General features: G+C 53.4%; 2 long non-coding RNA genes across 2 annotated transcripts; one reads left to right on the forward strand and one right to left on the reverse strand.

Annotated features, from left to right (window-relative positions):
- Positions 1-37,983: 37,983 nt before the first annotated feature.
- LOC116761370 lies at positions 37,984-41,988 on the reverse strand. Its single transcript, XR_004351953.1, has 3 exons — positions 41,432-41,988; positions 40,644-40,765; positions 37,984-39,303 (listed from the first exon to the last, which is right to left on the reverse strand). It is a non-coding gene; the product is annotated as an uncharacterized LOC116761370 (long non-coding RNA).
- A 2,213-nt stretch (positions 41,989-44,201) lies between these two features.
- LOC116761369 lies at positions 44,202-52,599 on the forward strand. Its single transcript, XR_004351952.1, has 3 exons — positions 44,202-44,408; positions 46,957-47,051; positions 51,609-52,599. It is a non-coding gene; the product is annotated as an uncharacterized LOC116761369 (long non-coding RNA).
- Positions 52,600-70,353: the final 17,754 nt, after the last annotated feature.

Raw genomic sequence — 70,353 nt, forward strand, 5'->3', positions numbered from 1 at the left:
TTGGGGAGGAGGTAGGGAGGGGGTGCGCTGCAATCTGTGACTCGGAATACGGATTTGTGGTGGAGGCAGCAGCCCCTGCGCGCGGCGTGTGCGGGGCGGGGGCGGGGTCCGCTCTGGCCCCCAGCTCCTCCGCAATCCAATTAAATAACATTTAAATGCATAACCAGCCCGCGCGGCGATGAGTCTCGAGATTGGAGCGGGTGCGGCGGGCCGGGCGGGCAGTGTTTTGTGGAGCTCAGCGATTCTGGCGGCAATTTACCCGCTCGGCGCGGCTTTTACGAGCCGGCTCCCGGCGCCCGCGCCTGCTCCGCTGCGCCCTCCCCGCGCCCGCCGCTTCCCGCCACTCCCACCTCCGCTCTTTCTTCTCTCTCGCCTTTTTGCAGCCTTCTGGTCTGTCCGTGCATCTCTCCATCTCTTTGGGTAGCCTCTGCCGCCGTCCCTCCCCGCCTATAGCGGTCTAGCTCCTGCGTCTCTCTGTCTCTTTCCTCTGGTGTGTCTCTGTCCGTCTGTCTGTCTCGGGGGTCAGACTCTCTGTCGCACCCCCTGTCTCCAGCTCCTGACGTCTGTCGGCTCTTGCTTCTCTCCCCATTTCTGCTTCTGAGTGTGACCCCCATTTTCTGGCCGATGCCCTCTCGGCATCCCTCTGGATCACTATCTCATCACAGCTTCTGATTCTCTTTGCTTGTTTCCTTGTCTCTCTGGCCTCTGTAGCCTTCCCACCCCCAAAGCCTTCCCCTCAAGTCTGCTTGCCTTCCCCCACGACTTGGAGGCCCGTGGCCGGGCTGTTCTGGCTTCATCACACCAGCCTTCACGCCTCAGCCTGCCTCCAATGTGTGCTAATGGGGCCCTGATGATTGGGAGTAGCAAGGCAGGGCCGAGGAGGGAAAGTAAGCAGAGGTTAAGAAGACGAGGAGCGGGGGGCTTCCCTGGTGGCGCACTGGTTGAGAGTCCACCTGCCGATGCAGGGGACCCGGGTTCGTGCCCTGGTCCGGGAAGATCCCACATGCCGCGGAGCGGCTGGGCCCGTGAGCCGTGGCCACTGGGCCTGCGCGTCCGGAGCCTGTGCTCCTCAACGTGAGAGGCCACAACAGTGAGAGGCCCGCGTACCGCAAAAAAAAAAAAAAGGGGGGAGCGGTGATGGACTTGATGGGCTCAGGCCCAGCAGGACGGTGGTGGAGATAAGTGTGTCTGCGTGAATGATTGGATGAGACCGTTCTTCCCCACATCCTCTGGGAGCAGAGCAGAGAGGGTTGTCCCATTCAGCGTCAGGGGAGTGAGGTGTTTCCTTTTCAGGAGGTCCACGAGTCCTGGAGGGATGTGATGCCATTGGAGCTTGAGGCTCTCCTGAGGGTGGGATGGAGAGTGGGGTGCTTCCTGAGGAACCAGGGTGGAGCAAGTTCCCTATAAGGAGGAAGACAGAGAAAGCAAGATGAACCATTTTGTTTCTTGTGTGGGACCAGACTCCATTATCATCTCCTCTTCCTCCTCATGCCCTTTCTTATCCCTGCTCAGGCCTCCAACATATGGAGCCTGCCATTTACCAGATGCTATGGCCCATGCAGATTTCTGGGGGAAGAGCATTCCTGACAAAGCAAGGGCAAAGGCCCTGATGCGAGCGTGTCTACTGTTGGAGAACAGTGGTGAGGCTGATACAGCTGGAGCAGAGAGAATAAGGGAGAGAGTGAATGGTGGGACTGAGAGGTAATGGGAACCAGATCACGTGGGGACTAATAACCACCGTGAGGCTTTAGCTTTAGCTCTGAGCAAGATGGAGAGTCACTGGAAGGTTTGGAGCAGGGCAGAAGGTTTGACATGATCTGCCTTGTATTTGTATAGAAAATTCTTACTGTTCTGTTGAGACTCGATTGAGAAGACAAGGGCGGGGGGAGGGGGACCAGGCAGGAGCCTATTGCAATACCAGGTAAGAGATGATGGTGGCCTGGACCAGGGAGGTGGCAGTGAAGGCGGTGACGAGTGGTCAGATTCTGGATGTACTTTTCAGAGAGCCCAGGGATTTGCTGATGGGCTGGGTGGAGGGTGTGAGAGAAAGAGGGGAGTCAGCATGAGACCAAGGGATTTAGCCTGAGTGACCAGAACCATGGAGATTGCGGAATACTGCAGGAGGAGCTGGTTTGGGGGGGAGTCAGTTTGGACATGTTAGGTTTGAGATGCCTGTTAGGCAACCAAGTGGAGGCATCTGGTAGGCAGAGGGATGTACAGGTCTGGGTTTCGTGGTGGAGTCCAGGCTGTAGATATAAATTTGGGGTCATCAGTGTCATTGAATGAGATCCCCTAAGGAGTGAGAACAGATAGAAAATAAAGGGCACCCAATGACTGAGTCCAAGCATTTCAATATTTAGAAGTTGTGGAGTTGCAAAAACTCCCCCAAAACGCTGAGACATCACAGCAAGGAAAATTTGGGCATGGCATGTGTGGGGCTCTTGGCTTGATCATTTTTCTTCATTCCCAGCTACCCTGGTGGGTGAACTCTCGTTGACCCATATCTAGATGGTTCCGACCCACCCTCTGGGTCTCGGCTTCATTCCCCTCCAGACTGCCCACCTCATGCCACCTCTTGCTCAAGGACCTACAGTGGCTCCCGAAGCTCAGCATTCTGGTCTTAGAGCCAAGGAAAGAGGATTGGGGTGAGAAAGGACTGAAGATCTGAGACCCTGAGAGACAGTGACTTGCCCAAGGTCCCTCTGCCAGAAGGTGGTCAGGGCTCCCAAGACATAGTTGAGTGCTCTTTATACCACCCTACCCTGCCTTCTGGGTCACTTCTCAACAAGCAACAAATGTTCACTGAGCACCTGATTAAACCTGCCATGTGCAGAATATCAATGGAAGACCCTAAGGGATCCAGTGGAAACAGATGATGCAATTCTTGCCCTCGAGAAGCTTGAACTAAGGACCCCTGAATAGTTGTTCCCTTTTCCCATCTCTTCACTCTCATTCCTTATGACTTCCCAACAGGGACTCTCTTCTTCCCCACTTTATGCCCTAGGTCTTTCCTTCCCTCCAAACCTTGCCCTAACCCTTTCTTCTGGAACCCTTCCCAGATCACCTTGGATTACCCTAATCTGACAGGTAGCTCAGGCCCATCTTCGTTAACTCTCTTTCCCTCGCTTCTCATACTGAATCCACATGCAAGTTCTGTCAGCCTTATCATCCAAGGAGATCCCAGATCTGACCGCATCTCACAATCTCCACTTGTACACTTCTAGCCAAGACACTGGCTTGCCTGTGCTGCTGAGCACAGGGGCCCCCGATGGGCCTCCCTAGAGTTCATTCTCGACACCGCAGTCCCTTTCACCTGGAGCCCCACCCTGTCTCCTGAGTCTGTGTGCTTCTTACCATCCCTACGCCATTCCAACCAGTCCCCCTGCCGTGGACAATTCTCCTCTGGGTGTGACCTATCTTCTCCCCTCTCAGCCCCTGGGGTGGAGGGTGCTGGAGGGCTGGGGTTGTCCTTCGTTCATGGACCACTGAGGACCCCTGTTGTGGGAGGCCATCTGCCTGGAGTTGGGATGGGGCACGTCCTGGAGGGGGCACTCCACAGGGAGCTTGGGAAGTAAGACCGAATGTATCTCTGCAGTGGCCGGCAGGGGTGGTTCAGAGAGGCTGTTGTAGACTCACGTTTCCTCATTTCCAGGCTCCGTTTCTTCCTGCTCAGCATTCTCCCTCGTTCTCATCACTCTTTCCCTTCCATCTCTCTGACTGATTCTCTGTCTTTGTATTAGGGAGTGGGAGGGATCCCTCACCAGCCTCAGGGTCTTGAGAGAGTCTCCAGTGGAATGCACCCCTGTTCCTGATCTAAGCCCCCCAACTCTGGGGAGCACTGATCTCACCCCCTCCAGCCTGTGCACCCGGGGCTGAACCATTTCCTCCCCAGTGCCTAGCACCGCACTTTGCACCCAGTAGGTGCTTATTAAATATTTATTGAAAGGATAAATGAATGAACAGCTGAAGCATTCAGCTTCCCTGTTGGGCCCTGGGCACAGCTTTTCTGGTTCTTTAAATGAGGTCTTTCAAACTTTAATGTATACACAAACCACCTGGGGATCTTGCTAAACTGAAGGATGGGACTGACCGGTCTGGGCTGGGGCCTGAGAGTTGGCATTTCTAGCACATTTTCAGCGATGCTGTTGCTGCCGTTCTCAGATCACATTCTGAGTAGCAAAGCTGTAAGGGGAGGTGTCTCTCGGGCAGAAGGAAGCCCCTGTCTAATTGAAAGAGAGAATGATGACTATTGCGAGGGGCTGAGAGAGAGTGACAGAGAGAGGAGCCAGAGGAAGAAAGGAAACCCTCCACCGCTGGTCTAACGGCCCCTAGAGCCCCTCAGCAGTGCCCGTCCCAATGGTTTCAGGAAGCCTAGAAGCACCTGTAACGTCTCCCGCAGCAGCCTCCGTCTCCCCAGGGTCCCACCCTGACTCGGGGTAATGGGGCTCTAGAGACATCAGCCACCTCTGCGTCCCTGATTGGCCTCCTTATTTCTGAGACCACTGTGAGTCCCAGAAAAGAAAGCTCGGCTGGGAGCAGGTTTGGAGTTTTCACTCAATTCCACGAACGTTCCCCAGACTGCCTCTCAGTACCAGGCACACGGGTGAACAAGAGCCAGGAGGCCCGTCTAGTGGGCAGGGAGACAACTTGCATGAGTGAAAGAAGGTGGGATTTGCACTTGCCCTGGAGGAGGGTGGGGAGAGCTTTGATGAGCATATGGGAGCTCCAGGAAGTGGCGGAGAGGGCATTCCAGGCAACATGGGCCGGAAGCAGGATGGTTCAGGACATGTTCCTTGAAGCACATCGGGATCAGCAGCTGGGGAGAGGGGAGGTGATGGAGGAAGCAGAAATTGTAGGAGCTCAGCATGGGTCTGTATTAAGGAGGGCTCTAAATGTTGGTCTGAGGAATCAGCGCTGTGGCGTGAAGGCAGGTTTATTCTGCACGCATTAGGGAGCCGTGGAAGGGAGGTCCGTGTGTTGGAAGAGGTGCTTGGAGGAAAGGCTTTGCTGTCTCTTGGTTTACCTGGCCTACCAGGGAGGGACTCTGCTCTGTGAGTTGCCTTGTTCGTCTCTGTTACTCACTGGAGGCTCGGTAAGGCTCTGAAGGTGACAGTGGTGCCTGGTCTGGGAGGAGCTGAGGGTGGTGGTGTTTTTTTCCCCCACTGTGGGAAAGAGCTAATTTTGTTCTGTGGGAAGTTTAATGATCTTCTGTCCTAACTCCAGGTTCTTTTACCCAGGAGTCCCTGGTGAGGACAAACTATGCTTCAGGAAAGGGAGCGGGAGCGGGAAAAGGAGGCCAGTTTTCCATGGTGGCTGAGCAGGTGAAGCATGCGTGCTCCGAGCTGGTGAACGCTCGGACCCACCTACCTGCCCAGGACTGTGCTTCAGTCTTAAGCCACACCAGCCACTCACAGCCCCTCGAAGCATTTTAAGACATTGGAGTGGGTGCCCCGGGCGTATCAGCAGCGCCATATACTTAGGTACCTCCAGCGCTGGCCAGGCCAGGTGTCAGCCTTCCTAAGAACCAGCTTTTAAGTTTACCACATGTGTATTTCATCCACAGACACGTGTGGGGGTAGGCCCTGTTTTGCTGGCTGCTGGGGAAGGGGTAGCATCTTTGTGATTGTGGAAGGGTGCCCCCCCCGCACAGATCTGGGGTTTTCCCTGACAGGGGTCCATGTCTTTCCTCCCTGCATGCCCCTGTCCTCTGTCACTCTCACTGTGCTCACCCTTCCCGCAGGCTGGAAATTGTGCCAACACGGAGGGCAGATTTTGTTTCTGTGGGAGAGCATGGAATATTATTTTCATCTGATTTGTTTTCATTCCTGATGATTCCCGTGCTGATGCGCTAACAAGCAGAGGTAGTCAAGAGCAGCCGTCACCAGCGTGGTGTGCGAGGTGGATGGGTTAACGGGCTGGCAGGGACCTCATCCCAAACAGGCCGCTCAAGAAAGGGCTCAGGGGCAGGAAACTAAGGGCTGCCACTGACACACCCCAGCCTCGGTTTCTCAGTTCTGGGACAACGTTGTGTGGGCCCTTCCTCTCCCTGCGTCCCATTGCCTCTGACCTCTGCAGTCCTCACTGCTCTCCACCTCGTTCAGCCCAGAGTCCTGTCAGTCCTTCTACAGCAGCTGCACCCAGTGCATCTCAGGTAAAACCTCCTTGAACCTGTAGAGTGAAAAGTCCATGTCCTTGGCGTTGATCACGTCTTTGATCTGTGGCACACAGTGGGTGCTGAGTTCATGACCAATGAACGCGTGAAGGGATCTGGTGGAGGCGAGGAGGATTTTAGCTACTCCCTGGTTTCATTTATTTTCAGTGTTCGAGAGTTGAGGGCTAAGTTTTTGCTTCCTCGGTGGTAATTCTCCAACCTTAGGTTTCCTTTTTGGGGGACATTCTCTCACCCCAACTTGTTGATCTTGTCTTACTCTTTCATGTGTGTTTTTTTAAAACAGCGTTGGGTCTTTGTTGCTGCGCGGGCTTTCTCTAGTTGTGGCGAGTGGCGGCTACTCTTCATTGTGGTGTGTGGGCTTTTTCCTTGCCGTGGCTTCTCTTGTTGCGGAGCATGGGCTCTAGGCACGCAGGCTTCAGTCGTGGCACGTGGGCTCAGTTGTTGTGCCTCGCGGGCTTCAGTAGTTGTGGCTCACGGCCTCTAGAGCGCAGGCTCAGTAGTTGTGGCACATGGGCTTAGTTGCTCCGTGGCATGTGGGATCTTCCCAGACCAGGGCTTGAACCCATGTCCCCTGCACTGGCAGGCGGATTCTTAACCACTGTGCCACCAGGGAGGCCCTTTCATGTGTGTTTTTCTGTTTTATGTGTCTTACATGTTAGATCCTCTTGTGGGGCCTTTAGGGACTTTCCACCCCCTCACTTGTTCCCGTAAACCAATTCTTCTCCCTATCGTGCGCCACTCCTTCTCCCTATCGAAACCAATTCTTGGAGTTTTTCAGTTGACGGGGACTTGCCAGACAGCGGGTAATTTTCCAGTTGCCCGTAACAGGTATACGCCCTAACCGCCACAATGAACAGACAACTATAACGGCCAGAAGGTGGGACAAAAGTTCCTAAGCCAATGAATTCATAAGTCACCACATTTACCCAATCATTGTGAGAATATACCCGCCCTATGAGTAAATAAACCTATAAAAAGTATGTGATTCCGCTTTTAGGGGTTCCCCATCGGCCTCCTGCGTGAGGTTCAGGGAACCCCGGTGCATCGGCTCCTAATAAACCTCTTGCGTGTTGCAGCGGCTCTCGACTCTTGGCGGTTCTTGGGCGAGTTGGAATCCCTCGTAGACCGTTTGGGTCTAACACTCTCAGGCCTTTTGGAGAAGAACGTGGGGAAAAAACAGCATCTCTGAAGACATTGTCATAGTTCACTTCCACTGCCATGTGATTTCCTTTTTGTCCCTCCTTGTCAGGTGGCCCCTCCCAATGAAGGGGCTGTCAGTCATCTGTAATCACACCAGTTCCTGCAGGTCACTGTGAGCGGGGAAGTGCCTGGAGAGTGAACAAAATGCCAGGTTGAAGTTTAATGAGGCAGCATGATTGGAAGAGGGGAATCAAGGGAGGGCAAGAGGAGATGAGAGAATAGAAAAGAGGGTTGAGCAAGGCCGGGAGAGATCAGAGATGAGGCAAAGGGGTAGGGGCAGAGGATCTAGGCCCCAGCTTGTCGTCTGTAAAATGGGGATAACAGAGTTGTTGTCAGGAGTAAGAGAATATAGTGCTTAGCAGGTTGGGCGCATTACAGAATCCTTGATGATAATGATAGTAATACATGGGGGTGATATTGCCTACATCACAAGGGGTGCTGGGAGACTCGGGCTTGTAGAACACTTTGTAAACTGCAGACTGCTAATGCTTTAGCTGCTGTTATTATTATTACTCCATCGTGCATTGCTTTCGGCCACTGTCTTGTATTTATGCTGATGAAGGGGGAAGCCGCCAGAAGCCGGGGAGGACCCGCAGGCTCTGTTCTGCTTTGGGGACTGTTTCCTTCCTCTCCTCCTCACCGCCTGGGGAGCAGAGCCCAAGCCCCTCACCCCTCTGCTGCCTCATCTGTCCCCGGGCGAGGTGCTGAGAAGGTAGAGGCTGGCAGGAGGGTGCAGGAGGGAGGCCAGGGGGAAGCCAAGCTGAAAATGAAAGCCGAGGAGGGGGCAGCTGAGCAGCGCCTGGAATCATGTTTGCGTAATGAGCTGTACCAGCCCGGCTTGCTGTTCCTCCAGATACTGCTCCTCCCCCTTTGTCTCTCGGCCTGTACTCCCATTGCTTTTCTTCTTTCTTCTCTCCTCACTTCCCTTGCCCCTCAGTACTCCCCACAGGCCTCTTCTCCCCCTCCCACTTCCCCGACTCCTGCTCTGCGGCCCCGTCCATTTGTCCCCTTGATCTGGACAAGCCTCCCACCCCCAGGGTTCTCCTCTGTCTCCCTCCAACTCCCCCCCCCCCCCCCCCCCCCCCCCCCCCGCATCTCTCCTTGTCCTCTCTCTGTCATTCCTTTTTCTCTTTCCGCTTCCAAGTCTCACACCTTTACCTGCCTGCTTTTATCTTCCCTTTCCATTGTCTGGCCCCTTTTCTTCTTACTGACCCCTCTGCCCCCTCCCCCAGCCTTCACCCCCTCTCCTTTCTCTCCCTGTCGGCTTCACTGCTTGGGTTTAGGATCCACTGTGTAGCCATAATTCCCTTGATGAAATAACAGTAATAACAAAACAAAAATTTACTGAGCACTTACTATGGACAGCGCACCACTAAACACTTCAATTATGTCTGATCTCATGTAATCCTCTCAATAACCCTGTGAGATGAGTGGTATTATCAGCCCCATTTTACAGATGGGGACAGTCAGGTACAGCGAAGTGAAATATCTTGCTGAAGTTCTCATAGTTAATAGGTGTCGAAACTCGAAGGCCAGCCTGTGTGACCCAGGAGCCTGTGCCCCTACCCACAGGAATCCACTGGGAGAAGCTGTTCTCACTTTCTCCCTGGGGTTAAGAGAGCCCTCTTTCTTTAAACATCATCTTGGCACCCCCAGATTCTTCCAAAGGTCATTTGGTCCCTTCTCCTTTCTCTGCACAAGACCAGATCTAACCCACCCTGGACAGCTTGTTCTGTGTGATGGTACAACTAACGCTACACTGTCAGGCGCTGCTCCAAGCACTGTATGCCTGTCACCTCATTTAATCAGCCCCATTTTACAGATGGAAAAACTGAGGCACAAGGAAGTGAGTAACTTGCCCATTTCACACAGGTAATCAGTGGCAGAGCCAGGATTTGAGCCCAGGCAATTGGGCTTTAGAGAACCTGCCCTCCTAGGTGGTGACACTGCTCCACTCAGCTTCTGGGAAACCCGGTTTTGGTTTCCCAACCACTGTTACTCACCCAGCTGCTCTGAGAAGTCCTTGTGGCCCAGCCCTGGGCTGCAGCCTATTTCTGTGGGCACTGCCCGCAGTGGTGTAATCTCTGCCACCAGCACTGACAGCCCTCAAGATCTGGTCAGGCCGCCAGCCCTAATCGGTGCCTGAGGGGATTTATTGGCTGCCGCCCCCAGGGAGCAGGGACAAGTGTTTCCCTCTCCAGCCCTGCTGTGCCTCCTCCCAGCCCGACAGCTCCTGTGTTCCGGCCCATCGCAGCAGCTGATTTACCTCTGTGGCTGGGGGATTTAGCTGCTGTCCTGGCTCCTACTATAAATTCCCGGGCAAATCACGGAGCTCTGCATCAAAGCGACCAACAGGGGAGCAAGCGGGAGCAGATGGCCGCTTTGGCCATGGGGTGCGGAGGACAGGGGCAGGCGGGGAATGCTCTGAGGCTTTCTCGTCCACCCCTGGCCACAAGGCCAGGCCGTGCCATCCTCAGGCCCGTGGGTCCCCCTTAACTTTCAGAGGCATCTCCCAACCCCCAGCACCCACAGGTTCTGGTTGATGTCTAATCTTGGTCCTCTTGCCGCATCTGAAGTCTATTTGCCTGTTCGCTCGGGAAGGAGAGAGCTGACTACCACTCCTGGGTTTGATTAGGCTTCAAAGAGTCAGGCATTGCTTGGTTTTCTGGGGCACCATATGGCACATATTGGACTTACGTTCTGCCCTCCAGAAGGAGGCTCAACCGAAGCAGGAAGTGGTAAGAACTTTCAGTGGGAAAAGATGAAAGACTCTAGGAGGTAGGTGACCTGGAGCGGGGGCTGAGGGAGACCTCCCCAAAGTAAGTCCGAGTCAAGTTGGGTGAGCCCCAAAGGATAGAGGCACTTCCTAAAAGTGAAGGAGGGAGGCCTGTGGTAGCCATGGTCAGGACCCTGAAAGCTTCCACACGGTGGCTGCCCGGGATCCGCGCTGGAACTGGGGCTGGCTGGGCCTGGACGGGGTCAGCCCTCTCTCAATGCCCCTTGTTTTTCTGGCTTCCTCTGACCCCTCTTTCTCTGGTTTCTGCAACACCTCCCGGCCACCCCTGCCTGCTCCCCTCTGCTCCTGTCCGTTTGCCTTATCTTTCCCGTGGTGCCGTCTCTCGTACCAGAAAACACTTCTTTCGCCCCACTGGACCAGCCGGCGGTGGTGGGGTTGGTCTGAAGCTCGGGGCTCTGGTTCCGCTCCCCAGAACCTCCCTCAGCCTGGAGCCCGTCCCTGGTGTCCATGCCATTTTGTTCTTCTACCCCTCATCCATCTTCCCCGTCCCCCCTCCTTGCCCCCCTGCCGTGGCCGCCTCCGCCTGGGAGATTACAGACACTGAATCAGCAGGCAGCTCCAGCGTTCTGCTGACAGGGGACTTTCTGCCTCTGAGGGCTCTGTGGTGGGATCAGGGCCCCTCCCGGGGCCTGGGGATTTGGGATGGGGGGAAGAAAGGGCCGGGGCGGAGAACAAGCAGATGGAGAGGGAGAGGTGAAGGGCAGAAGGTAAAGAGAGAGGAAGGAGGATGGATAGAGGAGAGGTGGGAAAGAGGAGAGACTAGAAGAAGAAAACACTGGAAAGATGAAAGAACAGTGAGGGAAGTGGAGAGAGAAGCAGAGGGCAGGGGGATGGGAAAGGGGGAGAGCGTGGAAATTTGGTGGAGGTGAGCCTGTTCGCCAGCCTGCAAGCCCAGGCCCCAGCTCCGCTCTCCCCTCCCCGAGTGCCCACCCAGGCAGGCCCCTTGGAGGCCCAAGTTCATGGGGACCAGGCTGAGCGGTGCGGCCCGGGGCCCCCTGCCTTGAGCCTCCCTCTCTCCCTCTCACGTGGTGGTTGGCACTTCATCTTGTTTGCGGGGTGGCTGGGCCTGCTCTCGGGGTTTAATGATCTGTGCCATTATTTATAGCTTTGAGCGCCGAGAAACACACTGAATTTATCGCTTGCTTCTATAAATAACCCTGGCAAACGGGTGCCCAGCGAGGAGGGCGGGGGGGGAGGGAGAAACAAGGAAAGGAGAGGTGGGGGGTAGGGCGTGGGACGTCTCTGTGGACTCTGTCCCCAAGGTGGGGTGACGCGTGTGCTCAAGGACGGCGGAGGCTGGGTGTGGGTGTGTGTCTGAGGGCAAGTTCACCTAAGTCACACAGCGTGTGCCCCTGGGATGAGGGTGAGTGCGCGTTTCCGGGGGCACATGTGAGCTGACTGTGTGCTGGTGTTGGCCTCTGGTGCCACGCTGGTGGCAGTGAGGTGAATAGCAGAAGACAGCCCCGAAGAGCGGCTCGTGTATAAATGGATGTGCGACGGGGCTGAGAGGCAGCAGCTCTGGACTAGAATCGGGCTCCTTTCTCTATGGTTGGGTGACAGAAAAAGACGACAAGGAGACCGTTTTCTCCGGGGTTCAATGGCACAGGGGGCAGGAAGTGAGGCCTAGGAAGCAGGCTGAGCATAAGTCTGTCTGTGTGTCGGGCTGCGCCGGTAGGAGGCAGGAGGCGCCTGGTGTCCTAGAGCAGCAGCTGGGGTCATCTGCTCCCAGACCTACAGGGACCCTGGCTTTGGGGCTTTTGGCTACGGCCCTCCTCAGAGGACCCTGCTGGCAAGTCCTGGCTCAGGGTGGGGTAGGGGGCCAGGCAGTGCTTTCTGGTACTGCGCCGGCTGCCCCTCCCACGGGCTCCCCCCGCGCCCCCAGGACTGCCCAGGACCAGGCTTGCGGAGTGAGAGCCTTGGCCCTGCTCAGCCAGAGGGCAGTGGTCCTGCCCCTTCTCCTCTCCCCCAGCCGCAGTCCCCGGCTCAGCACTTCCACACAGAAATGGCTGCAGCAGCCATTAGCTCAGGGAAGCGCTCTGCATCTCTAATGAGGACATTTGCATATATAACGAAGAACCTTTACACGTGCTGGGGAAGCCGCCCCTCCTCTCTTTCCCCTTCTTCTCTCCCACCAGCTGCCACCCTGACCTGTAGCTCTGGGGGTGGGCGTGAGGGTCCCTGCCCACTTGGCTGGGGGATGTGCTGAGGGGTCTGCACAGGCAAATTGCAGGGGGCTCCCCTCTCTGGGTCAGACACAGGCAAGGTGAGAGCCCATTGTGGCAGTGTGCTCGAAGGGACCCAGCTACTTGTGAACAGGAGCCTGGGCACATGCACAGAGAGAAGGTCAAGGTCAACCCGCCCGTCTCTGCCCGAGTGCACTGCAGCACACGGTAAGGTAGCCGGCTCAGCACAAGCGTGCAAGACACGTCCCAGGCTGCACCCACGCGACGCGCCTGCACGCTCACGCCCTGGCACCAACACAGGCAATTGGAGAAAAATGCACCTGTACCAGCACTTCCTCCATCCAAGCAGGGGCCCCTCTCTCCTTTCCCCCTCCTTTCCTTGCTCCCTTCAAACCCTATCCACAGTGTTTCTCATAGAGTCACCAGCCCCTGTTCAGGCCAGAAAACTACCGCCTCCCACTCCCACTCCCACATGCTTTCTCAGATCTATTAAGCACACAAGAGACCATTTTCCTTAAAAAAAAAAGTAAGAGGGGCCTTTGCACCCTAGATAGGTGGTACTGAAGGAGGAGAGAAAATGCCAGGGCAAGGGCAGCTGGGAGGGCTGCAGGTTACGAACTGGGGGAAGGTGGGGGGCGTCTAGGGAGGAGCAGAGACTGGGAGCTAAAGTCCCCACAAGGTCATTCTCAGGTTATCCCCGACAGCCCTGACTCCCCCCGCTGCAGACCAGCCAATCCCTGGCCCCCACAGTCTCCCCCGCCCTCCAGTTGGTCCTGCTGAGCCACGTGACCCTCCCCTTCTCTGGCAGCTGCCCCCCGGATGATGGATGCAGCTGCTCAGCTGTACCTGTTGGGGGACAGGGACTGCACAGCTCCTAATTACCTCCTTCTTGAGCTTGGGCTGGGGGCAGGGCTGGGCTGTACGAGGGCTCCCCGCTCGCTCGCTCCACTGGGGCTGGGGCTGACCTCCTGCGCTAGAGCCAGGCCTGGAGGCAGGCAGTCCCTGAGCTGCTCTGGGGTGATGGGCGTGCGGGGAGCACTGGGTGGGGGTGTGGAGTGGCGGGGAGCTTCTGGAAGGCTGATAGAGGGAACGAAAGCACATCACAGCTATAACATCAGTGACCTGGGAAGCTGGGATACTTTGAATAAATGACCTTTCTCCAAGTCTCTCCCACTGAGAGTAAGGTTCAAGTTAAATATCGAGGAGAACTTTCTGGCAGTCAGGGACAAGAAACACTTGCACAAAAGTCGGAAATGTGGAGGCAGAGGTTTGGAAGACTTCTTAGAAGGCGAATGAGATCATCCTCTTTCTGCCCGGTGGGAGGCTTACAGCAAACAGCTGCAGAAGGAGGAGGCTGGAGTTCGAGTAGCTGGGCTGGAGGTAGAATTTGGAAGGGCTTCTCGGAGGGGGGAGATTGGGTGACGCTGGCCTTGGCAGTTGAGGAGCTTATCATAGATCAGTGTGGGAGGCTCTATGTCTGGGCCTGCTTGGGGAGGCATGGGGAAGACCTCAGGATTGTAAAGATGGCAGAGCTCCGTCAGGCTTCTCCACAGCGGCACCAAGGTCTCAGGGGGCAGGTGCACATTTCAACAGATCGCCAGTGCGGGGGGATGCCTGGTGGGCTCGAGCGCCTGGGCCAGAGGTGGGCAAACAGGTGGTTACAGAGGGAATGGGACCCCTCCAAGATTTGTCCTGACTCCGAGATCCTATGGATCCCCAAATTAGGATTCTCCATGGGATTCAAGAAGGGAAACCTGGGAAGGGTGAGCAGAGCTGGTGAATAGCACCAGGAATCCTGGCTACCAGCCCCCTCCCCTCGGGGGCAGTGGCTGTGATAATTGCTGACCACTATTAATGGATACTGTGGGTCTCAATAATGACAGCCCCAGTGGGATTCATTAGTCACGGTCCCCACACCACTGGGGGTCTCTCAGCTAAGGGAACAGGGGGAAGAGGTAGCCTGAGCCGCTGGCACACTGGGTCCCAGAGGAGGACAAAATAGAACAGCTGTCCTGGTGAGACATCTCTTCCTCTTGCTTCAGCCAGTGCCTGCAGTGAGGATGGTGTGCAGGAAGGCGAGGGGCAGGTGGGCTCCCAATGCCTCCAGTGACCCCTCTTCCGAGGGGTCTCTACTCCTCTCTCTCCAGAGCATGTCCCCTCCTCTCTGTGTTTACATGGGTCCCTGTTGGCTGAACTGTCCCCCACCACATGACTCTCCCTGCCCTTCTGAGCTCATGGGCTGCTGAACGGTCAGCCCTCGCCCTCCTCTGCCCTTTCCTAGTGTCCTGGGTGTCCTTCACCACTGTTGTGAGATTTGGGGGAAGTCTCAGGCGAGGAGATGCTTACTCTGTTCCTGGGTGTGTGTCTGCTTCTCAGAGGGTTTCTTCCTGGGCCTGCTGGGTGCAGGCTCGAGGAGTGTCTGGAAGAGGTGGCGAGGCTTCTGCCCATTCAGGGCGGCTTACGAGGGAGGCAGAAGGGGCGGGGAGCCGGTGTTCCATCATCTCCCCAAAAGCAGACCAGGGCGGTTTTTGAAACTAGGTTTTCCTGATCTTAGCATCATACTGACATGGGCACACATGCACACACACACTCACCCCAAGAGACAACACACAGATACACTGACACATTTCCTCCGGCAGTCTGCCCTGTGAGCTGCTTCCAGGGTAGATTCACTAAGAAACTCCTTCGCGTGGGTCCCCCCCTCCTAACCCAGGTGAAAACCTTCCATGACTCCCCGGTGCCCATGGGTGAGGCTCAGACTCTCTGTCCTAGCATTCAAGGTCTTCTCTGATCTGGTCCCAACCTGACTTCCCAGCCCAGTCTCCCGTAATCCTCCAACAGGAGTATCTTCCGAAAGAAAGGTCGTACGCACTTACATTTCCTCCAGGATCACCGGGGGACGTGCCCTCTTCCCACTCACATCTCTGCTGGGGTAGATCCACCTCCTCCAGGAGGCCTTCTTGACTCAAGGCCTCAGCTTACAGCAACTTCTTCCTTAGCATGTCCTTGACATTTGGAGGATAAGTCTTTCTATAGGCTGGGGGGAGGGACCTTTCTCCCCACTTCTGAGCCTCTCCATGCAGGGCCTGTATTTATTCACCTTTATTTCCCTGGTGCCAACATGGTACCTGGGATCTATGTGTGAACAGCTGAGAACCTGGCTCCGGGGAAGAGCATCCATCCAAATTGGATCAAGTTCCTGCTTTGGCTCTTCCTGACTTTGTGACCCCGAGCAAGCAGCTTGTCCTCTCTGGGCATCGGTTTCCCAATTGTACCATGAGGAGGTTAGACCTCCCTACTCTAAGATTCTGTATTTCTGTTGTGGTGAGGATGGAGACAAACATCCTCAGGTAGATGCACATAAAGCCCTTTTCAGTATAGACGGTAAGGAGGCTGAGGGTGGTAACTAACTCAATGGCAATTAAACTCGAGGGTCCAGAGAGTTCCTGACCCAGGGAGAAACCAGGTTGGTGTCAGGTCTAGACAGATCCATGTGAGTTTGGACTACTTCCTCTACCTCTTGCGCCCTCAATTTATTTATCTGAAAAATAGGATTGATATTTCAGGCTTCTTTTTGGCATCAGAGAAGATTAAGTATGTGGAATCTTAATTCACACACAGTACATCTAGGGACTCAGTTATCTGGGGAGTGGTGTGTCTGGGTCCTCTTCCCTTCTCAGGGCCTCTCGTGAGGGTTCTGCTCTGTTTCTTCTCTCCTTGATTATTGCCTGGGAGAACCCATGCTCACCTCTCCTGCAATCAGCTGGGGGTGCTTGGCAACAGGCTTCAGTTGGGTCCCTGCTGGGTGGTCTGGGCTGCAGAATGCCGGGTGAGCTTCTAGTTAGCTCCCCGGGGGTAGTCTCCTATGCAAATGCCGCTATGCAGGGATGGCAGGATTTCCCACACCCCAGGCTCCCATAGTCTCCAAGCCATCCTGCCCCCCATCTGACCTGACCTCTGGGATCTCTCCCAGCCTGAGATACGTCCCTGTTGCCTCATCACCCTTCCCTGGGAGTACTGAGGCTGGAGTTGTCTACAGTGGCCAGGAAAATTCCTCAGAAGTGTGAGGAAGGGGGAGGGGTCTTGAGTGAGGAGAGACCCCTGTCCTACATTATGGCCTCTGTCTCCCCTTCGCTTCCCATGTCACCCCTGGGAGAGGGTTGGATGAAGGCCCCAGAGTTTGCCCCCCAAACCCCCGTGCCCCAGCCTCTACAAGACCTTAGAGGCAGGAAACTTTCTTCACAGGGAGCTGAAGGGGACCTGGAGTATGTTCAGGGGATCCCAGGGTCCAGCTTCCCAGCCCCTCCCCACTCTGTGATCTCCAAGGACCTCCGTGCATCCAGACCCGGGAGCAGCTGCTCTGTTTATGATGTGGGAGGTTTATTCCTACTGACGCCTCTCAGCTCAGGGCTCTTGAGGGAAGAGGGGATGGACTGTGGGAAAATTGAGGAAGAGGAACCAAGTCCAGCTTTGGGAGGAGTTGGGTTAGTGACTTTTCCCCTCCTTGGAGCAGCTGGGAGGATCTAGTAAAATCTAGCACTTTCTCCTTGGGAAAAAGGACCTAGAAAACCAGTGGGGGATGGGGACCAAGAGGGGGACCCTGAGGACAGAGTAGGGTCAGCAGTGTGTGGGGCTGAAGTTTCTGGGAGTGAGAGCTGGCGAGAGCCCGAAGCAGAAATGCCAATCAGGTCTCAGCGAGATTGGTTTGGCTGTGAATCGAGTATCCAGGTCATTATGAATAAGTGTGTGAGGGCCCTCGAGGTAGGGGCTGAGTCACAGTGTTTCATTTTTATGAACAGGACTGGCCTCTGCTTGTGGGAGGCCCAGAGAGGGCAGAGGGCTGGGCAAAGTCACACAGCACTCGCCTCCGATCAGCGGCTGGCCTGGCCTGGCTTTCTCTTGCTCTTATTTTCCCAGCCACTCTTTTTTTTTTTTTTTTAAATTTTATTTATTTTTGGCTGCTTTGGGTCTTTGTTGCTGTGCATGGGCTTTCTCTGGTTGCAGTGAGCGGGGGCTACTCTTGTTGCCGAGCACGGGCTCCAGTAGTTGCAGCACGCAGGCTCAGTAGTTGTGGCACGTGGACCCTAGAGCATGCGGGCTTCAGTAGTTGTGGCACGCCGGCTCAGTAGTTTTGGCACGTGGGCTTGGTTGCTCCGCAGCATGTGGGCTCGAACCCGTGCATTGGCAGGCAGATCCTTAACCACTGCGCCACCAGGGAAGTCCCTCCCAGCCACACTTGATCTGATTTTAAAAATATATATTCTCCACTCTTCGCAATTTCCCATGCTCTCTCCAACCCCTTCTCCCCCTAAATAGTTATGTATGAACTTTGACCCCAGGAAGCCGCTTGGGGGGACCATTTTGGGAAAACACGATAGAGCCTCATAAAGAATTCCGACAGCTTGCAAACAGCCTGTGCTAAATTGCCCCTTCAAGTGAAAATTAAAGCAAATGTCTGTTTTATGACCATGTTTTCTTGGGCTGCAGCTATTGTGGGAGTGCAGGCGGCTCAGAGCTGGGAGGCGTGGAGAGGGTGGAGGTACTCGGTGTGGTGTATACCTGGGCCTCTGGTCCACTCCCTGCATCCCTCCCTCCACGCTTTTTCTGTGCAGAGATGATGTAGAAACAACCTTATCACCACAGTCTCTTTCCAGGCCCATCTTCTTCTCCCAGTGGGGCTTTAAAGGGTTCTTGCTCTTTCTGGGGCACCAGCCTCCCAGAGTGCCAGTGGCAGAAGCCCTAAGGTCATCCCGCCAGGGGCTTGACTTGGGGTCTGTGACCCCCTGTTTCTCTGGCGGGCCTCTGGGGCTGCTGCTAGGGCAGAAGGAGGGACCACTGCTCGGGTTCCAGACTACCTCCTGCTCTTGCACTATTTTCTCCAGACCTAGTCCACCTTTGCATATGAGGCATAGTGTTTGAAAAGTGGTTCTAAGGCAATAATAATAATAGTGATAATATAATAATAATAAATAATTATAAAAGAAGGAAACCGCTGGTCTACTCTAATACCTTCATTACATAAACAGAGACACTGAGGCCCAGAGAGGACATTTTGTGGAAGATCTTGGACTGGGGAAAAGGAAATCTGGGTTCTGATTCTGACCCAAGTCACTTCCCCTCTCTGGGCCTTGGTTTCCTCATCTGTAAAACTCAATGATCGGATTCCATGAACTCCAAGGTCCTTTTCAGGCCTGTGAAGCCCTAGATAAATAAATACATAATAATGTACTAGGATGCGCCAGGTCCTAAGTGCTGTGTGTTTTCCATGGGTTATCCCATTTAAGATTCAATAATTTTATGACATGTCATCATTCCCGTCAGATCACTAAGGGACAGTGAGGTTAAATAACTTGGCCGAGGTCCTGCAATGGCAAAGTCAGACTGGACCGCTGGCAGTCCCCCTCCAGGGCCTGGGCACTCAGTCACTGCTCCCATGAGGACTGGATCCAGATCAGTCAGCTGGGGAGTGGGAGCCCAGCCTCACTGACCCCTGGGCTGGTGTTCGTTCTGCTGGACCAGGCCACCTGTTTAGCCAGGGTGGTGAGAGCCTCACACTGTCTGGAGGCTGCTGGTGTCTGCTGTACTCAGGCTGTCGGTGTAATGCTCCGTGCACGCCTCAGAGAAGGGGGCTTCGGGGCAGAACGGGGCTTCTCGAATGAGGCTTTGAAAAGCTGAGAGGAGCTTTTAGATTTGTTACGAGGGACTCCAGGAAGCTATGAGCGTTCTTTTTTATTTTAATTGAAGTATAGTTGATTTACAATATTGTGTTAGTTTCAGGTGTACAGCAATGTGATTCAGTTATACATATATATGTGTACATATCTATATTCTTTTAAAAAATTCTTTTCCATTATAGTTTATTATAAGATACTGAATATAGTTCCCTGTGCTATACAGTAAATCATTTTTGTTGCTATGAGGGTTCTTGATCAGGGCAACAGCTGTATAATTTTTTTTTTTTTTTTTGCGGTACGCGGGCCTCTCACTGCTGTGGCCTCTCCCGTTGCGGAGCACAGGCTCCGGACGCGCAGGCTCAGTGGCCATGGCTCACGGGCCCAGCCGCTCCGCGGCACGTGGGATCTTCCCGGACCGGGGCACGAACCCGTGTCCCCTGCATCGGCAGGCGGACTCTCAACCACTGCGCCACCAGGGAAGCCCAGCAACTGTATAATATTATAGAAAATCCCCTCCTTGCCCCTCACCCAGTGGCCTGCCCGCCTAGGAGATCCTGCAATAGGGAGCCCAACCGGCCCAGCCTGCAAAGCCACTCAGTGACCCACGCCCCCTGCCGATAGCTAGTGTCCCTTCCACCCTGGATATTCCAGCCTCTTCTCAGAGGCTTCACCGCTGGAACTGGATGTTGGATCTGCCTTCCTCCTCGGAAGACAATTTATGGTTACGTGTCGGAGACTCTGTTTTAATGAAGTTGCAAAAGTAGGTTAATGGGCTGTGGGTGTTTTTCATTCCCCTCCCCCTGCCCCATCTCCGCCCCTGGGCGGATGAATGATGCCTCTCCCAGCGCAATGCAGAGTTGGCCTGAGGATCTCAGGCCCGGTTCCTTGGCTTCCCGCTGGGCTCCTCAGATCTCCTCCTCCCTGCTTCTTGGGAAGGTGCTTAGAATGTCTAACCCCAATCCCTCCTGCTGTCGCTGTGGCCCAGAAGACGCTCCGAAGTCTGCCCAGACTGGCATATTTGAGTGGCAGGGACTATGGCAAGGGCTGGGGCAGGGGTGGGACCCTGAGGAAGAAGGAAGCTAGAATTATGGATAATGGACATCTTTAGGGTTAGAGAGGCATGGAGGTAGAAGCTTAGCTAGCACAGACCTGGAGAACTCAGCGAGGTTGAGGGGAGGAACCAAGCTTCTGGGAACCTCTCCAGTGGCTGCCCCTGTCTCCCTAATTCAATCTCTGTGAGTCCTGGTGCCGTGCCTGAATGTTTGCTGTGTGAATGATGGATACAGAGTGATGGCTCTTCTCTCCCCTCCCTAAGTCTCTGGGGCTAGAGCTCCCCCTCATCCTTGCTCTCCTCTGAAATGGCCCTCCGCCTGTTCCTGCTGGGGACCCCTTCCCTTCCCACCTCTCTGCCCAATCCTTGCCCCACACCCCCATCTCTCAGGAAGTTTCCCATTGTTAAGCTGCAAGGACAATTCTCCATTTATTTGCCTGGGTCCAAGCTGAAGGCCCATCAGCCCTGGAAAACTGGGGTCTCCAGGGAGAAGGGTCTGTATCTTTTTCCTCCAGATTTCCCCCTGCCTCAGCAACACCCAGGCGTGGCTCTCAGATTGAGGTGGGATCCAAGATCCTGGGTGACGTTAAGGACACACAACCAGGAAGACCATCCCGCTGCCGAGGCCCCTCTCCCTGGTCCTTCCTCCCTACAGGAACCCAGGAGCATGCCTAGTCTCTAGCCAGCGATCACTCCCAGGCCCTCTCTGTCAATAAATGAGGCTGTTGGCCAGGGTTTGGGAGCTGAACGCCAAGGTGGGGTGGAGCAGAGCCTCGATGCCTGCAACCTCAGATTATCCCCCTCTTCTGGAAACCCGGGCTACCTCACCCCCTGCTTCTTTTACGGCCTTGACTCTCTCCCCTGTCTAGGCCCAAGAAGAAGCATGGGCTCTTGGCCTTTTAGATTAACCCTACAGAAATCTCAGAAAACCCACCATAATCTCCATGAATACCCTAAACCTTACACCAGCGTCCAGAATCTAAACTAACATCCCAAAACCTATGGTAACACCCAGGACTACCCGGCCCAGGCAGTGCTACAGTGCCACGCCAAGCATGGCACGGGAACCCCAACCCAGGCTCTCTGCAGGGGCGCCTAAGCCTCCCAAGCTGGCACTCTTGCACCCCTGCACGTGTTTTCTTTCCTGACCTAGATGGGACATTCTTCCTGAAGGCTCCAAAGCCCTCACTGACCTTGATCCCACTGAGTTTCGCTGTGGCAGAGGGAAGTGTGGCTGCACAGGGCACGGATGTGGGTTGGGTGGTGCCTGCAGGACGTCAGGGCCCGGGAGAGGGACCTGGTCATCTGCCAACTTGTCAGGATGTCCAAGGAGCTCAAGCAGGAGGCCTAGAGGTTAGACCTTGGGAGGCCCTGCCTGAATCGGTTGGGCCCAGGTTTACTCAGAGATGGGTAAGCAGAATGAGGGTGTGACAGATGTGGCTACTCTTTTCCTTGGTCTCAGCTCAAGGACCCGCCTCCCTTGAGATTCGGGGGAAGAGGGGAGTCTGGGAGGACAGCAGACTGGATGGCCCCATAGGATCAGGGAAGCCCAGAAGCCATGATAGTTTACACCTGACGTGGGCATCTTGGGGCTTCTGTGGAAATGTCCACTGATATAAAAGGAGACAGGATTGCTGGCTTCCCCGGACACACATCTGTACGCATGTCTACCGTACAGATGTTTTGGGCGTGGATCGGGGCGGGGAGGTATGGGAGGGGAAGATGATGGGAGGGTTGGAAAATGGCAGTTCAGAGGGAGAACACACAGGTCCAGTCTGTTAGTCTGATGAGAGAAGAGACTCACGTCTAGGACCTGATTTAGGAATAGCTGGGAGGGGTTGTTCAGTGCAAGGAGAAACAGAGGAGAAGCAGGGTTTCAAATCCGGAAGGCTTCGTGGAGGAGGAGAGTGGGCAGTGGGTTGGAAAAGAAGGGAGCGGCAGAGCTGAGGAGGGCTCTGGGCGGGCTCTGCGGCTCTGACTGTGGGGGAGACAGATTTCCTGGCCAGGCTGAGAGTCCAAGCTGCAGAGTCACCAGAAGTTAGAATCTCTGGGGGTAAAATTCTGAGGATGAGCGTGGAGGTGGAGGCAGGTTTGGAGACTCCAGGCTCTGCCCTTAGCCCTCAGCCTTGAGCAGTTCACACACACTAATAGTGTCTTCTTTCCCTAATCATAGGGGATGAAGCAAGCATTCTTTTTTTTTTTTTTTTTTTTTTTTTGCGGTACATGGGCCTCTCACTGTTGTGGCCTCTCCCATTGCGGAGCACAGGCTCTGGACGCGCAGGCTCAGCGGGCCATGGCTCACGGGCCCAGCCGCTCCACAGCATGTGGGATCTTCCCAGACCGGGGCACAAACCCGCATCCCCTGCATCGGCAGGCGGACTCTCAACCACTGCGCCACCAGGGAAGCCTGAAGCAAGCATTCTTGATTTTTAAAAAGCTTCTATGATGGGTGAGAACACCACTTGGGAGGGGGATATTTGGGCCCCAATGTAATAGATTTCAGCAGTGTCAGCCCCTCTGGGTGTGTGAGAAGGCAAGTTCTGAGGGGCTAGGACAGCTCTGCCACAGGCCAGTCCCTTAAACAGCCTGAGTTTCCCTAAACCGAGGGGGAGTTGCACTGGGTGATCACTCAGGGCCCCTTCCTCTGTCTGATATTTGTTTAATAATTTTCAAGTCCCTTACAAGAATCAAATGAGATCGCGCATGCTGAGAAGCTTTGACAAAATATAAAGCATGCTCTCATTGTGAGGGGTTCAGGGGCTGCCTGGGGCCGGGGGGAAAGGCGCTTAGAGGCGGGCCATGGGCTGGGACCCCTGGAAGGGAAAGGCAGGCCCCTGCTGGGTTTATGCCTCTCCCTTGCCACTGCCTTGCCCCTTCCCAGCCCAGCCCCAGGCTCTGGGGACTGAGCCCGGCTCAGGATGGGGGTGGGGCTCCCAGGGGCAGGGGCAGAGGGGTGGGAGCCTCCCCTTTGAGTGGCTCCGAGCTGGAGCACAGCAATTACGCAGGAGGATTTATGTCCTTTTGCCTTTAATCGGAAACTCCGTGTCAAGAAGAAAAATCTGCACCGTGCTCCGGCCCGGCTTCCTGCTTTATCATCGTTATTGGAGGAAGGTTGATCTGGAAACTTAAGGAAAAGTGGGGTTGGGGGTGGGAGCCACCAGGGAAGGGGAGGTGTGGGGCAGAGGGTGGCCTTCCTACTGTTTGTCCTGCTTCATCACAGGAAGGGGACAAAGGGCAGCCCGGGGGTTGAGGGTCCTGGAGGGCAGGTGAGAAGACACAAGAGGCTCACTAGGGGAAGGGTAGGGGCTGGGGATCATGGGAGGAAGGGGCATCGGGGGAGCAAGGGAGACACCAGGAGGGAGGGAAAGGATGGGTGACCACAGGGAGACACCAGGAATTAAAGGGACTTGGGAAAGAGGACGAAGAGAACTAGGGCTCATGGTGGAGGGAAGGGGTGGCCGGGTGCTAGAGGGACACTGGGGTGGGGGGTGCAGGGGGTGGAATAACCGGAAGGGGGAGCAGTGGCTCTAAGGGGGATGCTGTGGGAGAGGGGGAGTGTAGAGTAACCAGAGGGGACACAGGGTGGAGGGCAGAGGAGGGAGTCACGGAGAAAAGAGGCATCTAGGGCCTGGGATGCGCAGGGGCTGGGGCTGATGGGGGGCCTGGGCCAGGGACTCCGGGACTGTGGCCATCTCCGTCTGTACCTGCTGACCTGCCCCCAAGAAGGCCGTTCCTCCCCTGGCCCACCCAGGACCCGTGTCTCCTGGTCTCCTGGGTGGAGGGCGCTGGCCTCCCACAAAGCCCCTGGTTTCCCCTTCCACTTTGGGATCAGTTTCCCCAGGAGATGGGGTATAGTGCTTGGGAATATGCTGCAGGAATCCTTGGGCCCTGGGGAGACTGGACTAGAAGTGTTGGAAGGCGAAAGGCCTGCACCCTGGGGAAGGGAAGGGACCCAGGAGAAAAGGCCTCCTAACACCTGCAACGTCCTTGTTTGGAAGTCCCCCTAGTGTCTTAGCTGTTATCCCTCCTGTTGCCGGGATTTCATTCTCATGTGTGGAAAGGGCACCAGCCCTGGGATCGGTGCCTGGGAACTGACTCCCTGTGTGCACTTCTGTGAATCTCAGGGTTCGCACCCACAGCGTGCAATGTCTACGCGGCAGGCCGTGGTCGGGCTTCGGGATGATTAGGTAAAGGATCCAGCACGTAGCAGGCCTTCTAAAGACACCATAGCCACCTGGGGGGTAATGCCCAATATATGCAACCTCCTTCGTTTACAAAGGACAGATTAATTCTCTGTGGGTTTCCTCAACGAGCCTGGGTCGGTATCATTATCCTCCTAGAGATGGGAACCATGGCACAGAGCCGCTGAGTGACGTGCCCAAGGCCACACAGCACATCACTGGAGCAGCCAGGTGAGACGGCCCCATAATACCTCCTGAGGGCCTTGAAGATCTTCCTCTGGGTCTCCTCCCTCCCTCCTTCCCCTGAGGGCCTCACACTTGGCCCCTCGGCCCTGGGATCTGGGGTCGTTTGGGATGCTCAGTGGAGTGTCTTGGCTTCCAATCCTCCTGCAGTCTGGGCCGTGCCCACCCTCGCTCGCCTCCACCCCGGCTCAACTGAGAGGTTTTATAGCCGTTTACGAGCAATTTCTGTCCATATATCACTGGAGATATATAGCCAGGCAAATATTAGGGACCCAAGCAGAGGTTTTAAGAGGTGAGTTTTACTGCCGCTGAAAGAAGGCGTGATAGGCAGCCTATGGAGACCCACCTCCCTCTCGCTTACTTGGCGGCGGCCGGGCGGTGGCAGCATGGACTGGGGTTCAGCCAGGAAAACTGTCTGTGAGCACCCGGGGGTGCCAGCCTGAGGGGAGTGATCAAAGAGTGGGGCTCTGATCCTCAGAGAGCTGTGAGAGTGGGAGGAGGTGGGGTCACAAAGCAGGCCAGAGGTCACAGGCTGGCTTGGACAGAACACCCTCTCCAAACCCGAGCGAGAAGCCGCTGAGCTCCTGTGGATTCGCTCCACAGAAACACAGATTGAAGTGAGACACCAGGGAAGCACTGCCCAGCACGGGCCACTGGAAGAGGCTGCCGTGTTGCCTTTTGCGGGAAGTCCTTAAAATCTGGATCTGAACGAGGAAACCGCTGGCCAGAGGCAGAGGGCTGGACACATGGCCTCTTACCCTCTTGGACCCTGCGCAGGTGATGCTGGAGGAAGGCCTGCAGGAGGCCGGCCTTGACCTCCTCTGCTCTGGGCCCGGGCCTCTGTGGGCCGCTGGGTTTGGGTGAGCGCAGAAGGGTGAGGAGAGCCTTCTTGGCTTGTGGCATATGGTGAGAAGATGTCCCCGGGAATCCTCGCTGCTGATTTAAGCAGCTCCGACAGCTTTATGGCGCCTCCTCGAGTGAGCCCCCAACGTTGGCCGTTTAACTTTTTAGCGTTGTTTAACGCTTAGGCTCCGGCGGACAGGCAGGCCCCTCGGCCCCAGAGGCAGCAGCACTAAATCAGGACACTCTGAGGCCCCGATAAATAATTTTTACAGGGCACGCAGCCCATAGATCACCAGTGGGGGTGGGGGGAGAGCGGCTGTGATATTTCAAGCAATTGTCATATATGACTACCCTGTGCTCTGATCCAGGACATGCACATGGCAGCCAGCTCCATAACCAAAGTCAGCTCCAGGGCCCTCCAACCGGGGCACGGGCGGGGCTGCGGGAGCTGGTGGCTCCGATTACCCCACAGCCAGCGGATGCCCCGCGGACTCATCGTCTGCTCAACCTGCCCTAGTGTGCCGAGCGTGGGCCCCCATCCGAGCTGCCTCTGGCGCTGGGAGAAGGAAGGGCTGAGGGCCGGGTGGGAAGAGAGGAAGAGAAAGAACTTTCTGTAGCCAAAAAGTCACTTTTCAGACCACCTTCCTGGTTCCTCCATCCTACTCCAAACCTGAGGGTCCCAGGAGAGAGCAGGCAGCATGCCTGCAGCAGAGGGAGGGTAGCGCTAAGTAGAGCTAAGGGCTGGAGGGAACAGGAACTGTGTGTCAGCTACACGCCATTCACAACTCTAGTGAAAGAGGCGGGTGGGGAGGAGCAGGAGAGCCACGAACAGTGCGAGGAAGAAGGCCAGGGAAGGATAGGGACAGAAAACTGAAGATGGAAAGACACATGAAGACTCAGAGAGAAAGTGAGAGAGACAGAGGCAAGGGGAGACAGACAGAAACTCACCCAGAGAGGATGCTCCAACGGGCAGGGACTTTTCCTAAAGCCGGGTACAAAGCCAGAGAGACAGTGGTGTGAACAGACCTGGGGAGGACGGCATCTGTGCCAGGTGGGCCCGCCCGTGCCCTGGGAGGGCACCTCCAGCTGGCTCCGGGCCTGTTTCCCAGCGCCAGCTCCACGCTGCTCCCTCCTCCCCCTCCCCCCAGTGCCCTTGCCCTGTCCCCTCATCTGTAAGATCCTGGGATATGCAGGGACACTTAATCCATATGGAGCTGATTCATTCCCATCTAAATCATCTCCATGAGCTTCCCTAAGAGCCCTCTGATGTGCCAGCCGCCATCCCTCTCCCCCGGCGATGGCGGGCTGGGGGCTGCCAGTAAACAAAACTCAGCAGCCATCCATCCATCCTGGTGTCGTCCGTCAGTCCAGCCAAGACCATTCATCTCTCCAACCCTGCTCCCCACCCCTGCTTCACTCCTCCAGTCCCTCCTTCTGTCTGTCTGTCTGTCCCTCTGTGTGTCCCCTCCTCCTCATGCCCCTCAACTAGAACCTCCACCTCTCTGCCTCATCCTGGGTAGGATCTTAAGGGGTCATGTCGGCCACGCCCCTGCCTGCAGACAGGATACCTCACCCCTGGCTCAGCAAGGCAGGGGCTCTTCTGGTTCACCGCCTTCCAAGAGGAAAGGTCTTCTGATGATTTTACTGTACAACGTTGATAACCCATGCTCAAGGAAGTTCTTTCTTCTGTCTAGCTCGCGTATCTGAGGTCCACATATGATCACGTGTCTGAGCGGGGGTGAAGGTAAGATTATGGGGTTCTGTACAAACATGAGGGTCTCCAGGATCTGTAATATGTACTTCTCTGGGTCTCTAGCCGCAAGAGTCAGGCCCGTGCCAAGCATATAGTGGATGCTCCGTGTCATTTGCTTACTGGCCATGATCTTACCTGTCAGCTCCAGTGAGTCCAGAGGCCTCACATATACCCCGGGGAGGCTTTCAGTGAACTGATCCAGTGGGTTTGATACAGGGCCCAGATCGTGGCACTCTAGCCTGGCAGGTTGGCAGGAAACACGAAGGAAGCGTCTCTCACTTCTGCCCTCCCACCCAAACTCCTTAGCCCTGTCCTGGGGGTGGCGCTTGCCCAGACAACTCTGTCTTGGCAATGATGGGCTGAAGAGGAGGAGAGTAAGCAAGCAGGTGCTGGGTATCTTCCATGGCACCTAAGCAGAACCCTCACATTTGGGGAAAGCCCTTAGGTTTACACGGACTGATAAGGAGAGAGCGGGGGGAATTGCTGCCCCTGGCCCCAGTCTCAGGCATGGTGGCCCTTCCCGCATCAGGTTCTTCATGTCAGCCTGGGAAGGGTAATTCTGGGAACGGGCTGGGGCTCTGCTAGCCTCTCATGAGAGGAGACGGGAGCATTTCTTCTGGTCCCATCTCAGTTCCTCTGTCCACAGCAGCAGTGGGAGTGGGGGAACAGGGCTGTCTCTGGAGTAGAGTTGGGGTCAGACTCTAGCAGCCCTGCAGGGGGATGATTTGGGCATGGGTGAAAGGGTTTAGGGTGGTGGAAGTGGAGCCACAGGGAGGGATGAGGGCAGCATTTGTGGATCCCACAGTAACAGTGAGTGGGAGAGGCAGAGGAGAAGGAGGTAGGGAGGCCGAGTCTTCGGATGGCCTGAGGGGGCTGGTACTCCAGCACCTCGCTGAGACCCAGGACACCTCGCTGAGCATCTGACCCCCCCCTCAGGCCAGACCAGACCAGGTAGAGAGTCCCACCGTGTGGGTGCCCCCTCCTGCACTCTATTTCACAGCGCCTTTCCCCCTTGTCATTGGTCCCCTCCAGGGAGCCACTGTGAGTGCACAGAACAGGTGGGGCTCTCCCAGCTGCTACCCAGCTGTGAAGAACCCTGACCATACCCCCCTCACCCCCCTGCAGGAGAGAAGGTTCTTATTCTAGCCGGAAAGATGAGAAGGATGGTACGGGGAGAGCGTCCAGAGGGGTGCGTGGAAGCTAACCACTGGCCCCAGTTGTGTGAACATATGTGTGGGAGGGGAGGGGCCTGCAGGTGGCAAGGCCCAGCTTAAGAATGATGGAGTGTTTCTTAGTTCTCTGAGCTAGAGACATATGGGCTATACAAGACCAAGCAAAATGAGAAATTATTGCTTAAGAGAGAGAGGACATGGGGGAATAAGAAAAAATTCAAGCCAGGGAGACCCAGTACCACTTGCCCCCTCGCCATCATGACCTGACCCATCTGTGCGTGACTGGATCAAAGTCCAAGGGGAGAGAGAGGTCTGAGAACTGACCCTCAGGGCCTCCGGCGGGGGAAAAGCTGATCCTCCGAACATGCATTTCCCCGATGTTACACAGAGCACGGGGAGCTGGGAACAGCCGCCCAAATTCTCCAGGTGGGACAGTGGGTGGAGCTTTCTCCATCTTCCTCTGTCCTTCTTGTGCCCGCCTCTCTCTCCATCCCTCCCCTCTCTCTAGTCCAATGGGGAACCAGTTCTCTCTTCTCCCGCTGGCCTGTCTCTCATGGTTCTCCCCGGCACTGAGCCTTCCTCATCCACTCAGTGGCTCCCACCCTCTCTTGTCTCCTCTGAATGTCCCCTTCCTGCACCAAGCCTCCTAGGCTTTGTCTGTCCCCACATAGGCCCCTCCCCCTAAGTCAAGTTCACTTACCCAACCTTGTGGCTGATGCAAGTCCTTTAGGGTCCACTGTGGGCTGGTGCCTTTGTCCAGCTCCAGGGCTGGAGTTTCTCTGGTCCGTCTGGCCTCTATCACTCAATATCCACGTGTCTGGTTTAGACTGTGACCTCCACAGGGCTGGCAAGGATCCAAGTGTTTCTGTGGTCACCAGCACAGCTCCGGGAGCAACCTGATTTTTGATAGAGTTGACAGCTTTTCTTTTGATTCGATGAGACAGAAGCAGCTAGAAGGACGCTGAGAGGTCTTAGAGGACCACTGAGTGTGACTAAGGCACTTCCTCCAGGGAAGCCACCTCCTGCTACAGCAAGCAGTGACTGAGGCTGGACAGCAAGAACTTCTGAAGACTCTTAAGGTGGAAGGAAAGATTTCCAGGGTTTCTGTGAAGACGTTGGGGAGGGATGGCCTTAACCTTTTCAAGCTCGGAGGGAGCAGAGGGGTCTGTGAATCTGGAGAGGTTTACTTCCACCCTTGTAGGATTGATCCAAAAGAAGGATGGCCACTTCCTCTTTTTTTTTTTTTTAATTTATTTATTTAATTTATTTATTTTTGGCTGCACTAGGTCTTCATTGGTGCATGTGGGCTTTCTCTAGTTGCGGTGAGCGGGGTCTGCTCTTCATTGCAGTGCGCGGGCTTCTCACTGCAGTGGCTTCTCTCGTTGTGGAGCACGGGCTCTAGGCACGCGGGCTTCAGTAGTTGTGGCTCGTGGGCTCTAGAGCGCAGGCTCAGTAGCTGTGGCACCCAGGCTTAGTTGCTCTGCGGCATGTGGGATCTTCCCGGACCAGGGATCGAACCCATGTCCCCTGCATTTGCAGGCGGATTCTTAACCACTGCGCCACCAGGGAAGCCCGCCACTTCCTCTTTAGGAGCCCTGACTCATCATTCTCAGTGCAAATCCCATTCACAATTTCTTTGACAATTGTTTGTTCCTTGGCCAGAAATCTGGTTCTTGAATTCCCTCTCCTGTTCTTTCCATGATCTGGGAACCATCTTTGCGAACCAACCCCATCTCCGTTTTATGGAGCCAGAAGAACAGAGAGGTAGAGCCATGTCTAGGCAGCGACACAGCAAGCCTACAGGAGCTGGGAATGCCTCCTTACGTGAATGCCCTCTTCTTGTCTTTGGGTGCGAAGGGAAAGGATGTGATCCCCGAGGGAAAGGGCAGGGTTGTCCAGAGCAGGGTGTGTTATCAGCTAGAAGATCACCCGCACCCAGCCACCTCGATCTAAATGTGCACACAATGGAAATATCTTCACAGCCAAGGGCCCCTCCCTCCCAAAGAGAAAATCCCACAAGTGGGGAACATCTGGATCAAACCGCAACCATGAAAGCACAACATCAAACGAGGGTTTCAGAGGGACCCTCCCCGCAGGCCCTGCTCCAAGAGAAATTGCAGATCTTCCTGCTTGAAGCTTTTAAGTGTCACAGAACCACTCAAGTTTGGGATCTCTCCTTATTCACCAGAGACAGATGTCCCCAAGTGAGTACGGTTGGGTTTGATTACCCCCATCGGGAGAGGATGTGTGTGACCTGATCCGGGCCACGTTGGGGGGTAGCCTGGGATTTAAAGCTGTGATGAGGGGCTCCAGCAGTTCAGGCTGGGGGCTGGGGAGAGAGAGGGGACAGGTGGGCCTTTTAAAACGTGCCTACATCAAAGGTCTGAGTAGGCTCCCTTCCCAGCTTTGGCGCCTCAGGGCAGGAAAGCAGTGATTTCACCACATAACTGCACGTAGGAGTAGGACGGATCTCAGTCTGAGAACTTCTGGGGAATGTGGAGAGGGGAGGGAGGGTGTTCCCCAGAGGGGAGGACAGGGCAAGGGGGTTTTCTCATTTCCAAAATAGCCTGCCCAGGCCAAGGAGAATGGGGCCATATGCTGCCTCCCTCCCACTCTCCCCCTGTGGAGGGATGTGGGGGAGGGGGGCATTCTTCCAGGGGGGAGAGGAGGGAGCAGCTGCAGCCGTGGGAGGTGGGAGCTGGATCCGGATGGAGAATGAAGGGGAAGCAGGGGCATCTTCCCCAAAGGCACGAAGGAGGAAGGCTGCAGAGCATGTAATTCTAGGAGACGATAGGCTCTTCCTTCCCGGGTCCTGGGAATCAGAGAGCACCTGGCCGTGATGCTGGCAGGCTGGGATGGACAGTGGGGAAGATGGGATAGGGAGGTGCCCCAGATATGGCTGGAATCCCAGTTCATGTTTGAATACTCTGCCCAGAGGGCAGGTGGGTGAGAGAGTGCTGGGATGTTGACAGCCCTCTGTGACCTTGGTTGAAGAAGCCAATGGTTTCTTCTTGAGGTGAAAGGTGACCTTCAGTTGGGAAGGGTGTGGGGAGAAGAAGGGTACCACTCGCTTATAGTTTACATTAACCTCCCTTTCAGGATGGCTTCCCTGCCCCCTTCCTCTCCCCTTTCCCGTGAGAGGTTTATGTGTGGGCATGGTACCCCACGATGCCTGGGAGGTGTATCACCGGTGGAGGTCCATCCTTCACTGCCTTATAAAGATCTGCTTACGGTTTCTTTTCCCGTCTAGACTGTCAGCTTTGAAGGCATGGACTCCCTCACTGTAACCGGGTTCCTAGTGCCCCGCACAGTGCCTAGCAGAGAGTAGCTGCTCGGTGATGAAGCCCTGCTCCAGCTCCCAGCTGGAGCGCGCTCTCCCACCACCAGCATTCTGGGAAACAAAACAACACACACGATGATTCCTCCACAGCCTCGAGGCCTCTGAGGGGCTACAAGGGCATCTCCTATCTGACCTCCTCTGGGAGTCTTCTGGGGGGACCCTAGTTGACAGCACTCTCTCCCATCTCTGAAATGTATTGTCCACAAGATTCACCCGGGATTTCCCTGCTGGTCCAGTGGTTAAGGCTTCGCAATTTCAGTGCCTCCTCTTCAGGGGGAACGGGTTCGATCCCTGGTCGGGGGAACTAACATCCCCCGTGCGGTGCATGCGGGCGGCCAAAACAAACAAAGAAACAAACGAAAGCAAACAAAAAAAGGTCTCACTACACCTTCATGGTGAGGGTTATTATTGTTATTTACTAATCTGGGATGGATGTGTCTTTCTTGGTTGCGTGAGACCCGAGGCTCTTTGGGACCGCAGTGCCCGGCATGGAGTCTCCTCAGGACAGGCTGGCTGTTGACTAGCTGACGCCTCCAAGTCCTAGTGTCTAAGCTTTTGATGTGGTGGCTCCTCTGGGGCTCTGATGGCTGAGCGTCGGGAACTGCTGAGTCGGGATGTCTTGGCATAATCGGGTGAATTGGACACACACGCGAAGGAGCCCGGTCCCAGTGAGGTGAGGCCTGAATGACCCTGCAGGTCGAGAGAATGCTTGAGCGGGGATGTTGCGAAAATGACCAAGGTCGGTGGGCTCTATTCAGAAAAACTCTTTGGGCAAGGAATGTATGAAAGAGGTTGGAGGGAGAGAAGGGCAGGGCTGGCAGAGGTTGCAGGAGGATATCCAGGTGGGATAGACTTGGCCGTGGGTGAGGAGGCTAAAGCGGCTCTGCCTGCAGGTGAGGGCCCAGGAGGGAGGGGCTTGGGCAATTGTAAACATTCCCTCTACACCATGGGGACTGTGACCATGGCTCCACAACCCGCTCCCATCCCTCCTCAAACTCTAGGCCAGGAGGGATCCTACATCTCACCGCCATTTCTAGGCCCAGGCTGACCTGTGCTCCGGCAACATCACCTGACACCGAGCTCCGGTTGGATCAGCTTTGCTCTGTACCCTCGCAGTCCTCTCTGGGGCTGGAGCTGCCTTTGAAGTTGATGGAGAGAAGATTGGTGAGCTGTCGCCTGAGCCTAGATCTCCCAGACATCAGTGAGGGGAGGGGATCTCCACTTTGAGCCCTTTCTCGGGGGGCTGAGGTGTTGACACTTTAGTTGTCAGAACTTACGTTTCTCATCTGTGAATGCAGCGCGAAGCTGACCGAATTGCCAGCATCTCTGGGCTGCAGGGTGGCCGCACTGCTCAGCTCCAGGGACCAACCACTCACCGCACTCCTGAAGCACAACTCTAGGTGGTGCCATTCACATAGAATTTGACGTGCATGGTCGCCCCCCCCCCCCCCCCCCCCCCCCCCGCCCAAGGTCGCGTGGTGATGGTAGGCCACCATCATGCCCTTTTTGAGTCAGGGTTCTGTTTACCAGTTTAAGCTGGTTAACCTGAGGACCAGGAATATTCATGAGGCTTTCCCCGGGGACAGAGAGACGGACAAAATAGTCTCCAAAGTCATGTCCTCATGAGACGTGGGCACCAGGAAACCAGAGTGTCTCCCAGACAACAGGTCCACAAAGCAGGGTGCAGTCTGAGGCCAAGTAGCAGGGAAAAGAAATGACAAACTCCATCCATCGGGGAAGGAAAACTGTCTTTCACCCCCAGATTGAAAAGAATAACCCACGTGTAAAGACCCAGTGACACTTAGTAGGTCTGCAGTTACCATGAGGTGAACCAGAATCAGTGCCGACATTCTAGTCTCTAGGTTCGGGGTTCTTGGAAGCAGAAAGGCCTAGCCACCCTGGTGACACTTGTGCATGGGAATTTGCTGAAATCTGAAATGAGATCCTGACCCAGATGGGAGTCAGGAATTTGTTTCCTTCCCTTTTTCTCCTTCTTAGTTCACTGTTTAGGATGAAAAATGACAACCAGATGAGCAAAAGAATGATTATCAGGAATGATAAATAATACACTCCAGATGTGGCCGGAGAGAAATGCAACCGAAAGCACCACCGCCTCCAAGTAGTCACGCTGGGGCGACCCCCTTCTCCCAACAAGGCCACAATGACAAAAGTTCTGTAACTCTTCTTTGGGAATTGTCTTCAGGGTATGTGGCTTAGTCTTTTTTTTTTTTTTTTTTTTGCGGTACGCGGGCCTCTCACTGTTGTGGCCTCTCCCACTGCAGAGCACAGGCTCAGGATGCGCAGGCTCAGCGGCCATGGCTCACGGGCCCAGCCGCTCCACGGCATGTGGGATGTGGGATCTTCCCGGACCAGGGCACGAACCCGCATCCCCTGCCTCGGCAGGCGGACTCTCAACCACTGCGCCACCAGGGAAGCGCTGTGGCTCAGTCTTTAAATGTCCTTATTGGTGACAGATCTTTATCATTTGCTTCTCTGGAATCAGTCAAAAAACAATTTGTAGCTAATCCTGGTTGTCTTGAGTATTTTGTAAAATGGCTAGAAAGTCCATTTTAAAGCAGTCTTTGCAGAAATGGTTTAATCAAGAGAGGTACAGATGGGATAAGCGTATTTCCTCCTAAGGTGACCGTTCCGAAGGACAGCCCTTGTTTGTTCTTCCGTGTTTGTTTAGAGAAGCTAATCACAGGTATACATCCCGTACTGTATTCTGTATAATCAAAGAATGTATTAGGATGTTGACGGCTGTGTGCTGACTGCTTCCCCTCCTCCTGCTATTATGACTTAATGCCTCTGAGGACAGTGCCCTTGCTTTTGCTGAGGGACAAGGGGAATAGAGGCGGGGCTGACCCAAGTGAAGAATTGGTACAATGATCCAGGGCAAAGGTTCGGATCGCCATCTACCCTCGAGAGTTGCCTAACTCTGCACTCCTTTCTGGACTAGCTCTGTGTTCATTCTTCCAGGGGACTTGGCCAACTGGGCAGAGCCCTTTTTTAGGGGAGAGGGATTCATTTCTTAGCATGGTTCCCTGTCATTCGTGCAAAAATCAGCGCAAATTTAAGAGAGGGAAGCTGTTGGTTCGTGACTTATGTAAAAATGTTATTTTTCACGGAAGTGGAGGGGATGAGGTCAAAACGCACCCACACAGCAACCTGTTTCTAACAACGATCGGTTAACCTACATGAAGAACTCTCCAGTTCCAGAAGTTTCCTGGACGTTTGCTTTCCTGAGGAAAGATCTGGAAGAAGGGGGTGAGCCCTGGACTGGGGAGCCTGAGGGTCAGTCTCGGGAATACTTGCCCGCCTTGGGCGGTGGCCTCTCTGTCCTTTGGGAGAGGCTCCTGTCTCTGGTCTCGAGCCGGGTGTGTGTGGTGGTGTGGGTGTGATCACCGGGGCTGGGGGCACAGGGAGGGATGGCATGACCTCTAGGAGGCCCTAGTGCGGCAGAACGCTCAGCTCTCCTACTCCTTCGCTGACAGACCAAGCTGCAAATCAGGAATTTATTAGGAGCTGAGACTCATTTCCCACCCTTTACAGCCCTGACGACTCAGAGCCAGACTCTGGCAAGGGGCTTCCTCATGGTTTTAATTAGACAATTAATTTTTTATTGGGTCGTTTGATTTCCGGAGCCGATTCCACTCTCCCTCTTGTCCCCCACCTGCCTCCCAGCTGTGAACAGCCAAGGGGAAGCCGGGGGATTCGGGGAGGGTGCAGAGGAAAAATCTGCTGTCTGCCCTGAGCTGATCTGGGAGTCAGTGAGTGGGGAGGGGGTGGGAATCCCTCTGCCCCCCTCAGCTGGTCCAGCACCAGAGATAGTGTCCAGAGCTCAGCCCTGGGCTTGCGAGGCTGCACAAAGGCATTCCTAGCTACTCCCCCAAGCTGTTGGGCTAATTAGTAACATGGGGTGGGAGCAGGGGTAGGGAACTGTGCCCAAAATACCTTAGCAGCATTTCTGCGGTTAATCCTGGCCGTGCTCGGAGGCTGTTTACCCTCTACCTAGGGATTAGGAACCTGTTTGAGTTAGAAGGGCAGAGAGAGGCCAGGGCCTCTGTCCTCCACCTGCTTTTAGGAGCTGGGGCAGGGACCCCAAGCCAGCCGGAAAAAAAGGGAGAGAAACCTGTCTCTAATCTATCTCCCTTATTGATTTCCCTGCCGCCCAGCTGCTGGCCTGCTTTTGAATCTCGATCCTCTCCCCTCCTGCCTCACCCGTGGACGCTGCCCTCGTCGTCAAGTAACAAGCTGGATTCAGAAGGTGGGGAGGAAGGAAGGAGGAGGATGTGATGGTTTAGCAGTGGGGATGAGCCCAGGTGTAGAAGGGTCCCCTGCAGGTCATAAATGTTCTCTTGGAGGGTGGGGAGTCCCTGCCCAAGATTCCTGATCATCTCCATCCTCCAACCCAGAAGGAAGAGAAGGCTAGACTCAAGGAAGAACTTACTCATTTTCAGTAGCAGAAACAAGCAGCTCCTTCTTCAGAGCTCTGTGATAGGGCAAGGCCAATTTCTATTGACAGCAACGTTGCTCAGAGGCCTTGAAATGGAATTGTGGGGAGTGAGGGGACTGTTTCCTCAGGTGCCCTGTTGGTGGGGACATTGTCACTTGTTGTCCTGGCACAAGGACTCCCGAAAGTGTGCAGTCACACGCGCTGACCTAGCCACTCAGAGCCTAACTGACAAGCGTCTGCAGACACAGGACTGTGCTCCGAGGAGCCTCTGGGGACAGGGCTCTGGGGTCCTCGTGGGTGGAACAAGCCCCCCAGAAGAACAAGCCAGGACACCATTCAAAGAGGGGAGCTCCGGTGACCCTCCCCGCCGTCCACCACCTCCTCTCTCATGAGCGAACCCCAGCGTTAGGGCAAGTTGGATCCACCCAGCACCACCCCTCACTGGCCGGGAGAACATAGACTTCCCTTGGGGCCCAGGACTGGAAGAAATAGGAGTGCATATTTATACTGGGTTGTGAGGGACACAAAGATAAAAGGACCCAGAGATCAAAGAGCCCCCAGAAGCTCGGTGTGCAGACCTCTGGGTCTAGGATTTGTTCTGTAAACAGATTTCCTTCTCCTTTGGGGAAAACTCACATGGAGGGATCCCTCCCTTAGGGCTTGTGGTGGTTCCACGCTGGGAGCAAGGGGACAGCCCGAGGTGGGCCTCGTTGGGACACAGGCCTGCCTCCTGCTGGGGCACATCTCTGACTGCCCAAGCCGTGCAAAACTCCACAGAAGAAAGGGACAGGAAAGTTGTGTACACGCCGTGGTGGGTGAAAGGCCAGAATGAGCCCAGATCATCCATTGACATTTGTGCTTCCACGTGCCTCCCAGGTCGAGAGGGTTCAGACCTTCCACGACTCAGGGCGCTGGGTTAAGGAGGGTGCGTGGAGATCCTGAGCTGGGCACTTCCGGGCCACGGAGAACAAAGGAGCCGGGGGTACAGGCAAACCTCCATCAGAGAGGTCGTGTGTGTGTGAGCCTGTGGGTCAGCATCCATCCGTAGGGAGTGGGGAGGGAAAGAAATGGTGAAGAGAATAGGAGAAAGAGAAGAAATAAAAATGAAGGCACTGAAACAGAGAGAGCAAGCTAACAGACCCACACAAAGAGAGGCAGAGAAATACTGCAGGAGCCTGGGGACCAGGCAGCAGGAGGCGGGCGGGGAGGGGAGAGCCTCGGGAGGGTCAGCAGCGAAAACAGTCGGCCAGGCTTCTGCCCGGGAAGGTGGGCAGGAAGGCAGGGAGGGGAATGGGTGGCAGAGAAAGCCCCCCCTTGCCGGGCAGGGCAGAGGAGCTGGAACCCGAGTCTCCCAGCTCCCAAGCAATCAGCCTTCTCCCCCTGCCCTCGCCCTGAGCCCAGGGCTGAGATTGACGGGACTGCAGCTTCTCTGGGTCTGGGTGGATTTGAATAATTAAGTCATCTGGATTCTTATGATTTACCATTTTCAGTGATAAATAGACAGCGCCCAAGCCAGCCAGTTGGCAAAACTCTGGCTGCTAGTTATAATTTGTCAAGCTGCCAGTAGATTCATGTTTCATGCTAATGGAGAGAGACTCATTGACTGGGGGAGGCGGTGACCCGGTCAGCTCTTTCCTCAGGCACCCCAGAGGTCGAGAGGTCGGGGGGAGAAAGGCCGGGCCGGTATGGATTTGCTGTAAGGGTCAGTGTAATTTTATAATAATTCAGCGGGTACACACGCTCTCGAATACACAGAGAGTCATGTACGCGGAGATATGTTCGGATCTGTGCACCTCCCCCGCCCATGCACCTGCTCCAGTGCAGGCGTCTGGGCCCAGCGCACACAAGCCTGGCACTGAAACACTTGTCCAGCCCCCCTCAGCTCACTTGCACGTGTACACCCTGCTGTCACCTTCAGGCACGTGATCACACCAGGGCAAACCTGCAGACCTGCTCAGACACCCAGAGAAACATATCTCCCCTCACCGACAATGCACACCTCAAAGATGGGAAGATACCTCTGGGGGACCCCTCTGACCACCACCCCAACCCCTTTATTTCAGGGCTCTCGTGTCTGCCGTTCCCACTGCACAACTCTTGCTCCCTTTCTAACAGTCTTCCAGTGGGGGAGACAAATGAGCCCTGGGGCCGTCCTATTTTCCAACCGGCTGGGTCTGGGTAGCCGGAGTTGGGAAGGCACGGGCTCGGAGACGGGGCATATGGAAGGCAGCAATCAAAATCCAAACTTTCTTTTCCATCAGTTCATTTATTTATATATTTGTCCACATGCACTAAAGCCTCACAGTGGCAAGAATCTCATTACTGACCGTCATGAAAAACAGAGGTAGGGACAATGCTTCGCACGTAGTAGGTACTAAATAAATATCAGTGGCATGAACGGCTGCAGCTACTGGTTGATTTCTCGACAGAGCAAACGACTCATTTCCCTTCTCTTCCTCTGCCTCAACAAACCTTTATCATCAGAGAAGGCCAGAGAAGAGGTGTGGGTCTGGGTGAAGCCCTCCTATTCCTTGACTTGAGAAATCTGGTCCTTTGGCGTGATAAAAAATGCTAATTTTATACCAACAGAAGCCATCCGGTCTCAATTTTGACCCCCAAATGCCCTTAAAATGGATCAATGAGCAAGGGAGGACTGAGGAAGGAGCATCTGTCCTCCCTCCTGCCCAGAAGAGAATTTGAATTTGCTTTGAGTGAGTAGCTTGTGAGCAGGGCCAGAAGCCGCAGCTCATTACCATCGGCAGCTTTAAGGTTTGGTTTGGCGGGGGCGTGTGGAAGGATCAGGGGCCCGAGGAGAAACGTTGCCTTTCCCTGTCCCCCCAAAGCCCCTAAATGAGAGAGAAAAACACAATAGCGAGCCGAACAGAGCAGAGACCGAGGCAGCAAGGAGAACCCCCAAAGACAGAAGCTGCTTCCAGCGTCAGGCTCAGGCTCGAGGATGCAGTCGCAGCTGTTGGCTCTGCCCGTGGAGATTCAAGATTCCGGATCCTGCGAAGTGAATTGGGTTCCCTCCTTCCCAGCGGGGCCAGGCTGGGGGCAAGGAGGCTGCTCTGGGCAGACAGTCTGGAACCCCTCCACCAAGGCCTGGAATAAGAGGCCTCCCTTCTTTGCCGAGCAGAGGTGGATGACGGCGGCAGGCCCGGCTAATCAGAGGCATTCCTTGGAGAGACGGCCAAGAGCCAGAATCGACCAGCTTCTCCATTCAAGGGAAAGAGGACCCCTAAATGCATCGGGAATAGGGAAACAGGCTTTGCTTATTTAATAGTTTGAGGCTCTGACCTGGTTTCACTGACGTCATCCCACCTGCACCAAGGTGAGCTCCTGCAGGCCCTCACTCACCCCGGGAGAGCAACAGCCTTGGGGGCACCAGCAGTTCCACCCCTATGGGCAGGGGCAGGCCGACTGTGGCCTGCAGATGGGTGAGGTGGGGAAGGATTTTCTGGGGTAAGCCACGGGAACGTGAGGGCAGTAATCATGATTGATACAGAAAATGTGTCGCTTCATCCCGCACTTGATTAGCAAAGCTTCCTCCCCATTTTGCCTCTCATCTTCTGTTCCTAATATTTGCATCCAGGTAATGAACTCCTGAGGTCAGGACACATGTTACCTTGTCTGAAGGTCTCAGAGCAAAGCCTCTGAATACGAAGACAGTACAAGAGCCCCAGCCTGGACTAGATGAAGAGGGAGAGAGAAAAAAAAGGAAAAACAGGAAGAAGGAAGGAAGGGAGCAAGTGGGTGGGGGGGTGTGGAGAGAGATAAAAGAAGGAAAGGAGCTTGAGAATGGGGAGGAAAGCTAACAGAGTGATGCTAAAATTGGCCGGTAGTTTGAGGGTTGCATTTTCAAGGCTTATGCTGCCCTTGGAAGATGTGCTGACCTTAGCGACCTGCCCCATCCAACTTTGGGGAAACAAAGGAGCTATCTAATTGGCTTTAACTGGGTGGTTGCCGCTGGAGCACATGGACAGGGTGGGGGAGCACAGGCCCAAGAGGCTGCAGACACACAACCATCCCAAGTCAACCTCCTCTACAGGCTGAATCTGAAGCCATTTTGCCAATTAATCTCTGTGTGTGTGTGAGTTCCGTGAAATACACTGCAGACCGAAAGTCCGCTTGCCCCAGGAAGGCATGTCCTCGTTCTCTTTCAGCATGCGATGCTTTCTTTGGTTCCTCCAGCATCTATAAATCTCACACCAAGCTCTTTATAGATTAATCCAACCCCTTCTGGCATGGAGAAATCCCTTGCCCTGGAAGGTAGCTTTCTGGGGCAGGGGTGGCGATAAGTATGGCAAAGGAGGAAGATTTTTCTTCTCACCAAGGAAGAAAATGAAGATGTCCTTCCCAGAACGGACTGGGCCTTATCATCACCCCTCTCTCACCTGCACACATACAGGCAGGCTAACCAAAGTGCCAGAAGAACCCTCCAGTGCAAAGGGTTCATTTGACACAGAGAACAAACTGAGGCCCAAGGTCACAGAGCCAGAGCATGGTGAACAAAGCGGCCCAGTCTGCAGACAGAGGCGGCAGGTCAGGAGACAGAGCCAGGGTGGGTCCGCGACTCACCCCTCTCGAAACTGCTTCTTCTGCTTCCAGCACTGCTTTGGGAGCCAGATATCGACCTGCAGAGCCTCAAGGCCAGCCCCAGGCAGGTGCGGCTGCACGACGAACTCCTCCAGCTCTGTCAGCTACTTCGGAGAGAAGTGAGTCTCAAGAGGCTGGCCTCCGCCTCCACCCCTCCTGTGGCGCCGGCCTGCGGCCTGCCTGGGGTGGGCAGCCAGGATACCTGGGAGCCCCCGCCTCAGCCCCACTGGGCCTCTCCCCGCTCACCCTCCTCTCTGCGCCTTTCCTGCCACTGTTCCTCCCGTCTAGACCCCCTTTCTGTTAACCCAGTTCCCCCTTCTTTCCTTTCTCTCTGTATATTTCTCATTTTTCCTTCCTTCGTTTGCCTTCTTCCTGCCCTCCCTCCACTTTTTTCTCCTCTCTTCCTTCTTTCCTTTTTTCCTAGCTTTCCTCCTTTCCTACCCGTCTCTCTTTCTCCCATTCATTTCTCTTTTATTTTTTTTAAAACTTCTCTTTCTTTTCCTTCCCTTTTCTTTTACTTTCTAGCTCCTTTCATTAATTTGCTTTTCTTTTCCTTCCTTCCTTCCTTTCATTTCTCCTTTCTTTCCTTCTTTCATTTTTCCTTTCTTTTCTTTCTCTTTCCTTCTCTTCTCTCATACAACAAACTAATCTTGCTTCTTCATTCCGTCCTTTATCAACATTCCTTCATTTCATCTCCCTCCCCTGCTCTCTCCCGAGTTCCTTCCGCTGCCCCCAGTATTGGGGCTTTCTCGAATTTTCTCTTCCCTCACCAGTCGTTTCTCTTTGTTGTTCTTAACTTTTCCAGTCCTTTGTGCTGTTTCCTCGACCTCCTTTCCATCTTCCATTGTTTCTAAATCCTCTCTCTGCAACAAGCATAAGGCATAAAAGTGCCCCCTCCCCAGGGTGGGGCTTCCGTCCTGTGCCAGCCTAGCCACGCTTCATGCCATTCCTTCTCAACTTCCCTCAATGTGGGGTTCAATTTCAAGGGCCCAGGAATGGGGCTGTTCCCTGCTAGCTGAGAAGTCAGGGCTAGGTCCACAGCTCCCCACTACAGGCTTAGGAGACACCTGCCAAACTGTTGTCACTCCATCAATCCTAGTAAAAGAGAAAGGGGAAGAGAGGAAAAGAGTAAAAGAGAGACAGCTCCACAGACTGTGTGTGCGTGGTGTTGGGGAGGAAGGGGCAAAACGGACTGGATTCATCAAAGAGGGAGGGGGCAAAGTCCAGGTACCTTCTCTAAGTGCACCCAGAGCTGGGGGCAGCCTGCAAAAGAAACCCCAGTCAGCTCCCATGTTAATTTTGGGATTGGGCAGGATAAGACCTTCCATCCAACTCCTCTGGGCTGGAGAGGTGCGCAGGGCCTCGGGATGGGAGGGAAGAAAAGGGCTTATATTTGAGTATCAGTTGCCTTTACATCTGCCCCTCGACACATCCCTCCCGGGGCCCCCGCCCTGGAGACCTCCGAATCCCTAGGCGGTGCCCCCTGCGGCCCTCCTGGACCTCTCAGCTAGGCGGGCCTAGCTCCAGGGCTCCCTCGGGAGCAGTGCCCGGGCAGCCCCTGGATTACTCACAGCAAAACCTCAGGCGCAGTGAAAACAAAGGCCTGGGAGGATTGGCCGCTCTTGACCAAAAGATGTGGGCCAAGTAGAGGCCAGAGACACCACTTGCTCGACGTGGGGATTTTCTCTCCCGGATCCACAGTCCCTCTCGGCCCTTTCCAAGAAGCCATCCAAATGCTGCAGCCGCCTCCTGCCTGGCTCCTCAGGCCAGACCTGCAAACCTCAGGCTCCACGGAGACCCTCCGCCCAGGCTGGGCCTCCCTTTCCGGGGCTCCAGAGTTCCCTTGGCCCTGCCAGTGCACCTGCCGCGGCCTCGACCCTCGCCCGCTTTCCCAGGACCCGCAGGCCAGCCCCCGTCCCCGCCTTGGACTGCCCACTCCCGCAACTCTCCACCCGGGGTCCCCAAGTTCAGTCGCGCCCTCTGAACCAACCCTCTTTGACTCCCTTTTGAAGAGCCTCCTCCATCCCTTCCTCCCGGGACTTCTCTTGGGACGGGGGGCAATGCCAGGCCTGGGAAGGGGGTAGGGGGCTCTTTTCCTGGCCCTACTGCGGGAGCTGCAGGAAGTTGGAAGGTGGTGGCGCTGGGGCCGGGGAGGAGCCCTCCCTGAATTCCATTTAGGGCAATGGGTCTCTGAGTCAAATTGGAATTAAAAGGAGAAGAAAAAGAAGAAGAAATTCATGTCACTCCTAACTTAAAATCAGCAAAAGGTCCCGGGGCAGCAGGGGCCCCAGGAGGTCCCGGGCTGAGGCTCTGGGGCGATACCCCGCCCCCACCGCGGCAGAGTCGAAAACTACTATTTTCGGCTAGTACGTCTCTCGCTTTCCTGGGAAAGCCCTTTGGGGATCTCCAAGCGTCTCTAAGAGCTTGCTGGATGAGCAGGTTTGGGACCTGCCCGGGTTTTTCTACATCCGTAATCAGCCCTGATTGGGAAACAAACTCATCCTTCCTTTACTATAAGAAGCAGCCCCCCCCCCACTTTAAACCTCAGAACCCCAACTCTGCTCCCTTTTCCGTCTCTCTTCAATAAACTTTTCTGAAGTTCCCGCAAGTTGCGTTTGGGGAAAGAAGTGATCACCCTCAGACGCTATGGGTCTCTAGGCCCCCAGTTTCTCCCATCCTCTCTAGTTTCAGAAGCAACACTCCTCGTCCCTCTGCCAGCTGCCACCTTAGTCCCCAAACTCGGGGGAGGAAAGCTGCTCTGGTCCCACTCCTCTGATCAGTGGGGATTAGTATCTGCCAGCAGGGGAGCCGGGATGGAGTAAGGAGAGACAGAGATGGGGAAAGGCAGATTGCTTTCAGGCTACAGCGCACCCCTCCCGGACCCAGCTCACCTGCTCCAGACGGGTTCCTCTTGATTTTCATCCACTCAAAAGTTTGTCTTTCTCTCACACTGTCTCGGGAGGTGCGCAAACTCGGCCGTCGGGGTAGGGTGGGCGCCCCTGAGAGAGCAGGCGCCTGATTCAGAGCGAGCCCCGGGGAAGCGGTACTCGCGTGCATCTTCCCCAAGGTGGGGGCCCAAGTAGTGATCCGGAGGCATGACACTCAGGCGCCCGGGATACTGGGTCAGGCTGCCAGCCCGGGACTGCCCGGGGCCGATTGGGCGCTATAGAGGGAGAAGCCAGCGGGACCGGGCAGGCTCGGGGAACTGGAAGGAGAGGACCCTGGGTGCCTGGCGACGTCTCTCGCTTCCTCCAGTTTGCGCCCTCCCGGGTGTGTCCCAACCCACAACATTCCCTCAACCCGTTCTGGGGCGACACTCAGGGCCCGGACTAGGCAGAGAGGGAGGGTGAGGGGACGAAGTGACCCCTCTACTTAGCCCCTCCCCAGCGCCCGCGCCACTGCTCCCCGCCCCCGCTTCCCAGCCCAGAGCCAAGGGACATACAGAGAATTGCAACTAGAAATTCGATCGATTGGTACGAGGGACCACGTGGTCCGGGGCTGGCCAATGACCAGGCCGCCCGGGATGAGCTAATAATGGAAGCAATTTGTAACTTTCAGTAGCTCTCTAGGCCTGGGTACCGGAGGGAGGGAGGCGGGCGGAGGTGGGGAAATGGGTGACCCCCAGTCCTTCCACCCTCCTCATTCGTTCAGGGCAGCGGAATCCCCGAATCCTCCTTTCCCCCAACACGCATGCACTCGCAGAGTCCCGCACCCACTTCTGTCCGGCAGCCGCTGCTCCAGAGCAAGGTAAGCGGGTCCTCCATCCCTCAAACACCCCCAGCCCCATCCTTTCTGGCACCTGCAAAAAACGTCCCTCTTCTTGCCCCATTAGACAATTTGAATCCGGTTTTGTTTTTCTCTTAGTTGAAAAAATATAATCCTTTTGTATTTTTTCGTATAATTTCAGATTTGTGGAAAGATTAAGTTCAGATTAATATACTTTACTTGGAGGGTTAGTGGTACTTTGGGGATCAATTTTCTGTTCTTTTGGAGAGGAGCATTCTACTTAAGGAGAGTTTGCAGATGAGTTACACCCTATGTTTTTGCAAGTTTCACTTTTCTGATGATGTTAAGTTCGTGCCTTTCTCCATCCCATCTTCCAATCTCAATATTTACAAATAATCAGTTAACATATTTCAAGTTTATTCGTTTGTTTTTTTCCTCCGTCACTAGTTTTTCAGCTGTTACTGAATCGACACGATTTTGTTTTTTCTCCTGGTGTGGACCAAGCGTTAGTTCTGTGTTGATTTCTCTTTTTGTTTTGTAAATGAATTTGTTGTTTGGGAAACTATGGGAGAGTGAATGAGGTTTCTTTTGACTCATTCGATCCCTCCTATTTTAAAGAACAATTGAAGTGTTGTATGCATTGTCTTCAATTTTTGTTGATGTTAATCTTTCAATTTTGATGTATTTTACCTCCTTTTAAAACCTGACCTATTCTTTAAATTTAATCTTTTGTGTATGTTAAACCATCTTTAAAGTTTTAATTTTATAAACGTCACCATTTTGTACATTTCCTTACCCTTGTTCAGCCCCCTTTGCCCTCCTTCATCCTCCATCTCAGACCTCCCACCCCTAGTTTCCACAGTTCCTAGCTTCAAATTCGATTCACCCATCCAGGCAAGGTGGGACACCTGGGAAGAAGAAAATGTCCTACTTGGGTCAGAGCTTACACTCGAGGTTCTGGTTCTGGGCACCTCTAGTTCGACTCCCCGAGCCAGCAAATTCAGGGAAAGCAGAATTTCTGTTTGACTTTTTAGTTTGGGACCAAGCTCTTTCTCCTTGGCTCTATTCTGGGGAAGTCTTTGGTACACAGAGTTGAATTTTTAGTTCTCATCTTGTCCCTGAAGTCTAAGAAAAGTACCAGCAGATATTTTTTGCTCCCTTAAATGTAAGCTGCTGGCTCGGGGTCAGCCTGTTGGGACTCTTGCCTCCTGGGAGAGGATTCCCAGAAGGGAGACACAATGTTTAGTCCCCTCTTTTATTTCTAATTAAGGTGGAGGTGGCAGGGGTTGGGGGACCCCATTTTGACCTCCAGCTCTGGCTTTGAATGGACACAAAGAAGGAGAGAGAGCTGGCCTAGGGACTAGATCACTTTCGGTCAGTGGGATCCGGTTTAGGAGAGTTTGCGGTAAACCCCAGCTCTGAGGACATTCTAGCGACACTGTGAAGTAAATCATCAAAACGGTTTCAGCCTATTCGGATTCATCGCAGGTACAAAACTCAAAGGATGAGAGAAATCTGTTTCCCAAATATCCGCCTCTGCTGACTTTGTCCGTTCCTCTGAGGGAAACAGCCGAACTCGGCAGAAGTAACACTGCCTCGGCTCCTCCCCGCTCGGTCCCCAGCTCCGTCGTCACATTGACATTCTGGGCACATTCGGCCCAGCCCCCGTACCCGCTTCCCCCAAGTATGAATCTAAATTACTATTAATAAGGGGCTGCTCCAAGTTAATTGGCATTCAAAGAATTCATTTCAATTTGTTAATATTAAATGAACGCTCTGCGCTTCAGCTCCCTTCTTCGCCCTGGATTCCCAGATGAGTGATGGGAAGTGGGGGTGGGGGAGGAGGAAGAGGAGGGTTTTATTTCTGATTCCAGCACAGCCACTGCCGTGCCTCCTGGGGTGGGCGGGGCCGTGAGATCCAGGTGCAGCGGGGGCCTGACGGGGGACTGGCTGATGGTCTTTTTAGGTGAAATTCATCTGATCCCGCTGGAGCTGTCGGGGGAGGGGCAGAGGGGAGCTGCAACTCTTGCAAGTGAGCGTCTCATTCTTATATCCAGAAGAGTCAGTCGAGGCTCTGAGAGCTTAATCCCCACTTCAGGTCACACATCTGGTAGTTGGGTCTGCGTGGCACCAAAACCATACCTGGGCTGCCTGCAGGGCACAGCTCTCCAGCCCGGTCTCACCTTCCCTTCCTATAGTTCTGGCCGTCCTGCTCCCCCTTATTTGTGGTCACGCCTAGCGACTGGGAACAGGGGTTAGAGAATGAGGTGCGACTGAGAGAGAGAGTGGCAGGGGGGCAGTGGCAACAGAAACTTTTCTGACATCCTTGTGAAGAAAGTGGATAGAAGGGTAGTCTTTCTGGAGGAAGCCTGCTATCGCTTTCCTGGGGCTCTGATCTCGGGGTGGATGGTGGGACCTCATTGGGAATCACTGTTTTCTGAACTGTGGACTCTAGTTCTCCTCTGGGAGGGGAAGAAGAAGAGGGCGGCTCGGCTGCGGGGTTTGAGCCCTGGATTAAAACTGCTATAGTTGTCCACTTAATCCTTCTCTCCTTGTTCTGTGAGGGTAGAGAACCTCCGAGCTGGACAATCCATCTCCTTGCTGCCAGGTGTGGCCAGAGGGGAATGTGAGCCGAGTAATGTCATCAGAGCCTTGAGACATTGGGTAAGTTCTCCTTTTCATGAGCTGGACCGGATGTGCCGGAGACTGAGCTTTGACCATGCAGTTGAGGAGAAATCCCTAAGGGAGGGCAGAGCAAGAGTAGAACAGGAACCCAAGTTCCTGATGGACCAGGTGGAACAGAGCCACCTGCTGTCTGGGACTGCTCCCTTCCAGACCGTTGTGACAAATAAACTCGTTTTCTATATGTGGCTGTGTTTGGGGCTCCTTTTTTTTTTTTCAATACATGGACCTCTCACTGTTGTGGCCTCTCCCGTTGCGGAGCACAGGCTCCGGATGCGCAGGCTCAGCGGCCATGGCTCACGGGCCCAGCCGCTCCGCGGCATGTGGGATCTTCCCAGACCGGGGCACGAACCCGTGTCCCCTGCATCGGCAGGCAGACTCTCAACCACTGTGCCACCAGGGAAGCCCGGGGCCCTTTTTTTAATAGCAGCTTTGCTATCATCCTTCCTAATATACCTTCCCACCTGAGGACAGAGGCGGAGGGGACCTTGGAGATCATCCTATGCTTGGCCAAGTCCCTTCATGTCACCACAGGGGCCTGGGTATCTCCCATCCCCGCCCTCACTTCAACCTAAGGAGCTCAGCAGGACACTCATGTTAGATGTTGGGTTGCTACATAAGGTTTTATTTGAAGAAAGGACCCTGTGGTTAAAACCAGTTTGAAAACTCCTGAAAGTTCAATCCCCTCCCCTGTTTTTTTAATTACAGCCAAGGCCCAGAGAGAGGCAGTGACTTGCTTAAGGTCACACACTTAGTTTTTCTGTCACTTTCTGAATCCCATATGGGGTTCTCTAACCACCGTATCAGCTGCCTCAACAAATCGCAGGGACAGAAAGAACCCAAACCAGGCAGGGGGCCTGTGTCTCCTCCAAAAAAGCTCTGGAATAGCCAGGCCATGTTTCCCTGATTTCCCCTGGGTCCCTCCAGTTGGATGTCTGCCTTGGAGACCCGCCTCCCTGGGCCTGGAAACTACCGGGCTTCACCTTTGCTCCAGCCGCCTCCTCACCCAGATGGTCAAATATGCAAAGCAGAGCTGGGGCCAGAGCCTAGCTCCCTGCCTCCCTCTAGTCTTTCCACATTTGTATCTCCCTCCTCCCCCCATCCAGCCCCTTCCTAGTAGCCCACCAGGGAGGAGAAGGGGGAAAACTGTCATAAATTTCCCCTATTTATACAAGAAGACAGAATGTTTCTCATGCCAGAAAAAACACAGAGAGGGAACTGTCAGGGGAGAAGGGACCCAGCCCCATACCTCTGGGGCCAATTTATCTTCCTGAGTCATGGCTTGGGGGCTACCCTAACACTGCCTGTGTGACTTGCAGGCTTTGGCTTGGGGGGCAGCCAGGACAGACTGTGCCTGGGCTTTGTTTGGTCTTCCTGCTCCGTCTCCGTTTCTCTCTCTCTCTCTCTTTTTAAAAACAAGTTTCTTGAGATATAATTCACATACTGTACAATTCACCATTGAAGTGTACCATTCAGTGGTTTCAGTATAGTCACAGATATGTGCAACTATCACCACAGTCCATTTTGGAACATTTTCATCACCCCTGAAAGAAATCTTATAGCCTTTAGTTACCACCCCCTTTTACTCCTCCATACCCTTGCTGGCCCTAAGCAAACACTGATCTGCGCTCTATTCCTATAGATTTCTCTCTTCTGGACTTTCACATCAAGGGAATCATATACCATGTGGTCTTTTGTGGCTGGCTTTCACTTAGCATAATATTTTCAAGGTTCATCCGTGTTGTAGTATGTATCAGTGCTTCATTTTTTTTTTTTTTTTTTTTGCGGTACGCGGGCCTCTCACTGTTGTGGCCTCTCCCGTTGCGGAGCACAGGCTCCGGACGCGCAGGCTCAGCGGCCATGGCTCACGAGCCCAGCCGCTCCGCAGCACGTGGGATCTTCCCGGACTGGGGCACGAACCTGTGTCCCCTGCATCGGCAGGCGAACTCTCAACCACTGCGCCACCAGGGAAGCCCCCAAATGAACTTATTTACAAAACAAACGGATTCACAGACAGAAAACAAATTTATGGTTACCGAAGGGAAAAGGGGAGGGGATAATTAGGGGTTTGGGATTAGCAGATATACACTACTATGTATAAAATAAACAACAAAGTCCTACTGTATAGCACAGGGAACTATATTCAATATCTTGTAATAACCTCTGATGTAAAAGAATCTGAAAAAGTATGTATATGTATATATACATAGATTTGTATGTGTATATATATATAACCTAATCATTTTGCTGTATACCTGAAATTAACGCAACTAACACAACATTGTAAATCAACTATACTCCAATAAAAAAAATGTGGAGGCATAAAAAAAGATATTAGTTTTATTTTTAATTATTGATAACAATAAAAATTGAAATTATTACTAAATAAAATAATAAATTACAAAATAAAACCTTTGGTTGTGCAAAAAAAAAAAGAAGAATGGGTGTGTCTTATACGTGGGAATACCCAATATCCATGAAAGCAGGGTCTTGGGAACATGGCTTCTTTTGTGTTAATTACACATAATAAGCTGGAATTTTCCTCCCTCTGTAAGTTACTGGGGGGGCGCTGCTCCTTCCATTCTCTCTTCATTCTTTTCTTGTTGCTGTGCTCCTCAGAGTTGGGGACTCAGAGCCTTCTCCAGGGGTTTCAGAGACACAGAGTAGATGAATGGATGTCTTCCCACTGGGGAAGTGGTTCCCTGAGTCTGGTCTCCAGTGATCCTCCAGTATCTCACAGTTGAAAGAAGGTCTGTGGAGGCTCCAAGGTCTGTGGGAGGTGTGATGGAGCCTAGAATGCAAGCCTCCTGCCCCCCCCCACCTCCTTGCCTGGTGCATCTCAGTGTCGCAGACAGGCTTTGAGCTCCACCCTCCACTCACCTAGCAAGTATGCACAAAGCATCCAGGGAACCCGAGACACTGCCCCTTCCCTCATGAACCTTGCAGTTTTAGTGGTGAGAGTAAGATAAACACAAGTGAGCAAAATAACGGCAAGTTCTGCAAACATTTGCTGAATGAATGAATGAACAAATGATGTACCTATTATGTGCTCCATAAAGAAAATATAAACAAAGCAGAGTTGCCAATCACTTTTGCTGCCACCAGCTTTTCCAGTCTGGAAGGCAGCACTACCTCTCCATCCCTCAGAGGGGATGGTGTGCAGACAACGAAAAGCATCAGCTAATAATATCTACCAAGTATTGGACTAGCCATGTACCAAGGGAGTAATATATCTCACTGATTTTCACTCGTTTTTTTTTTTGTTTGTTTGGTTGGTTTTGCCTTGTCGCTCGGCTCACAGATTCTTAGTTCCCCAACCAGGGATTGAACCCGGGCCACGGCAGTGAAAGCACCGAGTCCTAAGCACTGGACTGCCGGGTAATTCCCTTTCCCTCTTTGAATTAGGTATGATTATCCCCATTTTAAGGATGAGAAAAACTGACTCAAAGAGACAAAGTAACTGTTTGAAATCATGTTGGTAGCAGTAAGTGGCACATTCGTACTGGACTCTGGGATGGATTTGTTTTTTATTCCCAGGTCTCCACGACAAAGACAGATACATTTCTTTCTGAGGCCCCAGCACAGAGGAGCTGGCCGCCCTCCCCTGTCCTGCCCTGGCTCGGCCCCTCTCCTCCCTTTGCCCAAAGGCAAAGTGGGCTGAGGTGGAGTTGCCAGCTCCTCTCTGAAAGCTTGTGTCCACTGGCTATACCTGCCTCGTGGGTAGGAGGGGAAGGACCAGTTTTGCTTTCAAAAGCCTTATCCTTCCAGCCCATGCTGTGTGGGAGGGACCACAAGAGGCCTGGATGTTGTCAAGCAAAGTCTTGAACCAGCCAGAGAGACGATGATGTTGACAAGAAGGGGACCTCAGCAAGGCAGATAATTAGAAGCTGACGACTGACAGCCCTTTAGCGTCCACCCGCCACCCCCACCAACCCCTGCTCCATCAGGCACGTACACGAGCTTGACGACAAATAACAAACTTTAACATGTTTTAATTTTCACATGCATTTGTTCACTTCTCAGAGCAAACATAAGATGCATCCAAGGCTGGGCTTATTACAGAAAAAAAGTTTCTGAGACTAGAACCCAAGTGACCTGCTCAATTTCATGTAATGAAATTTATGTAGGGCTGACTACGGACCATGTCCTCTGTTCACTGTTTCATGACTATTAACTCATCTCTTTTCCACCACCATACGAACTAGGTATTAGTATTCTCCATGTACGTTTTTTAAGATGAGGAAACTGAGGCATAGTCGTGAAGCATCTTACCCAAGGTCACACAGTCAGCAAATGGCGGGGCAGGGATTACGAAGCCATCCACCCAGCCCCGGAGTCTGTGCGTCATCGCTCCGCCAGGTGGGCTTGGCGCAGTGACTATACTTGGGAAGTCGAGTGTGTTTTCCTTTCTGCCTCCCTTCCCTTCTCCTCAGTCTTTATGGCCCATTGGAAAAAGCAAGGCAGAGCTGTGGCTCCCAGGGTGACTATCCTTCAGCTGCTTCCTTGGCACTGTCATTCTCGCCTCCCGTCTCTTGCCAGGGGCTCCAGCCGGGAATACCACAGACGGTTTGCTATGGATGAAGACTGCTCTGGAGGAAGCTCACAGGAAGGCTGCTGTGAGAAATGAAGTCCCTTGCTGTTTCCCCGATTCCTTCATCGAGAGGAGCTAAATGAAGTCACTGCACCGTTTGAACGGGGGCCATCAAAGCGCAGCCTCTGACCAGTTCAGAGGCAGACGTGGGCTTGGACGGCCGGTGACTGAACGGCGGCGGCATGGAAAATCTGAGGTGCTGGATGGTTGAAATAAAGCTCCTGTAGGAGGGTTATGTGTGCTTCACTCAGCAGTGCTCCCCGACGGGGGCCCAGGGTGTACACCTGAGCTGTGAATAGGCTTGTTCATTTACCGGTTAGCCCCTTATTTATTCAGTAAGTTCTGATTATGTACTTAAGAGGCACCATGCTAGGTGTATAGGATGGATGAGACAAAATCCCCACCCCACAGGGGCTACAGTCTAGAGAGGGGAGGCCGGAGCAAGATTACAATGATCTGTACCAAGTGCTGAGTAGTCTCGTGTCGCCACTTGACATCACTACCCCCCAAAGCTGCCCTCGTCCTGGCCTCTCCCTATGCTCAGTGTAGCCCCCTTCCCTCCAGCTTCTTTCTGCCTGGGTCCCATCTTCCTTCTGAGCTGGGTCGCTGTTGGGCTGCAGGCTGTGACAAAGGTGGCATTAAAGCAGCAGAGTTAAGGCCTCAGTGTCCTAAGGGAATCCCAGCTGGAGCGGGCTGGGTGATGTGGTTCGCCGCCTCTGTTCTCTGGGCCACCCTGGCCCTGGAGGCTGCCCTGTGCAGACGGCATCACCTGGGCTCCCGACTTCCCATCTGTGGTCGGGCCTGGCCAGCCTGGGTCCTGGCAGGGAGGGGAGAGAGGAGCCATGGTATTTGTCTCCCTGTCCCCTGCCCGCCTCCCTGCCACCGGCCTGCCTGAAGTCCTGGCAGGGGCTGTGGTTCCCCAATGGCCCCGGCTTTGCTGGGTGGCTGCTCTCCCCGACCCCAGTTTTGTTGGCACCATTTCAACCCTTTTGGTACCTCATCAACCCTGAATGCTTCCCTTAATTTCAACTATGCCTTGAAAATTGTCATGTCATTAAACTCTCTTCAGTGGAGCCCTTTTGAATGTGTCACGTGTTTGCTGTTGGGACCCTGACTGGCTCACCTGGGTGTAGGTGGGGGAGGGGGAGCAGGCAGGTTGGGGCCCCAGGTGAGCTTTATTCCTCCTCTTCTCCAGGGGCTCCCCGTTGGAAGAGAGAGGCTCTGGACCAAGGAATGGGGGACAACTCTTTACGGACGGTTTTCACTGAAGGATGAGGAACCACTGCCTGTAGCTCCCTGGAAAGCAGAATCAGGTGGTGCCGGTCAGGGAGATCAGCTCGGTGGCTTGTGACCCCCTAGAGGGGTGGGATAGGGACGGTGGGTGGGAGGGAGGGAGACGTAAGAGGGAGGAGATATGGGGGTATATGTATATGTATAGCTGATTCACTTTGTTATAAAGAAGAAACTAACACACCATTGTAAAGCAATTAGACTCCAATAAAGATGTGAAAAAGAACCAAAAAAAGAGGTGGTGCAGGAGGGCTTTTGGTTGGGCCAAAGGGAAGGATATTACAACTGAGGACCGACCCTGTGGTGGCCTCTGACGACACTTCCCAGCTCTTTAATCCCTCCAAGTGCCTGTCCTCGCTTTACAGGTGAGAAGCTTGTGGCTCAGAGAGGGAAAGAGGGAGCAGAAAGGAGCTTCACTCCACCTCGGTTGCTCTTGTCACTCAAAGAGAAGCCTCACTTTGTGATCAAGGGCTTGGCAGGGTGACAGGCAAATCTCCGCTTAAGTGTCAGCATAGCACTGGAATCTGGCGCCAGACTGTAAGAATCTGAATCTCGGATCCACCTCTTACTAGCTGTGTGATCTTGGGCATGTTACTTGACCTCCCTGTGCCTCAGTTTCCCCAGCTATAAAAATGGGGCTGATGAAAACAACACTCCCGGAGAGGGTTGTGGAGACCGTGACGTGATCTTACGGTTATGAGGCCCTTAGAAAGTGCAGGCACACAGTGTAGCACTATGTGTAAGTAATTAAAAAATTGAGCCTTAAAGGATTGAAGTACTATAACTGCTATGACATGAGTGAGTCTCAGAAACGTGCGAAATGAGATAAACCAGATGTATAAGCTAAAAAAAACAAGGAGCCCTAAGCTTTCTTTTTATGTTCTACCCCCCGCCCTCTTCTCATTGCATGCCTTCCCTGCCTTCTCCCCAAGGTCCTGAAAAAGGGTGAACACCTACCAGGAGCCCATTGACGGGTCTGTTGATTCCCAAGCCCTCTGTGAGCATGATTTGCTCTGCCCTGCCCCCAGATGTCACCATTTTGGAGACAGCAACAAGGACCAGACTCGGTTGGGTCATCCACGCCAGGTCCCTGCATCCAGTGGGATCAGCTTCTATGGGTGCACAACGGCCTCTTCCCTCCAGCTCCCCTCAGCTTCCGGAGCGGCAGGGGGCCCGGGAGCGCTTGGTAACAGCACATTAAACCCCTGTTTTGTGGGAACTTTAATTTAAACACAAATTAGAGAAGGCAAACGACTCTGGCAGCCAGATAAGCCATCCCTGGAGAGCAAGGAATAAGCCCAGAGAATCAGCCGAGGTAAGGCCTGAATCTAAACTCTGTAGATACCCAGAGGCCTGGCACAGGTGGAGGCTGGAGGTCCTCAGTGAGGAACCCTGGAAGCCCCACACCCCAGCTGCCCTCCTCTGGGCTCCATGCCAGCTGCCGTCTCCTCCATTCTCTATATTTCCTTTTTGCAAAATTCCAGCCCAACTCCTGATTCCATCACTCCCCGCTCCCACTCTACTGTTTTGGAGAACTCCATTCCTATATTTTGTTTCTCATCCTTCTCTGTAATCCACTATTCTGAGAAAGTTCGGCTTGTTATCTAACCTCTATCTGCTCTATCACAGTTGGAGTCTAATGTATCCTGTTTAGTGGTGGTTCAGGGGGCTTCTATTCAGGAGGCAAATGTGGGGTAGCGGAAATAACCTGAATGCTAAAAGGCCTGTGTTTATTTCTCTGGGTCTAGTTTTCTCATCTGTACAAAGAGTGTGTAAGAGGGTCTCTAAGCCCCTGTGAGCTCCAATTTTTCACAGGAGAATTGGAGGACAAGAACACCCCAGGAAATCTCTATTGTTCTATAACCCAGGAATTTCCCACTGTTCTAGAAACGCTGTTGGATATTGGGGGTGGGGTAGGGATGGGGAGAGCAGTCAGCCTGTCTATCCCTCTGTGGGCGGGGTCTCCGGGCTCTGCTTCCACCCCTCCGCATGCAGCCCAGACCCAGGCCCAGGCCCGGGCCCAGGAGAGAGGCTGCCTTTCCAGTTCTGTCAAGGCCTGCTGAGCCCAGCTCTGTGGGGCTGTGGCACTGAGATGTTGTCACCGTCCCCTGGGGTGGAAGTGACATATGTCCCCTCTGTCACAGCACCTGTGAGGGTGGCTGAGGGATGGCAACCCCCAAGAGGGCGGAGTTGCACCCTCTCCAGCTGACCTTGAGAAATCTTCTTATCCTGCTTTTCGGGGAGATTTAAAGTGAAGGCTGAGGAGGGACACCATCACAGCCCCAATGCCACCCCACCCCCGCCAAATGGGAAGCCGCTGTCTTTTGAGAATGTAAAAGAGCACATCTTGGCTACAGCAAGAGGGAAGAGAGTCAAACCACAAGTAGAACTTTCAGGTTGGGTACTGGAGCAGACTGTGACCCCAAGAGGTCATCCAAAAGGGAAAACCCATGGCCCTTGGTCTCAGAGGGTGTCAGTGAGGCCTGGGTCACTGGCAGGGGTGAGGGCAATGACCCCGAAGCCCGTGCCAGCCTGTGACTCAGGAGTCAGAAGGCCCCTGTGATCGGCATAGAAGGACCTTGGCATTTTCTCTGGCCCAAGGCCCTTAGACAGAGGTGAGCAGCTGCCACTGGGGCCCGGGGCCCAGCTGCGTCCCCACCTTGCCCTCCTTCCCCCTCCCGTGTGTCTGGCTGCCCCTGGAGCCCCAGGCCTGTCCGCCATCTGGGCAGCTCAGAGGAGAGCCCACTGCCAAGGGAATGCCAGTGTTGATTTATAACCCATAACCTTGGCAGGCTCGGCTGTGTGCCTGGAACCTCCTTTGCTCAGGAAAGAGGCGCGCCTCTTAAAGGAGCAGTGCAGTGGAATGCGGGGAAGTCCAGGACAAGTGCTGAGGCAGACAGGGGGCTGGTGAGGACCGGTCCCACCCCTCAGGACTCTGGGTGACTGTCATTCCCTAGGGAAGCTTCTCCACCGACAATCACGTCCCTCATCATGCACTTCTCTGTGGACTTAGCCCAACTCTAACAGTGTAGTTTGTTTAACCTCAGTCTCTCCTCATAGACTGTCAACCCCGTGAGGGCTGGAATCAAGAGCCGTTGTGTTCATCCCTGGATGTGCGGCACCCAGCACAGTGCCTGGCACGTGACAGAGGCTCAGGAAGAATTTGTCAAGCACAGAAAAGAATAAATAAATGAAGGTCCCTGCCCATGAGGTCTGGAGAGGACCACAGCCTTCCTGTTGCCTGGCATGGTTTTCAGGACCCTGCACCACCGGCCTCCACCCCCAGGACTTCTCCCTCCAGACCCTCCCCCACTTCTGTCATGTCAGCTGGGACCAATGGGGCCAACCTGTTACCCGGATGCACTTGCCTCCCCCATTTCCATGGGTCATATCTACCAAGTCTTTCACACCATGCTCTTTTCCTCCCATTTTCCTTCCTTCCAGAAGCTTTCTCTAATTGCCTATGACCTCAGCCCCTCAGATATTCTTTCCCACACCATTGTCATCATGGAAGTGCTTCAACCATCCATCCATCCGTTCATTCATTCATTTGTTAAGATATATACTGAGGGGACTTCCCAGGTGGCACAGTGGTTAAGAATCCGCCTGCCAACGCAGGGGACACGAGTTCGAGCCCTGGTCTGGAAGATCCCACATACTGCGGAGCAACTAAGCCCGTGAGCCACAACTACTGAGCCTGTGCTCTAGAGCCCGCAAGCCACAACTGCTGAGCCCACGTGCCAAAACTACTGAAGCCCGTGCACCTAGAGCCCATGCTCCGCGACAAGAAAAGCCACTGCAATGAGAAGCCCGCGCACCGCAACGAAGAGTAGCCCCCGCTCGCCGCAACTAGAGAAAGCCCGCGCGCAGCAACAAAGACCCAAAGCAGCCAAAAATAAAATTAAAAAAAAAAAAAGATATACTGAGTATCTACTACATGCTAGGCACTGGGTGCTGAAAATTCATGGATGAACAGGGCAGGCATGATCCCTGAACTCCGGGACCCTACATTTCAGGGGGTAGACTGACCCCCCCAAAATAAGTAAATACATAAATGCAAGTTGAGATAACTGCTATGAAGAGAGCTAAGGTAAGTGGGGCCCCATTACATCGGGGTGGGGTCAGAGAAGGTTTCTCAGGGGAAGCAGAGAATTTGGGCTGAGATTTGAAGGGGAAGAAGGAGACATGTGAAGAGCAGGAGAACAGGATTCCAGAAGTGGCTCAGCGCCCGGGTATGCATAGTAGAATCTCCAGGGGGTGGGGGTGGGTAGCTTTTCCAAACTATACACCGCCATCTCCTCCACTCCTACCCCTTCAATATGGGAGGACCATTGTTTAAAATCCTTGGAGAAGCGGCCTCACTTGGCAGCTGGTTAGAAAAACAATCTCAGGTTCCAGTCTAGATCTACGGAATCAGAATCTGTATTTGAACAAGACCCCGAGTCATTTGTAGGCACGGGGGTGTTTGAGAAGCGCCGATCCAGAGGACACGTCAAAGGTGGGACAGTGTGAGGCCAGCACTGGAGTGGGCAGGATTGGGGGCAGTTGCTGAAGAGTCTGGATTTGAATCAGAGATGGAGTGTGAGAGTGTACATGTTTGTGGATGTGCCTCTGTGCGTGTGTGTGTGTGTGTGTGTGTGTGTGTAACTCCAGCCTTAATGGCTGTGAGCCATCTGAGGCTTTACATCTCCAGGCCATTTTCTTCCCGTGAACGTGGATTACCGGGGGATACATCTTTACTCCACTGTGGCAATGCCCCCCTCTTCTTCCTGCAGCTGCAAGTGACATCTGCCAGCCTTTGGATGGTGGGGACACCTCTGGAGCAAGGCAGGGTGAGGAGATCCCTTGTTCCTGACCTCCGGCAATCCATTTATCTGACCTGAGTCTCATAAACGCATTCTGATGAGCCCAATTGCTTGCTAATGGTTATGAGCTGAGACCTGGGGATTTATGGCGGAGGCCTCAGTGGCCACCGACAGGAGCAGGGTTGCGTGCAGGAGACGAGGCTCTGCATAGATTCAGTTGGTGGAGTCCTGTGCCCAGGACCATAGTGGGGACACCACCATCTGCTTCATTTGTGGCAAAGAGCACTGCCCTGGGCAGAAGAGGTGGGCTGCAGAGAGAAATGACCTCTGACTCTAGGTGTCCCAGGGACGAAGAGTGAGTGTCTGGGAACCCAGCGCGGTGTGGCCCTGTGTGTGTGGGGGTGGGGGGTGGGGGTGGTGGTGGTGGAGTGGTCATTGGAGAAGTGAGCCCCAGAATTGGAGCCATTCAAGCTGGGGTTCAAATCCTGGCCCTGCTGTTTACCAGTGTGTGACTTAAGACAAATCGCTAATCTCCCTGAGACTCATTTTCCCCGTTTGTAGGTGAGAATTATAATACAGTCCCATAGGTTTGTGAATATTCAGTGAGATAATATTTGCAAAAGGCACTTCAGATACTAATTGTGTGCGTTTAAGTAGGTCAAGAGATTGGGATTCCAACTCTGCCACTAACTTGCTGGGGTTCCATCTAGCATTGGCTCTGTCCCCAGTGGCCTCCCACGCATAACCTTTCTGGGCCTCAGCTGTCCCAGAGGTATTAAGAGAGGACTAGACCCAATGTCTTTTCGCACCTTCCAGCGTTGCTGTTTCGTGGTTCTAACAAGGAGTCCTTGAGCTGGAAATGGAGCGTTGGAAAGGAGGCGCCTCATCCCAGCCATATGGAGGGTATCCCTGCCACTGCAGACCTAGGGACCAAGGTGGGGGTGGGAGCGGGGCAGGAACAGCCTCTCCCTCAGTGGTGCCTTCCTGTGAGCACAATCCCTGGCCGACCACCCCGTGGTTGTGGTCGGGATCCCTGGGGCAAGAGGTGTGAAAGGCCCTAAAGGGCCCTGCAGAGGGCAGGCAGCCAAGTGGGGACTGATGGAAATGCCTGAACCACTCATGCCTGTTGCACAAAATAACCTCCTCCCCTCTTCTCTTCTCCTCCCACCCAAGACACACACGAGTGTGCAGGCGTATGTGCACACACAAGGCACTCAGAATCACAGCAGAACCCACTTCATAGCAGAACCAGACTCGCACAGCGTCTGACCAAATGGTGTAGAGAACACCCGCCACCCAAAGGACGTGGGTAGAAACATAAGGATTCCTATGCCGCAGTGCACAGCAGGGTCCTCAGCCCTTCTCCCATCCCTTCATCCCACTCTGGGTACATCCTGGAGCCAGTCACTGTGGAAACAGACGTTAACCCCAACCCAGCGTCACAGATCCTGCCCCTCTTCCATGCTCTGTACTCCCCCTCCCATCCTGATCTGGAAACCCTGGAGACTTCTCGGGACCCAGACAGCAGCCAGTTCAATGCCGTTTACTGAGCACATGTTAGGTATTTGGCCCTGAGCCAGGAGCAAGGACTAAGGAAGGAAATTAGACCTGATCCCAGTGCTCAAGATGCCATAGCATAGTAGGGGGACAGACTTTCAACAGTAATGAGAACACAATGTGCTAAGGGACAGTAAAGTACAGGACAACAGGTAGCCAGCCCATCTTTGACGGAAAGGGAAGGGTAAAAGGAAAACACTTGAGCTTGGGCTTCCCTGGTGGCGCAGTGGTTGAGAGTCCGCCTGCCCATGCAGGGGACACGGGTTCGTGCCCCGGTCCGGGAAGATCTCACATGCTGTGAAGCGTCTGGGCCTGTGAGCCATGGCCGCTGAGCCTGCGCGTCCAGAGCCTGTGCTCTGCAACGGGAGAGGCCACAACAGTGAGAGGCCCGCGTACCACAAAAAATATATATATATATACTTGAGCTGCTTTCTAAAGATTTTTGTTGTGGAACATTGAGAACATAGACGAAAATGGAACAGTATAATAAACCCGTGTAACCTCATCACCAGCTGCAGCGATGACCAGTCAGTTCCAGTTCAGTCTTGGTGTGACTATTCTCTGGCCCACTCCACTCCGTGGAGCACCGTTACTTTGGATGGAGCTGGGCTGGTTTTGATGGAGGAACAGCAAATGCAGGAGGGACGTTACAGACAGAAGGGAATGCAATGCCCAGAGCCACCAAGCAGTGCCTCAGGCCGATGCATCAAATCGGGGCTGGACCAGTGGGGCAAATGCTGTGTCGCAGCACACGTGCCCCTGAGCCGTCTTTCTCAAGTGTGACTTGTCACTCTTGGTGGAACTAGGAGTCTCTCGAGGCAAGTCTTCCTCAGACTTCCAAGGACCCTTTGAGAGCTGGGAGGGAGGCGAGCACAGTGAGGAGGCCTCACCGAGGCGAAGGCCGCGGGGGCCTTGGCGGCCTGGAGAGCGAAACAGGCGTGCACCGGCAATGACGGGCACCGCGGGCGCAGCCGGGCCCTCCGCCCCGCATCGGCGCGCGGCCTTAAATATTACCCCGGAATTTTCAATTATCTCTTCTTAATGGATTTGTAGGGGCTCTTTCATCAAGCGCAGGGTGGCTGGGCGTGGGGGTGTGGGGAGCGCGCGGCGAGGGCTGGAGCTGGGAAAATGGCCCATATTTCAATATTAAAGCCCTTTACGATCGTCAGCAGCATGAAAGATGCTGCAAATAAAGCGGAGCCGCCCGCGCCAGCCTCTCCATCTCGCAAGTTTTAATTAACGCTGAGGGGGAGGCGGCTGCCGGGCGGGGCCGGGGCCGGGCCAGGGGCGGATCGCGGAGCCTCGTGGATCCCCAGGTCCCGAGCGTGAGCCGCAGGGATGCCGCGCGCGTGGAGGGCCCGGCGAGGCTGCCGAAGATGCCAGCAGAGACGGCGGAGGCGGAGGGGTGGGGGAAGAGGTGGGAAGGTTTCTGAGCGTCTGACCAGGAAACTAACATAGTGCAACTGAAGGCGAACGGCTCTTGTTATTAAAGGGGAGGGCGATTTTGGCCAGACGACTGAGTTCTTCACCCCAGCCCTCCTTCAGCGTCCTCCCTTCTGCCTCTCTTCTTCCGGCCAGCAGCAACTCCCAGCTACAGCAATCCCAAGCGCTGATTCCAGTATCCCCATCCCACCCCAACCCCGCCCGCCTCCCCTCCAGGGTTGTCTACCACCCCACCTCTGCTGGCATCCCGTGGCCCTTGTTTCAGGGAGGCAGATACGCTTCCTGTGACCCAGCAGCTCCGGGCCCCCGCCCCTCACGGCTCCTGTCCCGGGACGTCTGCTTTCTCCATTACTACCCGGTTTCCCGGGAGGGCCGCATTCTCCAGGCGCTGAGTAGCGCGCACAGAAGCGCCACTGTTCTGCCTTGGCAGCGGCCTGGCCTGACAGCTTGTGCCTCGGCAGCAGACCCATCCGTCAGGAGGTTAGGTCGGAGCGACGTGCAGCTGCCTGCTCTGAGGACTCCCCTGGGAGCCACCTCTGGCCTTGGCCCAGACTCCCCTCTTCCCCTTTCCCCACTCCTCCCAACCCTGCCCATAGCTGCCAGCTCAGTATATATGTTTTGTCTCTCCTCCCCGCCCCCCCCCCCCCACACCTTACACACAGAGCCTGGAGCCTGAGGCCTAGGAGAACCACCTCCTCACACGGGTCACATTTAAAGGCCCTTCTGCTACCTATATCTCCATCGCAGGGCATAATAACTCTTTGGCTTAAAAGGATCCAGGGATCTCAGTGGACTACAATCCAAAGCTAAATCAACCAATTAACACTCAGGGCTTAAACCGAGGACTTCGGCAAACTCTTCAGAGTGGAGGAATTAGAAAAATAATACAAATAAAAGACATGGTCTTTATTCCAGTGTGTTTACAGGTACTTTATGCATCCTCAAATGTTTTACAGAAATCAAGTGCTGTTCTCATTGTACTAAGGAGCTCGCAAACACCAGATGACAAATTCTAGGTTAAAGCAAAAAAAGAAAAAGAAAATCCTCTTCTACTTTCTTTCTTTCTTTTTTTTTTTTTTTTGCGGTACGCAGGCCTCTCACTGTTGTGGTCTCTCCCGTCGCGGAGCACAGGCTCCGGACGCGCAGGCTCAGTGTCCATGGCTCACGGGCCCAGCCGCTCCACGGCATGTGGGATCTTCCCGGACCGGGGCACGAACCCGTGTCCCCTGCATCGGCAGGCAAACTCTCAACCACTGCGCCACCAGGGAAGCCCTCTGCTTTCTTTTTCATGTGTATTGTTTTCTTCTTGTCTATTTGCGATGATCATCTACTAGACTTGCTTAAAATCGTGCGTGATTATGCAGTATGGTTAGGGAGACAAAACTCACACAAACAGTATAGGGGACAAGTACAAACTGCAAGTGCTATTGGGATATAGAAAGAAGGGGGTGAAAATTAAAACATGTTTAGCTTAATCAGGGAAGACTTCCTGAAAGAGACTGGATTTGGAAGTAGAATGGAGATGCAAATGTGAAAAGAAAGTTCCAGATGGGGGAACACTGGTCCTAAGGTAGGACAGATTGTATTGGGTTAGCCAAAATGTTTGTTTGTTTGTTTCCGTAAGATGGCTCTAATAGCGCTTAGTTGTCTTTAGCTTCTTTCAAAACAATTTTGTTAGATTGTATTGTGACAGCTGTCATATCAGTGTGCATTTAAAAAAAAATCAAAATTGGTGAATTTTTTGTGTAGCCATTTTAATATCGAAGACGGAAGAAAAAAAGCAACATTTTCAGCATATTATGCTTTATTATTTCAAGAAAGGTAAAAACGCAACTGAAAAGCAAAAAAAGATTGTGCAGAGTATGGAGAAGGTGCTGTGACTGATTGAACACGTCAAAAGTGGTTTGCGAAGTTTCGTGCTGGAGATTTCTCGCTGGACGATGCTCCACAGTCAGGTAGACCAGTTGAAGTTGACAGCGTTAAATCAAGACGTTACTAGAGAACAATCAACGTTATACCATGCGGGAGATAGCTGACGTACTCAAAATATCCAAATCAAGTGCTGAAAATCATTTGCACCAGCTTGGTTATGTTCATCGCTTTGATGTTTGGGTTCCACATAAGTTAAGCGAAAAAAACCTTCTCGACCGTATTTCTACATGCGATTTTCTACTGAAACGTAATGAAAATGTTCCATTTTTAAAACAAATCATGATGGGCGATGAAAAGTGGACACTGTACGATAATGTGGAATGGAAGAGATTGTAGGGCAAGCGAAATGAACCACCACTAACCACACCAAAGGCCGGTCTTCATCCGAAGAAGGTGATGTTGTGTATGTGGTGGGATGGGAAGGGAGTCCTCTATTATGAGCTCCTTCCGGAAAACCAAATGATTAATTCCAACAAGTACTGCTCCCAATTAGACCAACTGAAAGCAGCACTCGACGAAAAGCATCCAGAATCAGTCAACAGAAAACGCGTAATCTTCCATCAGGATAACGCCAAGACCACATGTTTCTCTGATGACCAGGCAAAAACTGTTACAGCTTGGCTGGGAAGTTCTGATTCATCCGCTGTATTCACCAGACATTGCACCTTCGGATTTCCATTTATTTCTGTCTTTACAAAATTCTCTTAGTGGAAAAAATTTCAATTCCCTGGAAGACTGTAAAAGGCACCTGGAACAGTTCTTTGCACAAAAAAGATAAAAAGTTTTGGGAAGATGGAATTATGAAGCGGCCTGAAAAATGGCAGAAGGTAGTGGCACAAAACGGTGACTACGTTGTTCAATAAAGTTCTTGGTGAAAATGAAAAACTGTGTCTTTTATTTTTACTTAAAAACTGAAGGAACTTTCTGGCCAACCCAATATATTTTATTTCTCCTTGAGGAGCAGATAGATACGCCTGGCTACAGCACAGCTTCCCCAAGAATAGATGAAACAAGACGTGTGTGGTAGCAGGAAGAATTCTGGGTAGACAGTGGGCTCTTCGATGATACAGGAGATTGAAGTGAGGGGGGAGGGGCCCTGAAGCACCCCTTCTCTGAAGGAGTCCACCCCTATTTGGGATGGGCCGTGGGAGAGATGCCTGGATCCAGGGACTTGGTCACCACTTTCTGTTGTACCATTAGAATGTTTGAATATATGGTCATTGAAGGCAGGGAGGGCCCCACAGCTTTAACCACCAGCCCTGACACAGTTGGGGGAGGAGAGAGAGAGAAGAAAAGATTCTCTCCCTCTACCTAGCTTGTAAGGGGAGAGACCAAGGTCCAGTCACTCAAACGGGGAAGTCTTTATTGAGCACCTACTATGTGCCACGCACTACGTAAGGCGCTGAGGATCCAGAGGTGATCAGGGCATAGTCCTTGCCAACAAGATGCTCACAGTCTAGTGAGGGAGACCATTCACTCACTCAGAAAAATTATTGAGCACCTACTATGAGCCAGGCAGAGTTGCAGGTGCCAGAGATGCAACTGGAAACAAGACAGACTTGATCCTTGCCTTCTCGGAGAGCAAGACTTGATGCAGGAGGCAGGTACATAACAGGCAGTTAGAATTCAGGACGATGTGTGCTATGAAGGGGAAAGGACAGTTGCCATGGGAGGGATCCAGGGCAGGCATATGAGGGACACTTACCCTGGTCTGTGAGAGGCAGAAGCAAGGAGGATGTGGGAGAGGCAACGCCAAATGTATCCCAAAGAATGCATGGCAATCTGGGGCAGGATGGAGCGGGAGGGTGTTCTGGGCCAGTCTGTGTGCCTGTTCAGCATCCCACCAGGAGCTGTGGTCAAATCAGGCTCAGGCTGAGTTTCTTCCCTCTAGGCAGGGGATGGCTCTGGCTTGCTCTAAAGAAGCTCTTCCAACAGCAGGGAACGCCAGACGATAATCCTAACAGAGCCAGACCAGGGAATGAGGTTATCAGTTTTTCTCTATTCTACTGGGAAGCTTCTGCCTCCAGGCTGGGTTATTTGGGAAGCCTGGAGGGCCGGAAGGCTCTGTGGAGGGTCTTACTCTTACCACCTCCCCCTCACTGATAACAGTTTTGAAATAAACCAGATTTTAAATAAAAAGAAACAGGTGAACTGTCTCTCCAGCTGCAGCTAAATACAAACCAGGACAAGAAAGAATTATCCTCCTCATAATGTTTCTACCTCCCCAGTCCTAACCAGCTTGCTATGGGGCAGAAGTGAAGTAGCAAATCAGGAAAGGCCATTTGGGAGAAGAGAGAGGCCTGGGTGAAGGCCCAGGGGCCAGGGCACCTGTGGCATCTCTGGGGAACTGCCTTCACTGTAGAGAGGAGGTTGGCACAAGCTCATGAAGGCCCAAGATGTTAGGCTAAACAGGTGGGGACAGTGAGTGACCCCTGAGGATTTTATGGTTTAAATTTTGACAAGTTTTTTTATAACACAAAAAATAGAATAATGTCACACTCTTGTACCCACCATCCAGACTTAAGGTTTTATTAAGCTACTATCAACATTTCTTCAACTTTACTCTGGAGTTGTTTTTTTGTTTTTGTTTTTTTGTGGGGTTTTTTGCGGTACGCGGGCCTCTCACTGTTGTGGCCTCTCCCGTTACGGAGCACAGGCTCCGGATGCGCAGGCTCAGTGGCCATGGCTCACGGGCCCAGCCACTCCGCGGCATGTGGGATCTTCGCGGACCGGGGCACGAACCCGTGTCCCCTGCATCGGCAGGCGGACTCCCAACCACTGCGCCACCAGGGAAGCCCTGCTCTGGAGTTTTTAAAAAGAAAATAAACAGGTCATGACATAAAATTGAAGCTCCCTTACCCCACTCCCAGTACCATTCTCCTTCCTATCAAAGGCCCCACCATCATGAATTTGTTTTTGTATTTTTTACCACACACATAGATCCAAGAATAGCATATTATATTGCTTCAGTGCTTTTTGAAAAACTGTCCAACTCTTATGATATAATTTACAACTTGATTTTTTCACTCTGAATTTTTAAAAATTAAGTCTTCATTTGAGGTTTTTGGCAAAGCATTACAAGGGTAGATCTGGGTTTGTAAGATCACTCTGGCGACCAAGCAGAGGATTCCAAGTGACGCGGAGGACCGAGGATGATAACAGTGGGAAAGAGGGTAACAGATGTTCCGAACGTAGAACCCACACATTAGGTCACTGATCTGCAAGCCGGCGAGGGCAGGGATTTGTTTTGTACACATTGGTCTTCAGCACCATGAACAGGGCCTGCCTCAATGAAGATGCTCAATAAATATTGAATCAGAGAGGTTTTAGGAGCAGAAGAACCCAAGATGACTCCCAGATTCCTGGCCCAACGTGACTGACCCAATGATGGTGCCAGCCTCCAAGACAAGGGTCCCAGGAGGAGAAGCTGGATTGCAGGGAAAGATGTATCGAGAAGTCGTCTTTCTGGGCCAGAGGCAATGAGGTCGTGGTGCACAGAAGGGCTGATGTTAGGAAGCAGGCCAGACTTCCGGTTCTCAGGATTGAAGGCTATGAGAGATTTGGAGGGACCCAGAGATTGGAGGGGGGAAGGGTTCAGTCCTGCTGGGGCTGAAAAAACAAACCAAATTTTAAAAGAGCAGTTTCCTCAGAAGGCCAGGAGGGTAGGACCCAGCTTCTGCATTACCCACAAGAGTCTCACTGCCCTGTGCACAGTGGGTACCCACAGCCCATTAGCCAAGGCAGAGGAGGAGGAAGAAGGTGTAATAAGTGCTTCTAGAATCGTAAAGACCTGTCAGATGCCCACACTCCTAACTTTGCTCTCACTCCTTACTCGTCAACAAGATGGGTGGGCGGGGCACTCACAGTTGCTTCCTAGGGACTTATTCTTGACCAGATCTAATCTCGATATTTGGAGAAAGATGTGAAATATGACCTGCTTTCCTGCTCTTAAGATCCAGAGTTCTGACCATCACCTCGAAAGGCTACCCTCCCAAAGCTGCTGCCACCCCTTGCCTTCCTCAGCCCGCACTCCTGCCCCAGTCCCAGCCATCACCCACCCTCTCTGCCAATTCACCTTTACCCAGTCCCCTGCTCAGTCTTATTTTTCTCCTCCTCTGACACACTCCCCTCCCCTGGAAGCCTTCCCTGCCCCGCCCTTTCCCTGCCCCTAGCACCAATCTCCTGAACTAAGTCTGGCCGCTCATGGCTCCATCCTTATCTGTCTCTGTTCCTCTTTTCAGCCCCTCACCTGGCCTCAGAGTTCTTTGGGACCTGGGTATGGCTATGTGGCATTTCCCCCCCCATCATTCCTGGGTTTGGGGGCAGGAATGATTTTACCAACCCCACTGCCCCTTTCTTGGGGGTTGGGACCAAAGAGTCATTTTAGTTTTGTCTGATCTGGTGGAGTAAAGCACTTCCTTCTCTCAGAAATGGAGCTGTCATGGATCTAAGTCACTTACTTCCTTTCCTGAGAGTACTTGCAATTTTTAATGCCATGAAGTAGTGGAGTAAGTGTAGGGAAAAATCTTGGAAGGGCTGGCCAGGGTCTGGTCTGTCCAATTCTCCATGAGCCTGCCATTTGAAGGGGTGGTGGGATCCATTGGGAAGGCCCCCTGTCCCCTGTATCCAACCCCTAGAGTCACCCGAGGACCAATCTAACGATCCTCAAACTGGGCTGTGACCAGTCCCCTTCCACCATGAACTTGGGCAGGCTTCTGATTTTTATCAGAGCGACACAACCTGCAGAATACCACCTCCCTGAATCCCCACCCTGAACAGAGGGTCACATTATGTAGACTTCCACCTTAAACAGGGGGAGACTCAGCACGGTTCCCAAAGTCCCGTAATTGCCGGGCAAATTGAGGATCTTCCTTAGTGGGGAAGCTCTGGGGACTTTCTTTCTTCTTCTTTTTCACCTATCTGGACTCTTACATTTCTCTATAATCAGCATGTATTACTTACACAATTAAGAAGAAAACAAAATTTTATAAAGACCAGAAGTTAACCATGGTGGTGGCTACTGCTGGGTTGGTTACAGAGCCCTAGGTAGGTGTGTCCTGTGGATGTTCTAATGAGTCAAGGGCCACTCCAAGGCCCTTTGGGAACATGAAAGCCTTGAACCCTGGGCAGCCCCAAGGCTGGGCCAACAGAGGGCACCTACAGAGGACTAGAGTGGGGATCAAGAGAGGAAAGGGTCCACGAGACCTGGATGGGCAAATCCCTCCCACGGTCACAAAACTTAAAGGCTTTTGTCCATCAAAGTGACAGGCAGTCTCTGGGTTTTTCCTTAAGAATACAACCAATTTTAAGTATTCTGCTTTGCTACCTTCTATAAAGTGTGACTATTCACTGGGTTGATGGTTAGTGGTTCAGCCAGTAATTAGTAAACAGGAAGGAATCAGAAATAAGTTATCATAAATTTACATTGGATACTTCATGTCCTTAATGATACACTTGAAGGTTAAACAGTGGAAATAGTGGTGTTGTTGTTTGTTTTGCTCTTTTAAAGCATGACCAAGTCGGAAATCCTGGCTCTTGTCCAGGCTCTGTCCCTGACATAAAGATTCTCAAACTTTTCTCCCAAAGTCCCTTTGATATTAGAGAGAGAGGAGTGAATTGGACCCCAGCGGTCTGGGGGCTCAGCTTGAAGGGCCCTCACTGAGGACCAAATTCTTTTGAGGCCTTAAGTTTTAGCTTTAAAATTATGCAAATTTTGCATTCTATTACATAGTATATTTTTTATGGCTTCATATAAAAATTGATGTTTGCCATCAAAGAACCTCTGTGGTCCTCAGAGAGGCTTCTTATGCGTCCTGTGATACTCCCACTATGCGGTCTCTGTACCCCAGGTGAGGAATGCTTCCGTGTGTGCCCCTCTCTCCCAGTAAGTCCCTTCTCTGTTTGCCTTTTTCATTTATCAAACTTCCCTGCCATTGTCCCAGGTTATATCGCTAATGACTACATTTAGTGAGCACTTATTACGTGCTAGGCTTTGGTGGCAAATGCTTTATACGGATTATGTCACTTAAATTCTCACAACCACCTGAAACTCAGAGAGGTGAAGCGGCTTCTCTAAGGTCGCATGGCTGTCGAGTGGCAGAGTGAGGATTCAGACTCTGCTTGCTTGGAGTCAAGCAGACTGTGGCCACCTGCCGCCTCCAGGGGCCAAGGCTGGAGCACCTGGCCAAGTGAGTAGTAGCTTCCTGAAGAAGGAGACAGCTGTGGGACATCTAGAAAGAGCGTGGATATTGTATAGAGGGAGTCAGAAAAGACAGGTTTAGGTCCAGCTCTGTCCGTGACTAGCTAGGTTCTTAAGGGAGCCCCTTAGCCTCTGGGGCCTCATCTGTAAAATGGGATGAAAATGGTTTGTGAGGAGGACATTGGAAAAAATGAGCCTTAGAGTCTACATCTTAGATTCCTTTCTTGTTCTGCTGCTTACCCACTATGTCATCTCAGGGAAGTCACCAAATCTCTAAGCCTCTAAATGTGGAAAATGACATCCACCTCATAGGACTGCTATGGGATTTAAAAACCCTAGGTGTAAAACACCTGGGACAGAGTTCGGCATGCAGTAGTTGCTCAATAAATGCTTTCCAATAGTAAACCTTGTAATAGTATTGGCAGTAGTATCCATACTAAGAAGTTGTGATTATTAAAATGAGGGAAATGTGTGAGAGCGAAACTACAAAGTAAGGCAATCCCTTAAAAATAAGGAACTGGAGAAGGGTCTGTCTTAATGAACCCCCCCAAAAGTTCTGCTGGTTGCAGGCCTGGAGCTCCCTTTCATTAAGAAACCTTTAACGTAAGTCAAAACCAGAGAAGGAGACACACATCATGGCTTGGGGGTGTTTTTGGTTTTGTTTTTTTCCATGTTATTTTTCCATCTCTTCTTCATGATCCCAAAAGGAACATGCCTCTAACTCATTTCTGCTGCACTGCTGCTGGGCACCCAGAACACATCTGCGTAAAGGCCTTCCCTGAGGAAAGACACCAAACTTCTCTGGAAAGAGATGAGCAGGGTGGGTGGCGACCTGGGGGAAGAATGCCTGGGGCAGGTCGAGGAGGAGTAGGGAGGATGCAGGCCCCTCTGCCAGCCAGTTTGGAGGACAAAGTCAGACCCTCCACGGGAAGAGACTCAAAGTTTCTCCCAGCTTTTTTATTTTTTAATTTTTTGGCTGGGTTGGGTCTTTGTTGCTGAGTGCAGGCTTTCTCTAGTTGCGGCAGGCAGGGGCTACTCTTCGTTGCGGTGTGCAGGCTTCTCATTGTCGTGGCTTCTCTTGTTGCGGAGCACAGGCTCTAGGCGCGTGGGCTTCAGTAGTTGCAGCATGCGGGATCAGTAGTTGTGGCTCGCGGGCTCTGGAGCGCAGGCTCAGTAGTTGTGGCGCACGGGTTTAGTTGCTCCGCATGTGGGATCTTCCTGGACCAGGGCTCGAACCCGTGTCCCCTGCATTGGCAGGTGGATTCTTAACCACTGCGCCACCAGGAAAGACCAAAGTGTCTCCCAGCTTTTATGTTAACTAAGTCCGACTCTGTGACTCGGCCACCAATCTCTCAGTGTGGGCAGGATCCCGCAAGGCCACTTGCTGATGTCTTGGAGAACTTGTGTGGCCCCTGTCTTGGCAGCCACACACAGGCACTTCCCAAAGTCTCGGTGATGGGGACTCTC

The sequence above is a fragment of the Phocoena sinus genome, chromosome 10, assembly GCF_008692025.1.
Source record: "Phocoena sinus isolate mPhoSin1 chromosome 10, mPhoSin1.pri, whole genome shotgun sequence".
NCBI lineage: Eukaryota > Metazoa > Chordata > Mammalia > Artiodactyla > Phocoenidae > Phocoena > Phocoena sinus.